This window comes from Vitis riparia, chromosome 19, assembly GCF_004353265.1.
Source record: "Vitis riparia cultivar Riparia Gloire de Montpellier isolate 1030 chromosome 19, EGFV_Vit.rip_1.0, whole genome shotgun sequence".
In the NCBI taxonomy this organism is placed as follows: domain Eukaryota; kingdom Viridiplantae; phylum Streptophyta; class Magnoliopsida; order Vitales; family Vitaceae; genus Vitis; species Vitis riparia.
In genome coordinates, this window is record NC_048449.1 from 20,557,074 (window position 1) to 20,627,003 (window position 69,930).

A 69,930-nucleotide genomic window follows, 5' to 3' on the forward strand; every position below is an offset into this window, starting at 1 on the left:
TACTAGTAAACTTTGAAATTTATTTTTTAAAGTTATCAATCACTAGTGTGCATACTTTGATTGTTATAATCAATGATTATAATCGTTTGCCAAGATGGTCTTGTCCCTTTTTGTTTGTCTTGAAAATTTCTTAGGTTGTCTATTTTTTTGTAGATGTTATTTTTGCCAAGTCAATGCAAAAAGGGGTATTGTCAAAGTGATCTCATTAGTTCTTTCAACTAACTTGAAATTGACGATTTTCATGGGCTTTTGTCTCACTGGCTCCCACAACTCAATTCTCAAGTACCAAACATTCAGAGGTGTGATAGTCTGAACTTCTCACTGCCCCTGAATCCTTGGAAAAAATGGTGCAGAGACTTCATTTGTTAGTTAATGGTGATGACGATGGTTATTTTTCCAGGTACTTGGAAGTTTGGATCAGCTATATTTTTTACCTGTTCCTATGTTGGCCTCTCTAGTAATGGGGCCTCGACTACATGATACCACCACTGAGATTCTAAAAACCGTTAATTGTTCTAGTTTAACCACATTATCAGGCTGGATAGGTAGCCTTGCGTCTCTTAATGAGCTTCAAATTGCTGACTGCAAGAAGGAATTTGCCTTATGAATGATTTTTGTATAGGTTTCGACTCCTAAGAAGCTGGTGATTAATCCTTGGGTCATATCTGATATCACTGCCCACAGTCGACCACTGCCCCGCCTCCTAATTCGATTGGACTACAAGTTTATGCAGATGCAATTGAGCTAGGTACTGTCATTGGCTCAGTTCTTCTCTATTTTTGGTGTGAAATAGTGAGAAATGGGATTTAGTTAATAAACAAAGAAGGAAAAGAGTTTGAATTTATGGTTTTTGTTTGGCAGTCGAATGAATTTGAATGTGAAAGTTTTCTATTATCACTTAATAATGAATTTAATCCCGATTTCTCTGTCATTTTTCTGTGGAATTCCAATAATTTGGGTGATCTTAGAATAAAGAAATTCCAATAGTTAGGTGGTGCTTGTTTTTTGGCTGAATAGAAAAAGTCAAAATATTTGACTTTTTCTATTAAGTTAAAAATAACCTGTTGACATCGTCTAACATAATTAAAGTGAACTTGTTATCAATAGATTCACTTTAGTTATGTTGGACGATGTCAACATGTTACTTTTAGTTGAATAGAAAAAGCCAAATATTTTCGTTTTTTCTATTCAGCCAAAAAACAAACACTACAAAGACATTAATCCAACAAGTTTCATAGCTACAAACCAAAGATCTTCCATTGGTTATCCATTCAAAATCTTCCATTCCTGTTCATTTCAATCACTTACTAAATTCATTTCTGCAACTTCCCATTTTCTTTCAGTTACCGTTCCAATATCTCTTGCCAGATTGGGATACCATTCCAGAGAATGGTTGCAATTGAATGACATAGGAATGAGAAATTTTGGATCAGTGAAAGAACTCAACAATCCTTTTTATCATTATGATTAGAAAAAAAATTCTTTTATGTATTATCGGGAAGTATGCTAAACCATAGTGTTTCAAGAATTTAAACTTGCACAATATGAACTGAGTATCATGCCAAAAAACATGCATGGAATATTAGAACGATGGAGAGGACGATGTTGAAAATAACATTTCTATTATGGAGTCTGTCTCATGCAAAGAAGCGCTCAAAGTGGTTGAATACTTTCTTGTTGCAATATTAGAACACCACACCAAAACTTCTTTTCACATTATAAAAAGTCGAGAAAAAACAAAATTGGATACATATTTTCTAGAGATATCCTAGACAAATCATAATGATTTAATTTCATATTATGAAATTATTAATTTATATATAAGTTGAACCTAAATTAAACTACATAGATTTTTCTATAATAAATTATCTTATAAATTTATCAAATTATTAATTTAGCACATTGGTCCTAAGTTGAGACCCGTAAAAAATATCATCTAATTAAGATTATCAATTTATTGATTATTAATTTATTGAGATTTTACTTATTTTTTTAATATATTATTTTGGACCTTTCTACACCCTTTCTTAGATTTCCACAACCCTATGGTCAACGGCAGCAATACCATCACCAAAAATTCGTATTAATGAAAGGCTTGAAGATGTCAAATTGTGAAACAAACCGTGTCAGGCTCACGACCTTAGATGCTACCCTTTCTTTTTTCCTTTTCATTTTCTGCTTGTTCTTTCAACACCTACGAAAACGTACTTCCAGCTGCTTCTAGATCATTGGTCCCCTCTTTGATTTCCAGCATTAAAAGTCCAAGCTTCACCAATTTTCAAAGGCATAGAATTTCAAACTTGTTACGGAAATAACTGCATCTGCACCATAAATTCATACACCTTTGAAATTTGGTTCCCTATATATATATAACTTCAATTACTTAAGGGAACCTTCACATTCTTTTCGTCTATTAGTCAAAGAATGCGCACCCTCTGAAAGGCTTTCGATCCCCATAGCACAAAAAGCTAAAAAAAAACAAAAAGAAAAAAAAATTGAAGATGAAAAAGGAGGAAGAAGAAAATTAATCAACTTGGACTTGGTTTGGATGTGGTTGAGGTCCTAGAAGAAAGCATGGGTTTAGTTTGCCTTCAGGATTGTTTTGGTTAGATGTTCTTTTCTGCAGAATATTAAAAAAGCATGAAAAATATCATCATAGGGTCAACAAAGATATAAAATAAGTTACGTAATCTGAGGCTCAAAAGTAGACAAATGATGTTAAAGTGATTGTAGCATGATTTTATGAGTCTTTAAATTAATTTTTCTATTAACTATTTTACCATTGAAATTATATAGATGTTTAAAATAAAATCAGATAATTCAAATCAAACAACTCTCATATTTCCCTTACAAATACAATAAATATAAATGGAGGAAGATCACTATGTGGGTGTTTAGTAAACTAACTTAATAACTTAATTTAAGTCATTAAGTATATTTGGTAAAATAACTTAATGGTGTGACTCAAAGTAAAAAACAGGCAATAAGTAAAAACAATTAACTTATTTTTAAATCTATATCTTTATTTTACCTTTATCTTCATTTGCTCTAGTTACCTCCTCGACATCCTTTTTTATTTCACGACCTCTATTATTACTCGACTTTATTTGCCATAATTATAATTTATAAGAATAAATATGTTAATTTGATGATTTAAAACAAATTTTAAATGAATTTTATTAAACAATTTTAATATTTAAGGTAATAAGTTTTAAGTTAATAATTTAAATATAGTTTAACTTAAAATCAATTTAAATCATTAAGTAATAAATATTAAGTTTTATCGAATGGATCTTAAGTTTTTTTATTTCATGATAAGAAAATATATTTTTAACTAAGCCACAACCAATGTTGTATTAATCTATATAAAAATAAAAATTCTTGAGGCATTCAAACCTTAAACTAAATAAAATCTACTTAATATCTTTAACACCTTATAAAGAAGGTAGACGATAATCATATATTATGGTTGACAAAATTAACCCTTTTTCTCAATTATAGGGCAAGTGTTTAGTCTACATATGCTATAATTATGTCTCATAGTAAGTGTTTAACTAGCATACACCATCCTTGTCATCTTATATCATTTTATAGTTATATATAAAGGAGAGCTTAATCAAATCGTAGTGCAGTACTATTGGTGATCGGGAAAAGTTTTTGACTTTGGGAAAACCCAATTCTAAGTTTGAATCTTTGATAAAAACCAACATAAATATTCTTATAATGCAATTTTTCATCAATCACATTTTAAAATATTTGTAGGGTGTAAATAAGGTCCATTCGGTTGAGTTTTGAGTAAAAAATCAACCGAACCAATATAATCGATTTTATATATAAATAAAGCCAAACCAACCAAATTTGAAGTGAAAAACCAAACAAAACCAAGTTTTTTAAGGTCGTCTTTCGGTTTTTGTGGATCAATTTCGACCTAACTTAATGAACTTTTTTAGTCCTCAATCCAATTGTAAATTTAGGTTTGCTTTGAATTTAAAACCTATTAATTTTGTGTTTATATTAGGTCTTTGTTTTTAAAATTAATTAAAATCAACTTAGATTTAGTGTTAAAAATATGTTGAATGCATTTAGAATTAATTTGATTATAATATAAAAACAATGAATTACTTTAATAGAATTTAATATAAAAAACTTATCAAATATCAAATAATTATATATGAATTTTAAAACTTATCAACCTTTTTTATTATTGAAAACAAATTAATATGATCGATTTTGATTGGTTTTGATCAATTTGTCGGTTTTTTCGGTTTTGTTTACACCCCTAAGTATTGGAATGTAAATAAAAATGTATATATTTTTTAACATTTAAAACAAATTACATTTGCTGCATTGCGTTGTAAATATCTAAACCAAGAATTTTATTGAAAATGCATGGCATTTTTTATTTTGTTTTTATATTTAATTTTTTTGCTTTTGCCTCCTGAAGATGATATTGGCATTGAATGAACTAGTAAGGAGAAGTCCACCACACAAAATCAACTTCTTTATCTTCCTCTGTCTTCAATGATTTAATACAAGGTGAGGTAAGCCAGAGAAAACTCCTTCCAATTCATTAGCAGAAAGTCAAAGTTAATGATTTGACCAGCACATCATCTCTCAAACACCCTTCCCATTATAAGAAGGTTTCAGGTTCAGAGGGTGAGAGAGCTAGAGAAATAAAGAGGTGCAGCAGAATAATGATCAAGAGTAGCATGGATGCAACAAAGGATGATGATCAAGTTGTGCTTCCGGGATTTCGGTTTCATCCCACAGATGAAGAACTTGTTTCATTTTATCTTCAGAGAAAGATCGAGAAGAAGCTGATCAGTATTGAATTCATCAAGCAGATCGACATCTACAAATACGAACCCTGGGATCTTGCGAGTACGCTATTCCATACCCAGTTTGATTTCTGTCTTCTTTTGATTTTTATGATAGTGTTTTACTTGCTTAGGTTCTCTTTCAATTAGGGTTTGGAAGGTTCACCAACATCTGAAGAAACTGTCTTAACTATCTATATGTATATATACACAGGCATGTCTCATGAGATTGTTGCTTTCGCATGGTAACAAACAATAATAGAAGCAGCTTCAGGTTTATAATTCTAGGGCATTGCTTTTTCAGTCCTTCTACTTCTTTACTTTTTCCTTGACAGAAAACAAAATAGGATTTCCATATGGATCCAGAGGCCATGTATGCATGGGGTTCCTCTGATTTAGCTAGCCTTAATATTCATTTGATTTGAGGCCCTTCTTCTTGCAAACTATTGACACAAAGAAAATTGATTAACAGGGACAACTGCACTGACATGAGATTTATAGAGAAAAAATGAAAACCCTTTTTCATAAGGGGAAAGCAATATATATATATATATACTTCAAGCCCACTTTTATTCAGTACAACAACCCATTTTGTGTCCCAAATCTTTGTATATATGCTTGAGAGATCTTCTTCCTCTGATATGTCTTGTAAATATGCAGAAAATATTAATACTCTTACAGACAAGGAATGGTACTTCTTTTGCAAAAGAGAAAGAAAATACAGGAATAGCATAAGACCCAACAGAGTCACGAGGTCCGGATTTTGGAAAGCCACAGGCATAGACAAGCCAATATATTCTAACAATGGAGAAGGCCATGACTGTATTGGGCTGAAGAAATCCTTAGTATACTACCGTGGAAGTGCAGGAAAAGGCACCAAAACTGATTGGATGATGCATGAGTTTCGCCTCCCCGCAAACCAGAAAAATACCGACCTCCCCAATGCCAAGGCTGCTGACCAAGAAGCTGTAAGAAAAAAAATAAACAACTCAGAAATATATACACACGTGAATTAATTGTGTGTTTGAAAATTACATGTTTTTCTTTGTGAGGTTGCAGGAAATATGGACACTATGCCGAATTTTCAAGCGAGATGTGTCTTACAGAAAGTACACACCAGATTGGAGAGAATCATCTGCTAGACACAATCCAGTGAGTGCAAGACCTAAAACATGCGATGCTGATTCGGAAAACTTGGAATATTACAATATTAGTTTTGGAGCTTCAGCTGCTCTTGATGATGAGAAGAAGCCTGTTGTTGGTCACAGTATGGATGGCAGGATCCAGTTGCATGTAGGTTCAGAGCCGGAGTCATGCTCAACTGTTTTGAGTGAGGAAGCTAGGGAGTTCTTTACAAATGGGAATTGGGATGAGATTGTATCAGCCATGGATTTTGCTTTTGATCCATATCATCTGTGAATAACTATGGAATTTTGCTTGTAGCTGAATTCACCTTGCACTTCCATTTTTGAAATTAAGGCTATATTTGGTTTCGAAATATTCAAGTAAAAATGATGAGGGAAAGAAAATAGAGAGTAAAAGTTGAAGAAAAGAAAAAGTTCAAGAAAACTAAAAAATAAATTCAAAGTCAATAAATTATTTCTAAATACTTCTTCAAATTCATTTCACTTATTTTTCTTTATTATATAAAGATTAAATAATTTTAAAATGTATAAATTTTTAATTAATTTTAATTATATTTTATTTTCTTTCATATTTTTTCATAATGAAACCAAATATTATAAGATTTTTCGTAACACCTTTTTCTTTCCTTAGTACTTTTCGGAAATGAACATAACCTGAAATATTATACTAATTATTAGGAAACTTTACTAGACCAAACAGATCTATAGTACTCTATAAAAAATTATTAGGTAATAAATATAATAACTCGTATATAATTGTGTAGATATTATTCGTTCTAAGCCTAAAGAGACTCGCATGACTTTAAAACATATCTACAATGTTAAGAGGAGTCCATACTTACATAATGACATAAACTTTTTCTCCTATTTGATGTGAGACGTCGCAAACATCTCCCATGTAAACACAATATCATTGTTATGTCCCATGGGATTATAAAACCAAATAAACTGACACCCCTCACGGGGCCAAACAAACTCTTATACCAGGGTCAAGAATCGGCTTTGATGTCATTTATAACGACTCGTATTCAACCGTATAGATATTGTCTACTTTGAACCCAAATGGGCTATTACGACTTTAAAATACATCTATAAGGTTAAGAGAAATCTATACTTATATAGTATAAAAAACTCTCTCTTATTCAACACGGGACATCACAATAAATGTATATTTGTAATAAAATATTGACTGATTTGCTTTTATTATGTTCCATTCATTTTTTTTTTAAATTTTTGTTCCTTTCATTCTGATTTAGGATTACGTTACTCTGATTTGCAATTCCTATGAAAACTTTTGGTTAAAACAAAATCTTCGAGAATTATATCGATAAGCATGGTTGAATTAATTGGAAATAATGATATAAAAGACATAAAATACACTTATATGGAAATTGGAAATGAAGTGAACTTGGAAAACAATTTTAGTTGAATGTTGTACATTAAGAAAAAGGAGACTGGGAGTTTAAAATTTGAGAAAAATAGAAATCTTAATTAGAGCACTAAAGCGCCCTCAAGGGTGCTCTCATCGCTTAAGCGGCCTTAGCAGGTGCTTAGTGCTTGAGATAGGATTGCCCAAATTTACCAAGTTTCCAAAATTTCTCCGAGATCCTAATTTCTATTTGGGTAAAATTTGATTTCTATTTTAACCTCCATTACACTACGGTTTATCTTGTACATATGTCTAATGTAGAGCAGCTTTTCTTTATACTAAGTCTTACTTCATTATCTTTGCACTTAACCCGACTCTCTCAAGAAGTATCTTTTTGTTCATGAGATTCAACTAATAAAATCATACCACCTCAAGGAGTTGAAGAATCCACTAAGCAAAAAAATTAATGGATTTATGAGGGAGTAACAATTACGAAATAAATTTGTGTACGTGCTTCTTCAAAATTAATGGATTATAGTTTTACAGTTTGTTAATCCTATGGTTTTTATATCCACAAGGTTTCCAGAGACTTTATGAATGATTTTTCTATGTAAATCACTTATGTACTTGTGTGATTAAAATTATTGGATTAATAATTAAAGAACCCATTTAAGAAATTTTAATCTTTGGGTTAAATGGAGAAATACTACTTATTTTATATGTATAATATAATAATAAATAATTAACTTTTTCTAAATTAATATTAATATTTTTTTATCTAAAATTTATTTCAATTTAACAATGCCTAAACTGTGTCAAATTGAAAAACAAGCAAAACATAATTTCAAGAAGGCGATTCGAATTTTGTCAAATTTATTTCGGAATTATTTATGATAATCATAAGGAAAAGAAACTAGAATTTAATAATTTATAAAATCTTCACCATATATACATTTTATTATATTTTTTTTCAATAAAATTTACTATCTTTCTCATATATATTTTATAAGTATTTTGTTTATTTGTTACCGTATTGATTATTATAAATGGATATATTTTTTATATTTGAACAATTTAGTTGATTAATCATAAGTATATTAAAATATTTTAATCAATCACTTTAAAATAAAAATAAAACAAAATTTAAAAATGATAAACAAATATAATATAATAATTAAACCATATACAATGTATAAAAAGTATTTTATTATTATTAGTGGTGATATATAATATCATAATGGTTATATCAATATATCTCATAAAATTTGAATTATATAAAAATTTAATCATATATATTTTTATAATTATTTTATATTAAGTAAAACTTTAAACCAAACAAGGTTTCGTAAACTTTATTTTTTAATCAAACGCACTAAAAAAATAAATATAGGAAGTATGAATTTTGAATTTCGGAATTGATGAAGACAGACAAAAGTAAAAAAAAAATGATTATTTGATTAAAAGAGTAGTTAAAAACTTAATTTTAAAAATCTAACTCTTCTGCATTTTATGATTTTACTTGTATATATATATTATAAAATAACATTTCAATTAAAACATATATAAATACTTAAAATAATTAAAGATATTTATATAAAAAATACACTACTCTTCAAACAAAAACATAAAAAATGTTAAGTTCGTATAGACGATGATAGTTCGTACCTTTTAACACAATAGAATATAGGAAGCAAGAGCATTACTACGTGGAAGGGTCGGGTCTAAAACCCTAGATGGGGACCTCATCCGCTAGTGGCCAACTCAACATAACTTGAACAATCAACGGCATGGAGAAGGGCTAGTCCAATTTGACCTGGTCGATCCCATTTGCTGAGGGTAGGAGTCCGGCTAATAAATCGAGTTGACCGATTAGTTCGCCTCAAAAAAGACAGGGTCGGTGATCATTTTCAGACACGCTGCATGAGAGCAATTGTGGTCGAAGTTTCAAACGCCGTGCTTAAAATGACACCCCTTCAGCTATATATAGTGCCAATTGAATGTCATAACTTCATTGGTCAGAAGAAGCTCTTGCGTGTCACAATCATGAATGCTAGGTGTCATAATATCATACGTCCGCAGAACCGGCCGGTTGAGTGTAACAATATGATTGGCTTGCGGAAGCTGTTAGGTGTGCCCGTGATTAAGGATTGTCCACGTGTCAATCTATGATTGGTAAAAAAAGGCGGTGCACTTGGTTGGTCGGTTTGGGGGTGAAGTATGATTGGTCGGTTTGTTGGCAACCATTCATTGATTCGTGCACGTTGTTACTATTGGTTGGACTTCCTGCTAGCACCGTCTGATTGGTCGGTTGAGGGAGTTTACTCCGAGGAGGAGGTGTTAATGCATCGTTCGCTAACAAAGGAGTTGCGAAAGTCCATAAATAATGTACTAGGCGGCTCCTCTTTAACAACCATGGAACTTGAGAGCTCTAGAAAATTGTAAAATTTGAAAAGAGGTTTTTTTTTTGGGATAACCAATTAAAAGGGACAAAAATCCCTCAATATTGCAAAACTAACCCCTCACTTATTTAAGTCTAAAAAATGACCCAATTCTGACAAAAATACCCCCTCAGCTATCTTTTTAGCCCATTTTCCCTCCAACTTCAATTTTCCCTTGTGTTGTGTCTCTTCCTTACCCTGCAAACCCATTTGTTCCATCTGTTAACCTGCGAGAAATAAATCACGAAGGATTTTTCCGTTTATTGCAAGAGAACAAAAAGGCAACACGACACAAAGAAAAAACAGAAAGTAAGTTTCATTGTTTCATTCTTTGATTTTAGTTTTTCGAACTGTACATATGAATCTTCATCCATGAAATGAGAAGAAACCCTAAGTGTCTTATTTTGGTTCATTTTTTATTTTTTTTCAATCAAACCCTATTTTTCATCTTTCTGATATTGTGTGTTGATTCAGTTCATGAAAATGGAGGAAGAAAAAAATTTGGTGATGAAAAATAGGAAACAGAAGAGGTATAAAATTTTGGGAAAAAAAAGAAGTGAAAGAAAGCCAAGTTTGAAACCTCGTCATCGTCATCAGAAAATGAGAAGAAATCAACCGATTCAGTAAACATTAATTTTCTACTTGAAATTTTGATCTTTTTTTTAATTTTATCATTTTTAATCGATTATCCTTTTTTTTATGAATTTATTTTTCATGAATTGATAATCTAATGTTGAAATTTTTTCAGTGAGGTTATAGTCCAAGGTTTAAAGCAATATTTGAATGATTAGAAAAAACTAAACTTAACTACTATCAAGTTTACCATCAAAAGGTTTTGAAATTTTGTGTAATGAAGTTATTTGTTATGAATTTATAATGTATTTGAATATAATTTTTATGAAATTATTTTATCCAAATATTTAGAATTTTGATTTAAATATATATGTTAAGAAAAAACTGAACTTAACTGCTATCAAGTTCATTGTCAACAGGTGGCAATTTCAAAATGGTTTGGTTTTGTTTCAAATTTCAATAAACACTAGAATAATGTCTCCAATTTTTTGTAGCTGCAACTTAGTAAAATATAATAGCTTCAATTGCATTAGTAAAATAATATCTTTAGAATATTAGCATTTGACATGACATCCTTAAATAATAGGAAAATAAAGTCTATGTTAAGAAGTAATACGAAATGATGGATTTAACATAGTTGGATAAGTTTGGTAATATAATTTTGCTCAATTTATATTGATATTTTTACAATTTGTTATTATCTTGCAGATTGACATTCCTCCTTCTCTCCTATCTTTTATATCTAAAATACCTAAAGAGGAGTACTTTCCTGGAAAAATTGCATGTTTGTCTCACTTGGTAGCCATTGAAAATATTAAGAAGAAATTGATTGAACCACAATTGGAGATGTTTAGAAAATCATGTTTTGGTCATTTTTTACTCCTTCCCGAACTTAGATTTTCAGCCCAAATTGTTCATCAATTGTTATTAAGTTAATGTGAAACCAAAAAAGACAATGAAATATGGATTTTATTAAAGTCAAAGGGCTTAAGATTTAGTAAAGAAGAGTTTGCATTGATTACGGGCTTGAGTTTTGGTCATATTACAAAATGTGATAAAAAATCATTACGAATAAGGGACACATACTTTAAAGGAGAAAACAAGGTGCGTAATGATGAGTTGGAGAAAGTTTTTCTTTCTTTAGGAGAGGAAAAGAAAAAGAAAAAAAAATTGAAGATGGATTAAGCATGGCAAGAAATGGAACCAATTCAAATTACCAGAGAATGACATTCTTATTGATTATGCCAATGGTTTGCAACTTCTTTATTCTGTCAAATGGCCTGATGCTGACATTGTGTATGTCCCCATCAATGTTCGGGCTAGTCACTAGGTATTAGGAGTTGTCCACCTTCATCGAAGGATTATATATGTATATGACTCATTGATGGGCATCAATAATAATGCAAGATTGCAAGTTGCCATTAAACCATTAGCCAAATTGTTGCCGCATATATTGAATGCAATAACATATTATGGGTTTCATGGTGACACAAAAGTTAACTACCAGGAATGGGAAATTGAACGGCTGCAAGATATTCCTCAACAGGAAAATGAGTAAGTGATCTTCAATTTACTTTCATAACTTATACACTTAATCCTTAATAATAACCCTAACATTGATTATCTGTGTACCATGCAGTGGTGATTGTGGCATGTTTGTTATCAAATATGTTGAATACTTAATGCACAACCATCCATTGAAGTCATTAACAAGTGCTCGAATGGACTGGTTTAGGGAAAAGATGGCAGCAGAGTTATTTTATATGAAATACTTGCCTATGTAATGAATTCATGTTGATATTTCACATTTTGATAATGTAGTTGGATGGTTTGTTGTATATAATTGGATAGCTTCATATATGTAGTTAGACATTTTGATAAATGTAGTTGGACAAGTTGATATATCTACTTGGATATTTTGATGAATGTTGTTCGATAGTTATGTATACAATTGACCTTTTAACTAAACTTGAATGTTGTCAAGTTGTTATGTGTACAAACTTGAAGGTAGTTAAGTCCACAGTCTTAATAGAACAACTGAACTTAACTATTATCAAGTTAACTGTGAACAAACTTGACAGATATTAAGTCAAAATCTATTCCAGAATAACATATTTAATTTGGACTTAACAGGTATCAAGTTGATCTTCTATAGACTCATAGGAAGTTGTGTCTACAGTTGCCATTTTAACTTGAACTTAACTATTGTCAAGTTATTTTATGAACAAACTTGAAGGTAGTTAAGTCCACAGTCTTCAGACAAAACCTGAACTTAACTATTGTCAAGTTGTTTTATGAATAAACTTGAAGGTAGTTAAGTTCACAGTCTTTAGACAAAACCTGAACTTAACTATTGTCAAGTTGTTTTATGTACAAACTTGAAGGTAGTTAAGTTCACAGCCTTTAAACAAAACCTGAACTTAACTATTGTCAAGTTGTTTTATGTATAAACTTGAAGGTAGTTAAGTCCACAGTCTTTAGACAAAACCTGAACTTAACTATTGTCAAGTTGTTTTATATACCAACTTGAAGGCAGTTAAGTCAACGGTCTTTAGACAAAACCTGAACTTAACCATTGTCAAGTTGTTTTATGTACAAACTTGAAGGTAGTTAAGTCTACAGTCTTCAGACAAAACCTGAACTTAACTATTGTCAAGTTCCTTATCAATAAATGTGAGAACAGTTGAGTCCATAGTTTGAGAATAAACATGTAATTTTCATTCATACTTTATATATAACTCATCATAACATATATGTACAAAAGTAACAAATATCTCCATTTCTATGGGTATGCAAAAAAAAGGGATCATTATTACAATATTCATCTATGTGCTTATCCTATCACCTTATACAAAAAAGTAACTTACATTTCCGTTCACATGGGTACCAAAAAAACAAAAAAGCTCACTATTACAATTTTCATTCCATGTAAGTTCATAGAGTGCCAAAGCTATCATGATATCAAGGGATTGGTCGTTTGCATGTTTTCCGATTATGCCCATATTGACCACATCGACTACAACGAGATGTGCGCTTACCCTCTCCACCAGAAGGAATTCTTACTTTCTTTGGTCTTCCTGTTGGACGTCTCGTTTTAGGTGGTAACACAACTTTGTCACGAATATGATTAGGTACTACCCAATCTATTTCATTTCCAGTTGGATAAATACACTCTGAATATGAAGATAACAATGCTTTAGTAGTAAAATACTTGGAGCACAAAGTGTAACATGAAATGTTGTAAAATCTACAAGCAGCAATAGCATGTGCACATGGAATATGATCAAGATCAAATTGTCGACATGTGCATGAACGAGTGTCTAAATTCACTTGAGCACTAATGCCAGCATAGTTAACATTACATTCCTTGGAGTTGATAGGTTCCACTAGATATGTTGCTGACATATTATACCTCGAATGAAGTTCTCTATCAGCCCACATGGTAAGTTCAATTGACATTGACATAGCTTGTTGTTGACGAGTCACAAACCATTTTTGAAGTAAGTTTCTCAATTCTTCAACCAATTGCAAAACCGGAAGATCTCTAGCATTTTTCAACATAGCATTAAGGCTTTCAACGATCCCTGTCGTCATGATATTATATCTTTTTCCGGTAGAATATGAACGTGCCCATCGATCAACACCTATATCCATCAAATATCTTGCTGCTCTTGGGTCAATCATCTGTAGTTTCCCAAATATAAAATTAAACTCTGAAACATGATAAGCATGGGCAGCATCATGGAACAACTTATGAATTGCAAGATTCTTGAACTTTGTCTTCAAATTTTGTCCAACGTGATAAGTGCACACACCATGCCTCGCATGAGGAAATACTTTATGTACTGCTTTCTCAATGCTACCATGTCGATCTGATATCACAAACAAATCATCAATGTGTCCAAGAGCATCATGCAGTTTTTGTAAAAACCACTCCCATGAGGCATCATTTTCTAAATCACTAATCCCAAAGTCTAAAGGGTATGTCTGATTGTTGCCATCTTTACATGCTACAATAAATAAAGTCCCTAAGTATTTTGCTTTCAAAAATGTCTCATCAACTGCAATCACAGGCCTTATTGATGTGTGAAACCCAACAAGAGATGCACCAATTGACATAAAAAAAGTATTTGAATTGATTATCACAATCAGTAACTATATCAGTAATGGTACCAGGATTTTTTTGCTCTAAAACATAGCAATAGGATGGTAAAGTGTTATAAGATTCCTCAGGTGATCCCCTAATAGAACCTAGAGCAAGTTCTTTGGCTCTCCACGCCTTATCATAACTTATTTGAACGCCATACTGCTTTTGAATGTCTGCTACAATGTCTTTTGGTCGAAATTCACAACCAACCCCTTGATATGTTTCTTTTATACTCTCACCAATCAACCAACTACTTGCATGTCGATTGTCACGAGACATCATATCTAACCAACAAGTGTGTGTTGAATAGAATTTCATTATTTGAAACATATTGGAAATCCCCAACTTGGTAGCACGAACTCGCCACTTGCATTCTTTATCAAAACATTCAACAAGCAATAACTTAGTAGTGGATTTAGTTGTTTTGAACTCAAACTTCCTTTTCAGAGCCATCATATACAACTTCTTTTGTAATTCTTTCTTACTTGAGTATATTTGGTGCTTTTCTATATGGTCATCACTAATTCCACTAACTATAGGTTGTTGCATCATGTTTTGTCTTTCATTTGCTACATCTTCGATTATAATGGGATTGTCATGTATGAAACCATCATTTGTATCAATCATGGTCAAGATTTCTGCACTCTGAGCTGAACCAGTTCTGAATGAGCCAATTTGGGTCACTTGCTTATCACTAGTAGGGTTAGTATTCATCCTATAATCCTCCTCATTAATTGCAGTCTCATTCATGTTCCAATCATGAACTTTATACCCTTCAAGTGACTCATTTTGAAATCTTGGTCCATTTTCACCATCAACAGTAAGAGTTTCAACTGAATCACAATGAATGTGTCTACTTTTTTGCATCAACATTGAGTCCTCATTCAATTCTTTATCAATCTTAGAAGACATATGACATTCAAAATAAGAATTGCAATTTGATTTCTAATTGTGATTATCAATTCTCTTTTCAACTGTGATGCACAATGGAACAAACAGCTTACCATTTGTACAATTTAAACCAATAAAGAATTTCACATCCCCATCATCAGTTAGTTGTATAGGACTTGTGGGTATGTTGGCATTGAATACATACTTCATTGAAAGAAAACAATTTGTTAGATCTAGCTTCAAAATATGATGGACAACCCCTAATAACTCTTTATATGATATAGTTTTCGGGATCTCAATGCCTTTACCTTTACTTCCTTCAAAATAGAAAACATTTCCATCTCGTACCCATTCTCCTTCATATAAAAGCATTATTCCTACTTCATCAACCATTGAAACAACAAAATAATTCAATTAGTGGCATCAACAAACAATATTAGAATATTTTTTAGTTACATCATAGCATTAGCACCAATAAGTAGGTATTAATTTTAAAAAACTCATTCATTATTAAATACATATTATTTCATTACACATATTTATTTTTTTAATAAACAACAAATAAATAACATTATTAATCATCTTTACTATCTCAAATAATACCAATAATGCTATAGAAATACAATGTACATAGTTATTAAATAAATTCAGACATTGTAACTCTAAACTATTTTAAACAATAAAAATATATTTATTTACTAAAAGATTGGTTATGTTGTAATTCATTTAATGTCAAGGGTAATTTGCAAATGATTCAACTCAAATTGAGTATAATTAAATAAAATAACAATAATATAATGTTACTATAAAATAACTATATACAATCTTAACTTACGTCAAGTTCAACTTAATATCCGTAAGGTTTTGATATATAACTAAAAAAGATAACTTTATATATTATATCAAAACCCTATTAACACATATTTACATCTATATAAAGAACAAATATGCAAATAATACCAAAACCATCTTAAAATTCCATAAGTTTTATTACTTACCATCATTTGATTTTTCCATATAGACAATGTTTCTCCACATTACACTTTTTAAGCTGATTGTTTCCTTCTTTTAATCCATTTTTTCATGGCTGTAAATGATATTAAAAAAATTATAACAATTTCAAACTTATTTAAATATTTACTACATCTCATTAAATGTTTGAAAATATTCAATAAATCAAACATGAAAGAAAAAAATATGGAAAAATAAAAATAAACGTACACTGTTTATCCAACCATAACTTAAAGCGCTTTAAGTTGAAGAAATCTGAAGAGAAACTGTGTGAGACTTGAAGAAATGCACTGAAAAGAGAGAAACGGAATAACAGCAGAAAATGAAAAAAAAAAAAAGTGGAAGAAATAATAAAAAAGAGGTGAATGGAGGGAAATAAAATTAGAATGGGAGGGAAAAAGGAGTTGATGTAGCTGAGGGGTATTTTTGTCCAGATCGGGTCATTTTGGAGGCTATTAAAAGTGGGGGGTTAGTTTTACAATATTGAGGGATTTTTGTCCATTTTGATCAGTTTTCCCTTTTTTTTTAACTAAAAGTTAAAAAAACAAATAATAATTCAGTAATGTTGATAAATCAACTTAATAACTTAATTTAACTTATTAAATAAATTAAATATACATGTTTGGTAAAATAACTTAATGATATGATTTAAAGCAATAAAAAACTTTAAATAATAAGTACAAACAATTAATTTATTCTTAAGTGTATATTTTTATTCTATATTTTTATTCTCATTTATTCTGATTACCTCTATGATTTTTTTGTTGTTTCAAGACCTACATTGTTAGTCAATTTCCTTTGTTTTAGTTATAATTTATAAAGATAAATATGTTAATTTGATAATTTATAATAAATTTTATCAAACAATCTTAATATCTAAAACAAAAATTAATTAATAAATTTTGAGTTAATGACTTAAATATAATTTAACTTAAAATCAAGTTAAGTCATTAAATAATAAGTATTCAATTTTATTAAACACCCTCTTAGTCTTTCAAGGATGTCTTGAGAGTACAAGCCATATAAAAGTTTGAAGTTTTTAAGGTACATGACACCGTGGTGTAGGACCACAGATTGTCACTTTTATTAAACACTCTCTTAGTCTTTTGAGGATGTCTCGAGAGTATATACCACATAAAAGTTTGAAGTTTTTAAGGTACATAACATCGTGGTGTAGGACCACAGATTGTCACTTTTATTGAACACTCTCTTATTAGTCTTTCAAGGATGTCTTGAGAGTACATGCCACATAAAAGTTTGAAGTTTTTAAGGCACATGACACCATGGTGTAGGACCATTTTATTAAACACTCTCTTGGTCTTTCAAGAATGTAGGCCACATAAAAGTTCTAAAATTTTAAGGTACATGACACTGTAATGTAGGACCACGAATTGTCACTTTTATTAAACACTCTCTTAATCTTTCAAGGATGTCTTGAGAGTACAGACCGCATAAAAGTTTAAAAATTTTAAGGTACACGACATCGTAGTGTAGGACCACGGATTGTCACCTACCATTGACAAACCCACATCGGTATAAAAGATTATTATTTGTCTTCATGCCCTTCTTCTATAACATGCATTTAATCATAATCTAGCTATATTTCTAACACATCTTACACCAAATCAAGATTAAAGACATAAATCAATATACACAAAAATGACAATAAAATCAAATTAAAAAAATGCACAAAATAAATTATAAGGGGATTATGTAAATTGATTTATCAAACTAATTAAAAAAAATAAATTTCAAAAAATTATTTTTTTAAGAAATTCCAAAGAAGTTTATTACAAGCAATTTTGAATAAATGATTTCAGATTATTTATTTAAAAAAAATGTTTCAATTTATTTATTTTTAAAAATGTTTCAATTTATTTATTTTTAAAAAAGTTTCAATTTATTTCCAACAGTGATTTGATCCAATTTTATTTATATTCAATTTTTTTTCAAGAAAATTATTTATAGTCATTGTTATTAAAGGAATTTATTAAAAATAATTTCATTAAAAAAAAGAATTTGATTTACAAAATATTTCAATTTAATTTCTATATAGAAAAGTGTTTTTTACAAATTAATTAGAAAAATATTTTTTTAAACAAAAGATTGTTTCTTACAAAAAAATATATTTCAATTTGACATTATTTACAAAAGAAATGATTTTTTTTTTTTTTAAAATTTCATTTACAAAAACAACTTTCAATCCAATTTTATTAAGAAAATGTTTTTTACAACTTTAATTTGAAAAAATGACTTTCATTCTATTCTCAATAAAAGGTTATTTAAGACTTTCATTTACAAAAATGACTTTTAATCCCATTCTAATTAAGGAAATAAAATTTATTTAAAAAATAATTTTTGTGCAATTTTATTAAAAATTAACTTTTGGGACAATTTTATTTACAAAACAATTTTTTTGGGACAATTTTTATTAAACAAATAATTTTTTGGAAAATTATTACTAAAAACAATTTTTTGAATCCCTATTCAAAACAATTTTCTAATTCATCTAATAACATTTTTTTTGGAATTTTTTTATTTATTAAAACATGGTAATTAAATTGTTTCTTTCATTAAAACAAAATATCTGAACAATCAAATGTTCAATTTTGTGTATACCTAATAAATATATAAAAAATATTTATAGAAACCAATAAAAAAATAAAACTAAATAGAAGTGAGGAAATAAAATATGTACCTAAACAAGCTTACAATAAGCTCAATGTCTTTCTACAACTTTCCAAACCTTATTTTATTCTATAAAATTCAATGCTCCATGTGTCATAAATTCATATCCAGCCAATAGAATTTCAATGCAAGTAGTGGAATGGGCATATGAAAAAAAAAAAAATAGTCCAAATGTAAATATAAAAAAATGTACAAAATCTAAAACAAATATTCAAACCAAAATTCAAATTTCAAATTAATCTAATGAATTTCACAAATTAAAATGAGCTTAAATTAACAAATATAACCTAATAAAAATACCCCTACCTTCTCCCAAAATTTCCAAATTAATAACTAAAATACAAGCAAAATCAACCAAACCCAATTTATGTTAACCCGAATTCACAACCAAAACAAAACCAAAATATAATAAAACAAAATAAATTCAACTAGACCTAAATTCAATATTGTCATAATCCTAACCTAATTTAATAAACAAACTCAAATCCAATAATCACTAAATCCAAATAAAACATAAACTAGCAAACCTAAATTATAAATACAAATCAAAATACAAGGTCTAAATTAATACTAAAAATGTCCAAACTTAACCTAAAGATTACAAATAATATTCCAATCAAGTAAATGAATACCCAAAAATAATAAAAATTAGCTCAAACAAACAATCTCAATAATCAAGAATAAATTACCATAGAAATTCAACAAAAATAATAAAAATAAAATAAAATAAAATAAAAGGAAATAAACTTACCCAAATTTGAAGAAACCATTGAATGAAGTTTGTTCAAGGATGACAGTGTTGAGAGAGGAAAATGAGAATAAAAAAAAAATGAAAGAAAATGACAGGGGAAAAGAGATAAAATGGTGAGATGGGTGGAATGGGAGAATAGGAGAGAGAAGGGGGTTACCAGCTGGCAGTGGCTCGTCGACCACAGCTACCCGGCTGTGTTACTGGCAACAAGGGTTGAGTGAGTGTGGTGAGGGAAAAAATGAAGAAAAATGAAGAGAAAAAAAAAGGAAAGAAAGAAAAGAGGAGAGTAAAAATAGGGAAGCAAAGGAAAGGAAAGAAAAGAAAAAGAAAAAGAAAGAAAGAAGATGGGGTAGGTATGGTCGTGGCACTTGGAGTGGGTGGAGTAGGTGAAGAAAAAGCGAAAGAAAATAATAATAATAAAAATAACATAAAATAATAAAAAAGAAATAAAAAACAAAATAAAAATAAAATAATAAAAATTAAGATTTAAATGGTATAAGTGAAAAAAATAAAATAAAATGTAATAAAACTTGAAATGTAAGGATAAAATTGAATTAAAAAATAAAGTAAAAATAAATTTAGGACAAATTTTGAGATTTACAAGTATGTTTCACAGTGTTTTTATTTGAAGTGTTTATAGTAAAAATGTTTTTAGAAGAATCATTTACAAAATATTTCTCCTAACAATATTACAAGCGATTTTTAACATTATAAGTGATTTTTTTAGATTTTTAAAAATGTTTCTATATTTTTTTAAATACCTATTTTTTTTTTTCAAAAACACTTTTTAAGTCAAAAACGTTTTTTATAATCACTAACAAATGGATTCCGATTCTTTTTAAAATTTTATTGCGTACCAAACAAATACTACCATTTGAGAAAGAACAAAATCATATAATCTATTATGGACCCTGCATTTCGGCTCAATGCGTTTCCCACTCGAAGGCGAACTCGATTTTGACCCTCTAAAAGATCCCCAGTGGAGTCGCCATTTTGTGGACCCCGCATTTCGGCTCAATGCATTTCCCACTTGAATGGCGAGCTCTATTTTTGTTTTTGAAAAATTGATTCTTATTTATTAAGAAAATGACTTGTAGTCGCCACTTACTTTTGTTTTATTTTTAAAGGGTAAACAAAATAAGAAAGAAAAACCCTAAGTGTGACTCCTTGTTTCGGAAAAGGTGGTCTGTGAAAAACCGGGTCGGGTTCGGGGGTCAGGTTACTTGTGGGGAAGGTACGGTACAGATCGTAGCACCCCTCTAAGCCCCTAAAATCGGGTCTCTACTAATAAAATGAAGCAATCATGGCAATTGAATGAGGGAATAAATGAATACTCTGAATGATCATGCACATGTGAGAACCTAAACATGCATACAAAAAAAAATGACCTGAGCGGATATAGATGCGTCCCTGGGCAGCGATCCATAAAGCGCTATCAAGAAGTGAGGTTAGTGAGCAATTAAGGAATAATTTCGAGCATGTCATAGAGCAGGATAAATAAATCATGTATGATAACCAAGTCAGTCAATCAGATCAATCAATAGATCATAAGATCATGTATGTGGGGCCCCCACCAAAGCCCATTTATTTTGCATGAATCGATTCCGATAACTCCATTGTTCGGAATTACGGAATTTGATTCCTTGCTTACTTCAAAACATTTTAAAAACAAAGGAAGTATGAAAATTGCTTGCCAAAAATGAAAGTGGCAGCAAAGTTTGATTAAAAATGTGATTTTGGAACCTAAAGAAACTCTAAGGATAAAGTATGAGACAATTGGGACTATTTGAATACCAGGGTTTAAAAGAATTTACAAAATGGGATTCCGGATGTGAGATATCCGGAGAAGGTGGAACGTCGGCCGGATAGAATTGCGGATGAGATGTCCGGGTGGAATGTCGGCCGGATAGAATTCCGGATGTGAGATATCCGGGTGGAATGACGGTGGAGGGAATTCCGGATGTGAGACATCCGGGTGGAATGTCGGCGGAGGGAGGAATTTTGGATGTGAAATGTCCGGGTGGAATGGGCGATGAAGAATTTCGGATGTGAAATGTTCGGGTGGAATGGGCGATGAAGAATTCCGGATGTGAGATGTCCGGGTGGAATGGCGGCGGAGGGGGGAATTCCGAATGAGATATGTCCGGGTGGAATGGGCAATGAAGAATTCCGGATGTGAAATGTCCGGATGGAACGTGGTTATGAGTAGCATGAAGGATAGGTATGGGTTGTATGGATATGGGGGCTTGGGTGAGTGGTTTTAATGGGTATGTGAAAGAGTGAAGGATGGCATGCACCTGTGAGGCTCCATGTAAGCGAGGGAGTGGGATGGAGAATGAATGAGAGGAAGATGAGTATGGTGGAGGATGCTTGATTCCTGCAAGCTTGAGTGAGGAAATAGGTATGATGACCTAAAGAGAGAGGTGGATAGACGAACGACGGGTATGGGGATGCTGGTGAAGTGAGCTTTGCTGCCATGACAACTACTCCAGATTTTCTAGGATCTCCTTCGAGCAAGGATTAGAGAAACAACCCATCCCATGAACAGGCACCAGAAACAGAGGAAGACGGAAAAAATAGAGCACCAAAGAAAACGAATAAATAGATAAAAAACTACAGAGACTTCACTTCATGAATCATCAATGAGTCCTCCGAGCAGGTGGGAAAATCATACCACAAGCTACCATGGGCTTGATTCTCGGACATTTCATAATCACAATAGAGACAGACCAAATTTATGTTCACAATAGCGAGCACAAACACATGGTTATATCCCAACAAACAAACAAGTGGCCTTTAACATCCATCCCAAACAAATCACTAAGCATTCAAATGTCAATAAAAGATATAGAGGATTGATGAACATACCTGGAAATCCCTTTCTCTGTTGAATATTTGAGGCTTCCAACTCACTGTTTCATATTTCATGGGTGCTTTGCTAAAAAATCCTTCTCAAACGACCGTGGAAAACACCTCCCACTCTCTCTATAGCTTCTCTGTTCTTAGCTTCCTACTCTAGTTCAACCAATACTCTTCCCCTCAAAAACTCTCAGAAAAACTGTTCTCCCCCTTTCAGAAAACTTCTTTTCCTCTCTTGTTTTTTTATTTTTTTTTTATTTTGGGTGGAGTGTCCAACTGTTACCCACTTGGATGCAGAATGCATGTTGTAGCCTCCTACTACGCATGAAGAGCGGATCAAAGCGGTACCACGGCGTCGGTTGGGTCCAGGATCGACTTGGCAACACATGGCCCTACTTAGTCACTACCGCCAGACTTATTGTTAGGATGTGGCTGCTATCGCCCAGCCATGTGGCGTTCACCCTACTGCTTCTATTCTACTTCACGGCTCCGCTGCCTCCGGAGGCAAGAACGGACCCCTTTGACATGGCGGTGCCACCCCGAATCTTCAATGACGGGGAGAGGAATTCACCATTTGCGCGGGCGGAGGCCCTCGAAGTCGTGTAATCGTCGAACGCCTACTGGCCGTTCACAAAGGACGCATAGCTCTGGTTCTTTAGCTTGCTTAGGGAAAATGAGCTCTTCAAGGTGTTTGTCGTCGCCTCGTCGCTGAGCGTCTGGTTATGCTCCGCCAAGGCATAGTAGAACCCGTAGCAGTACCCCACCGTGTCCTGGTTCCCAGAGAGAACGCTGTCGTGGTACTGCAACGCCGTCTACCGGTTGTTGACATAGGACGGGATCGTTGCCCCCAGCATGGGCTGTGCACTGGAGCTGGTGGCGGCCGATGTCAGGGGGTAGGCATTAACCGCGGCCACCGCGTCGTCCAGCGCCACGAAGTCAATCGACCCCCCATAGCTCTCGAACAGGGTCCGCATCGTCTGGAGTAGCACCTAGTAACTGTTGGCTGCCCTCATCTCGCTCTCTATCACCGGCAGCCTAGCAGCAGCGGATCCATATCCGGCCGCGATCAACATCTTGGGGATTTTTTCGTCCGTGGCGAGGGTCTGCTTGATGGACATGATGACGGGGTGGCAAGCCTTGTGCCACAGGGCGTCGCGGAGCGCATCCAGGTCGGTTTGCCACCATTGGGCGACGGCGGTCGAGGTCCAGTGCTGGCGCTCCATTGCATCGAATGCTCTGCGGGATTGCGTTTTGGGGTCGTTCAGGTAGTGGTGGCCCATCATCACGATCGAATAGCCCTGCACAGGCAAGATCCCGACGGCAGACATGTGGGCCGCCACGATTGCAGCCCTGTCGGTCTCAGTCAGCTCTAGCGGAGTTGCCAGGCTGGCCTGCACGTTGGGCTCCAGCTCTGGGTTGACGCTTATGACTGTTTGGCCGCTCTGGTCCTCACTGGCTATGAAGTGGGGCGGCGCAACCTCTCCGAGGATGAGGTCTGGGGGCTCAATCCGGTACAACTCGGTAGTCACAACCCTTGTCGTACCAACCACGATGGCGGTCTTGTTGATCAACTGTGGGCTCCAGCCGGGGGGTGAGTTCATTGTCAGGGACGTGCGGACGCTGCGTATGTATGCCCCAACGTTGGCGACTGCGTTTTCCGGGCCAAGGTTCTCCACAGGCCTCCAGTGCCACGTCTGAGGGATGCTGGGCTTGATGAGGAGAGACTTCGTGTTGGCAGGGTCCCCGTTGCGCATGTCAAATGTCTTCAGCTGTGTGAGGAACCCAAATCAGACATATACGTTTATCACCAAAGAGTCCTTCATGCAATTCGGTGAACGACTCTTATACGTGATTTTTTTATTTCAACTACCATTTAGATAACCAGACTAGTTTCCATATCGATAAGCGAACACATGGCTAACCCTGCGACGCCTCCGATGCTGCAGTTCGGCGACATACCGCCTCCGCCGCCACCTCCGAGCACCAACGTCCCTTTCGGGCCCGCCGTGCAACCCCCTGCCGACCTGGTCTTCACGTTTACAGAGGACTTCGGGCCCCTCACACAACTGAAGACATTTGACATGCGCGACGGGGACCTTGCCAACGCGAAGTCTCTCTTCATCAAGCCTAGCATCCCTCAAACGTGGCACTGGAGGCCTGTGGAGAACCTTGCCCCCGAAAACGCAGTCGCCAACGTTGGGGCATACATACGCAGCGTCCGCACATCCCTGACAATGAACTCACCCCCCGGCTGGAGCCCACAGTTGATCAACAAGGCCGCCATCGTGGTTGGTACGGCAAGGGCTGTGACTGCCGAGTTGTATCGGATTGAGCCCCCAGACCTCATCCTCGGAGAGGCTGCGCCGCCTCACTTCATAGCCAGTGAGGACCAGAGCGGCCAAACGGTCATAAGCGTCAACCCAAAGCTAGAGCCCAACGTGCAGGCCAGCCTGACAACTCCACTAGAGCTGACAGAGGCCGACAGGGCTGCAATCACAGTGGCCCACATGTCTGCTGTCGGGATCTTGCCTATGCAGGGCTATTCGATCGTGATGACGGGCCACCACTACCTGAGCGACCCCAAAATGCAATCCCGTAGAGCATTTGATGCAATGGAGCGCCAGCACTGGACCTCGACCGCCGTCGCCCAATGGTGGTAGACCGACCTGGATGCGCTCTGCGACGCCCTGTGGCACAAGGCTTGCCACCCCGTCGTCATGTCCATCAAGTAGGCCATCGCCACGGACGAGAAAATCCCCAAGATGTTGACCGCGACCGGATGTGAATCCGCTGCTGCTAGGCTGCCGGTGATAGAGAGCGAGATGAAGGCGGCCAACAGTTACCGGGTGCTGCTCCAAACGGTGCGGACCCTGTTCGAGAGCTATGGGGGGTCGATCGACTTCGTGGCGCTGAACGACACGGTGGCCGCGGTTAATGCCTACCCCCTGACATCGGCCGCCACCAGCTCCAGTGCACAGCCCACGTTGGGGGTAACGATCCTATCCTATGTCAACAACCGACAGACGGCGCTGCAGTACCTCGACAACGTTCTCTCTGGGAACCAGGACACGGTGGGGTACTGCTACGGGTTCTACTGTGCCCTGGCGGAGCAGAACCAGACGCTCAGCGGCGGGACGGCGACAGACACCTTGAAGAGCTCCTTTTCCCTAAGCAAGCTAAAGAACCAGAGCTATGCGTCCTTTATGAACGGCCAGCAGGCGTTCGACGATTACACTGCTTCGAGGGCCTTCGCCCGCTCAAAGGGTGAATTCCTCTCCCCGTTGTTGAAGATTCGGGGTGGTACCGCCATGTCAGAGGGGTCCGTCTTTGCCTCCGGAGGCAGCGGAGCCGTGAAGTAGAACAGAAGCAGTAGGGTGAACGCCACGTGGCTGGGCGATAGCAGCCACATCCTAACAATAAGTCTGGCGGTAGTGACTAAGTAGGGCCATGTGTTGCCAAGTCGATCCTGGACCCAGTCGGCGCCGTGGTACCGCTTTGATCTGCTCTTCGTGAGTAGTAGGAGGCTACAACATGCATTTTGCATCCAAGTGGGTAACAGTTGGACACTCCACCAGAAAAAAAAAAAAAAAAAAAAAAAAAAAAAGCAAGAGAGGAGAAGAAGTTTTTGAGGGGGGGGGGGAAGCAGTTTTTCAGAGAGTTTTTGAGGGGAAGAGTATTGGTTGAACTAGAGTAGGAAGCTAAGAACAGAGAAGATGTAGAGAGAGTGGGAGGTGTTTTCCACGGTCGTTTGAGAAGGATTTTTGAGCAGAGCACCCACGAAATATGAAACAGTGAGTTGGAAGCCTCAAATATTCAGCAGAGAAAGGGATTTCCAGGTATGTTCATGAATCTTCTATATCTTTTATTGACATTTGAATGCTCAGTGATTTGTTTGGGGTGGATGTTAAAGGCCACTTGTTTGTTTGTTGGGATGTAACCATGTGTTTGTGCTCTTTATTGTGAACATAAATTTGGTCTGCCCCTATTGTGATTATGAAATGTCCGAGAATCAAGCCCATGGTAGCTTGTGGTATGATTTTCCCACCTGCTCGGAGGACTCACTGATGATTCATGAAGTGAAGTCTCTGCAGTTTTTTATCTATTTATTCGTTTTCTTTGGTGCTCTGTTTTTTTCGTCTTCCTCTGTTTCTGGTGCCTGTTCATGGGATGGGTTGTTTCTCTGATCCTTGCTCGAAGGAGATCCTAGAAAATCTGGAGTAGTTGTCATGGCAGCAAAGCTCACTTCACCAGCATCCCCATACCCGTCGTTCGTCTATCCACCTCTCTCTCTAGGTCGTCATACCTATTTCTTCACTCAAGCTTGCATGAATCAAGCATCCTCCACCACACTCATCTTCCTCTCATTCATTCTCCATCCCATTCCCTCGCTTACATGGAGCCTCACGGGTGCATGCCATCCTTCACTCCTTCACATACCCATTAAAACCACTCACCCAAGCCCCCATATCCATACAACCCATACCTATCCTTCATGCTACTCATAACCACGTTCCATCCGGACATTTCACATAAGGAATTCTTCATCGCCCATTCCACCCGGACATATCGCATCCGGAATTCCCCCCTCCACCGCCATTCCACCTGGACATCTCACATCCGGAATTCTTCATCACCCATTCCACCCGGACATTTCACATCTGAAATTCTTCATCGCCCATTCCACCCGGACATTTCACATCCGGAATTCCTCCATCCGCCGACATTCCACCCGGATTTCTCACATCCAGAATTCCCTCCACCGTCATTCCACCCTGATATCTCACATCCGGAATTCTATCCGGCCGACATTCCACCCGGACATCTCACATCCGGAATTCTATCCGGCCGATGTTCCACCTTCTCCGAATATCTCACATCCGGAATCCCATTTTGTAAATTCTTTTAAACCCTGTTTTTCAAATAGTCCCAATTGTCTCATACTTCATCCTTAGAGTTTCTTTAGGTTCCAAAATCACATTTTTAATAAAACTTTGCTGCCACTTTCATTTCTGGCAAGCAATTTTCATACTTCCTCTGTTTTTAAAATGTTTTGAAGTAAGCAAAGAATCAAATTCCGTAATTCCGAACAATGGAGTTATCGGAATCGATTCATGCAAAATAAATGGGCTTTGGTGGGGGCCCCACATACATGATCTTATGATCTATTGATTGATCTGATTGATTGACTTGGTTATCATACATGATTTATTTATCCTGCTCCATGACATGCTCGAAATTATTCCTTAATTGCTCACTAACCTTACTTCTTGATAGCGCTTTATGGATCGCTGCCCAGGTACCTATATCCGCTCGGGTCATTTTTTTTTGTATGCATGTTTAGGTTCTCACATGTGCATGATCATTCAGAGTATTCATTGATTCCCTCATTCAATTGCCATGATTGCTTCATTTTATTAGTAGAGACTCGACTTTAGAGGCTTAGAGGAGTGCTACGGTCTGTACCGTACCTTCCCGACAAGTAACCTGACCCTCGAACCCGATCCGGTTTTTCACAAACCACCTTTTTCGAAACAAGGAGTCACACTTAGGGTTTTTCTTTCTTATTTTGTTTACCCTTTAAAAATAAAACAAAAATAAGTGGCAACTCTAAGTCATTTTCTTAATAAATAAGAATCAATTTTTCAAAAATAAAAATCGAGCTCGCCATTCGAGTGAGAAACGCATTGAGCCGAAATGCGGGATCCACATCTATATATTAGTTAGCTAAGAAAAACCACTAGATTTGTTTATTATTTTTATTTTATCTCTTTTCACCCCCTTTTTCATTATCCACAAACCCTAGGGTCAAGAGATGACTAATAAGTAACAACATTGCCTAAAATTCAAGTAGGATGACTCAACAATTAGCCATAAATAATAATAATAATAATAATAATAATAAAAAATAAATAAATAAATAAATAAATAAATAAATAAATAAATAAATAAATAAAATAGATTTAGCAAAATAAATCAACATGCAGGTATTTGGATCTAATCTTGATAAAAAATAAAATATACTTTTGGGATTGATTTTAATAAAATGGTGATTAGTGTATGATGTGTGTTAACCAAACGTTATATAGAAATAATTATTTTGGAAAATCATTATAATAGTATAAACACTAAGGCTATGTTTGATTTTCATGAAATTTGAGGAAAAATCTAAGGGAAAGAAAATAGAGAGGAAAAGTAAAAGGAAATAAATAAAAAAAAAATTCAAAATCAATAAATTAATTTTATGTGTTTCTTTAAACTCATTTCATTTAGTTTCCTCTATTATATAAAGATTAAATAATTTTAAAATTTATCACTTTTTAACTAATTTTAATCATATTTAATTTTCTTTAAAAAATTTTATGATAAAACCAAACATGAGAAAATAATTTTCTTTACAATTTTTTTTCTTTCCTTAGTACTTTTTGGAAACCAAACATAACCTAAAGAAATGATAAAATAATAATTTTATTCTTACTTGATTCATGATATCGATGACACTTCTTAAGTGAGCTTGAGTTATCTTGTAAATTATTTTGGTCAAAATCTTTAATTCACTATTTTTATATAGTGGATGAGTCAATTGTGTAGTATATATTGTTATAAGTAAAACAACAACAACATAAAAATGATAATGTGACTTGGGACCTTAACTTTATAAAAGAGATTGATAACTCTTAGACTATATGAAAGTTATACTCATTATTTATAAATGGTATGTATAAATTAATGAATAATGACGGGTTATTAACTTGAATGTATTTATATAATTGTGTAGGTTATATTTTTCCATATGCCTCTATTACTTATAAATATTACATACAAATTAAATCTCATAATAATTGGGTTACAAAAGTTGTAACACCATATTAATATAAATAAAAATTTTCTAACTCCACGTTTATAATTGTAGTCTTCTATACAGAAGACTTTTGGATGATCAATAAATTGATTTACTTACTTATCAATTAATACTCTTAAATAATATATATCAATCTATTGCGTAAATATAATTATGAATGACAACACGTTATGGAAAAAATGCTAATATGACGGTAGTTTTCCTAACTCTAATATTAAAAATACTTTTATGAACATCTAGTATATGCTTATACATAAAAAAAACTACTTTTCATTATAATATTTGTAATGTTCTATATAAAAAGAAAAAGTTAGTTTTAAAGTACATGATACATCATGGTTGAAGGATTATTTTAATTGATTATTTAAATTCTTGAAAGTGATGTTTAAATCTTCATGAAACAAAGATGATCTTAATTTCTAACTTTGTAATGCATTTTCCACATAGCAAATCAACGAAATAGACCATACCATGATCATGCACCATGTGAGTGAAGGAAATCCAATTCACTTTTAGTTGGTTCGATTTTTCCATCTTTACTTTTAGTCTCTTTTATTGGGCGGGGTTTTGTTCACACTAAAGTTTCATCTGTTGGTACATTTTAATTAATTAAAAAAAAATTCAACTATAATTAAAATTCATAAAAAATTATATATTTTTAAATTATTTAATATTTACGTAATCAAAATAAATAAATGAAATGAGTTTGAGAAAATATTAAAAAAATTAATTTATTGAATTTAAACTTATTTTTTATTTCTTTTATATTTTTTCCTTCGTTATATTTTTTTCTTTATATACTTATGTAGAACAGGACTGAGTGACTTGGGAAAGTTTGACTTTACAAAGTCACTAAGCAATGGTCAGTTCTTTTAAGTAAATAATGTCGTTAAATTAATTTAGGCTTATAAAACATGAACCATGTATAAGTCCCAATTTATTACTTTGTGGACACATCATGAGTATACTTAATTTTATTAATTCAATCAAGGATACTAGTATTGAAAGGTTCATGGAGTTCAACATATTAGGTATTGAAAACACAAATCTTGCAGAAAGAGAAGGTTATGTCATGAAGTTCATTGATTCAAGGAGGCTATGGGCTTGAGTGACGACTTTGACCGTTTCTCTTCATCCTTTATGGCTATTCCGGATTTGTTGAGTGTGGTGCTCTTTGGCCAAAAGTGTGTATGATATATATATATATATATATATATATATATTCTTCTATAATTACTTGTTTTTTTGTTTTTTTTTTATTTGTTTTATTTTTAGGTTTTTTTGTCCTTTTTATGTGGAGAAATTATTCTTGCGTAGGAAAGAATTTGTTTTTTTTTTATTTGTTGGTTATTCAGATAAGGTATCAAACTCTAACTATTAGAGAAGCAACCAACCCAACATAATATGATCCAACTTTAGTTTCCAAAGTTTGATGAGAAACATAATTTTGAATTTTAGAGGATGTACATGCAATTATTATTGATTATCAAGATATTTTGAGAGTAGTGGATCAAGGATTTATGATCCCAATAGATTAAACACAACTCCCATGAGTATAAAAAGACAATTTAATGGATTCTAGAAAAAAAGATTTGGTGACTTGTTTTTAAGTTCATCAATCAATACAACCACCTATTTTTGAGATGATTACAAATACAATTATGAAAAAAAAGTGTACGAAACATCTTGATGAACACCTATAAGGGTTAGAAAAGGTTTTATCTAATACCATGACATTAGATGAATTGATGGGCTTTCTGTAAACTCAAGAACGACAATTAAATGTAAGGTCTTAAATTGAGGTGGAAAAGGTATTACAAAGACATCTAAAGTTTAAATAGGAAAAATAGAAGTCCCATAATAATTCTAAATCAAGTAAGAAATGTTTAAAATTTGTAGAGTGGAAGATAAGAAAATTCTATATTAGGCCAAAAAGGACGAAGAGGTAAAACTTCAACTCAAAGAAATAATAAATTTTATATTTAATCTTATAGTTATAAAAAATATAATCATTACAAGTCAAAATGTAAGTCTAGAACATCGAATGGGAGAAACTTTAAGCCAATGCTATAGAAAATAAATGTAAAAATTAGAGACTTTATTATTGACATGTAGTGTTGCAAAGGAATAAAATAAAATTACGTAGATGGATTTTAGATTCAGGTTATATAGTCACATATGTGGTGAGAAAGAGATTTTTTGAGCTAGATGAGACTTTTAATTTAAAAGTAAAGTTTGAGAATGAAACAATAGTACTAATTAAGGGTAGAGGTAAGATTTCCATTAAATTTAAGGATGAATCCAATAAGTTTATCTCCACTGTATTGCATGTCTCAAGTTTTCATCAAAATCCATTAAGTTTGGGGCAACATTTATAAAAAGAGTAATGATATATAAATCTATAAGGGCATTTGTACTATTAATAATAATAAAATGGACTGATATCAAAGGAAAAATGACGCAAAATCATTTATTTTCATTAGATATTAACTATGAAAATTTACCTTACTTTAATTCTATAATTGTCGATAAGAATTAGTTTCAAGACTCGATTGCGTTTTTTACATCTAATTTTGAAAGTCTAAAATTATTTTCTACTAAGAATATAGTTTTTGGATTATTTTTTATGAACCCTTTAAATGAAGTTTGTGAAACATGTGAAAGAAGCATAGAGACTTTATTCTACAGAAAAATCATAGGGAGTTAGGAAGTCTCTTGATAAATTCATTTGAATCCATTTCCAATGAAGATTCCCTCAATTAGAGAATACAAATATTTTGTTACCTTTATTGATTATTTTAATCAGCAGGCTTGAGTTTTATTTTTAAAACAGAAAAGAAAAAGAAAGATGCATATACTAATTTCAAACTGTTCGAAGTTTATGTGGAAAGAGAAACAAGACATACCATTAAAATTTTGAAAACAAATAGGAAGGAGTAATGCGTATAATCTACTCAACTCCTTGGTTACTCACATGCATATACTTATTTAAGAGTACGAAAATTTCTACCTCTTTGGTTTCCTTTTCCAAAAATGATAGTTCTTTTCCATATGCCCCTCTTTACCACAATTTCTACCTCTTCTCTATTTTTGGTGTGAAATAGTGAGAAATGGGATTTAGTTAATAAACAAAGAAGAAAAAGAGTTTGAATTTATGGTTTTTGTTCAATAATTTGGATGATCTTAGAATAAAGAAATTCCAATAGTTTAAGTAGACATATTAATCCAACCAAGCTGCATTGCTACAAACCAAAATTTTCCATTCAACATAAATTTTCTGCAACTTCCATTCCTGTTCATTTCAATCACTCACTAGATTCATTTCTGCAACTTCCCATTTTCTTTCAAGGTTACCATTCCAATATCTCTTGCCAGATTGGGATACCATTCCAGAGAATGGTTGCAATTGAATGACATAGGAATGAGAAATTTTGGATCAGTGAAAGAACTCAACAATCCTTTTTATCATTATGATTAGAAAAAAAAATTCCTAGGAAGCTGGTGATTAATCCCTGGGTCATATCTGAAATCACTGCCCACAGTCGACCACTGCCCCACCTCCTAATTCGATTGGACTACAAGTTTATGCAGATGCAATTGAGCTAGGTACTGTCATTGGCTCAGTTCTTCTCTATTTTTGGTGTGAAATAGTGAGAAGTGGGATTTAGTTAATAAACGAAGAAGGAAAAGAGTTTGAATTTATGGTTTTTGTTTGGCAGTCCAAAGAATTTGAATGTGAGAGTTTTCTATTATCACTTAATAATGAATTTAATCCCAATTCCTCTGTCATTTTTCTGTGGAATTCCAATAATTTGGGTGATCTTAGAATAAAAAAATTCCAATAGTTTAAGGTGGTGTTTGTTTTTGATTGAATAGAAAAAGTCAAAATATTTGGCTTTTTCTATTAAGTTAAAAGTAACCTGTTGACATCGTCTAACATAACTAAAGTGAATTTGTTATCAATAGGTTCATTTTAGTTATGTTGGACGATGTCAACAGGTTATTTTTATATTTGACTTTTTCTATTCAACTAAAAAACAAATACTACCTAAGTAAAGACATTAATCCAACAAGTTGCATAGCTACAAACCAAAGATCTTCCATTGGTTATCCATTCAAAATCTTCCATTCCTGCTCATTTCAACCACTTACTAGATTCATTTCTGCAACTTCCCATTTTCTTTCAAGGTTACCATTCCAATATCTCTTGCCAGATTGGGATACCATTCCAGAGAATGGTTGCAATTGAATGACATAGGAATGAGAAATTTTGTATCAGTGAAAGAACTCAACAATCCTTTTTATCATTGTGATAAGGTGGTTTTCACCAAAATTATGAATGTGGATTTTCTGGGATGGGCTCGTTTCTGATAGGGTTGCTTACTGGGCAGCCCAATGCTTGAGCAGGCCTATTCATAGCGTTGTCTAAGAAATTAGGCTCAAGCATAGTTCATGAGCCCATATTCACTCTGAGACAGTAGTAAATTCAAACCTGCACAGTTTGTGTTTCTTAGGCCAGATGTGAATATGCAACTCTTCCTTATAGGCATGACTTTACCTTTGATCGTCTTATTGAACATGATTTACTGGAGAGAGGCGCAACACACTCTGACAGACGACAGTTGCCCTCTTTTGCAACTTCTAATTTTTGTTCTGCTGATGTTCTTCAGCATGTATTTAAGATAGAGCAAGCGGAGTACTCAAAAGAGTGAGTTGATTGGAGCTTCATAGAATTTATTTATAATCAAGATGTCTCTGGTTGTTATTGAAAAGGTTTACAGCCTCCTTCTTCTAGTACAATGGTTTATTGGTACTTCATGAACTTTTTTGTTGATATGGCTTGTTTGGTTATTTTCTTCTTTGGCGGTCCTACTTTAAAGGAAGGGCGCACATCTGCCCATATCAATGTCCTAGTGTGTTAGCAGTGCTTACTAAATCAAAAGGCCATTAGACATAACTTTATTTGGCTCTACCATTTTCTGTTTAATACCACGAGGAGACCACTAGGCTACAAGGCTGTCATCATGTTATAAAAAATTGAAACAAATCCTTAAAATAATAATAATAATAATAATTACCCATTGATGTTCACATGTGGATGTATGAATTAATTTAGAAATAAGAAGAAAAATATTTTTTAATCTCTGATTTCACAACTACAAAACCCTCCACAAGCTCACATGCATGCCCTTCTGGTCTTGTGGTAGAATATTAGAATTCTTGAGAGGGACAAAAGGAAATATAGGAAGATTATCTTCCCAAACTGAAAAGTGTTAAAATTATGAAGCACATTCATCCTTTTATGGGCATAACGATAAATCATAGTATTTTCAAATTTTTGTAACTTTATAAATTTTATTGGTGTGTTTACACCTATTGTGACATCACAATTTATTTGTGAATTTACAACTTGGTAACTTCACCATTCATCAGTGACTCCACTACTTTTCTTTGTAACCTTACAATTCATTGTAAGTTTACAACTTTTGTAACCTCACAATTCATCGGTGTCTTTACACATTTCTTTGTAACATCACATTAAATAATTGTAAATTTACAACCTTTTGTAACTTTTTAATTCATTATAATATTTTAAATTTTAAAGTAAATGTCTATAATAAATTTATTTATATGTTATGAACTCTTTGTATTTCAATAAATTAATTGTCTCTTCTCAATAATCTAAGGTGAGGACATGTGACATGAGACCTTTATGGGATCTCTGCATATCTAATAAGTTTATTCCAAATAAACTTGTTAATTGCAATCATATTTAAAACAAATTGCAATTTCACCTAAAGAATAAGAGATATATTAGTGACTTTCTTATTTACATATTGATTCTTCCATTAACTAATATTCTGTACAACTTTTTGAGTCGGACCAAGATGATTGTCACTAAACTTTTAAGTGTGTCACCTCTTATAATGGCCTTTTAGAAAAAACAATTTAGAAAAACTTAATATAAGATATACTATATATATATATATATATATATATATATATATATATATATATATATATATATATATATATATATGATTAAAAAAATTTCTTTCTAAATTGACTAGTAAGTATTTTATCTCATTTTGAAACTTTTATGAATTGTTTGTTTTAAAATATTTTTGAAGGGTTTTTTTTTTTTTTAATAAAAATTTGATTATCCATTTTCTAAATTCATCTTAGATCTCTAGATTATAAAAAATAAAAATAAAATCATTTTTTTTAAACATGCAACCATGTTTCAATTATTGGTATGCATTTTTCTTGTTGATTTTTGTTGATTTTCTTTTTCCTCACATGAATAAAATCCATGGCTTCAAATAATAAAGTCATTCTCGGTCCTTATAAGCTTCATCATGAGTATGGAGGATTGGAAAATATGGATTAAATGTGTGGATATTAATCTAAACCATGGTGAAGTCCAACAGACATTGAACTCTTCCAAACAAAAGCCTATTGCCACTTTACTTGACTCATTAACCTCTGAAATGAAAAACTAGAATCAAGGCACTTTGAGTTCTCTAAAATTATTTTGATGATTTTATGATGTTCCTAACTTCCTAAATTTATCAACAAATTTTAATTTAGGTTTAAAATCAATTTTCAATTAAGAGATTTAAATCGGTTTTTACATGAGTCCAATTTTAACCTTGTTCTAGACACCTGAACTGTTCTTGCAAAGTTAAATTACTTTATGACTTTTTTAATTGTTGTTGTTATTTTTACTTTAATCTACACTTCTCAAAGTTAATTTTAGGGCCCCATATTTTTTTTTTTTGTTGAAAATCAATTATCCAAGTGGGAGAAATAAATTATTTTTCCTATACCTACTACATTGACCCCATTTTGTAGTTAGGGACTATTTAGCTTAGTTTAAATGTGCTCAAGCAATTTCATTATGTTTTTATTTTTCCTATCATGTAGGAATATTGAATGTATCGTACAATTTTTTTCTTGATTTTACCATGCTTCTAGTTTAGTGAAATAAATTCATTTTGATATATTATTGAAATTTGCTTTTTTTTTTTTTTTTTTTTCTCTTACCAATGTGTTTGTGATTAAATTTAGTATTCAATAGGACATGATTAAATTTTTTGGGTAATTGTAATGTCTTCTAGACTTGTTAAGAATGATGCAGAATTTTTATTTTAGTCAAATTTTATTTTTAGATCTTTTTTTTAGGATTTATTTTACAAGTTCCTTCATTTTGGTCGTATGTTGATTATTTTGTGTAGTGTCCTTAGTATGAATTAATTTGACATTAATTGATACCTAATTTAGGCTTTTATGTTGTGATATAAACATATTGAAGATGTTTTCCTTATCTTATTTTGATGAAATAATTTTTTTAGGTATTTATTTTGGATTTATTTTAGGAATACCCTTGTTTTGCCCTATTACTGAAAGTCTTGTTTGTTGTTGATAATTTAGCTTTCTTAGGCATGCTTTTAGGTTGCTTGGAATTTGATTATACATTGTAGATGTATTATATATACTATATGAGTTCTCTTTCATATTCATATCCCTCTTTTGACATGTTATTTGAAATTATTTTATGATTCAATATATGTTGAATTCTTTAACCTGATTGTTGTGTATTACTTTACGTTATTTCACTTATTTGCTCTTTATTTTGGATTTGATTGTATGTAATATGAGTCCTTACCTATGATATTGAATCCATTATTTCATTCAGTAAGCTAATCCCTTCGGTCTTATGAAAACTCTTTATATGCTATCAAGGTATGTTTCTTCTATCCCTTATTTACTTAAATATTAGATGAAAATATGTCGTGTTTTTATATATTCTCATGCTTGGTTACATCTTGTTATGCCTTGATCACTACTTCGATTCTTGATTTTAGTGGAATGTATATTGTGTGTATTATAGGACATTTGTTATGTTATACTTATTGAACTAACCCTATTGTTTTATGAAAGTGCTTTGGATTTCAATTGAGATACATTCCTTTCAATAAAATCATTTAATCTTATTTTTGGACTTAGGCCTTCCCTTGGATTATTCAAAACTTTTATGTCCTCTATTCTTGCTTCTTCTACTTTCTTGTGTATTTTTTTTTTTTTTTTTTTTGTGTTAAAAGTTTTTCTTCTTGTCTTTTTGTTTTTAATTTTCTTTTCACAAGTTCGTAGATGATACACCATTTAAAAGGAAGTTGTTTATAATTATAATAGAGGTTCTCCAACTATTTAGCAAGGAATATAGCAACAAGGAAGCTTGCATCTTATCATCCATTACTATTTTTATGGCAACCAACTGATGTGCTATTCTTTAAAAACCATTCAAGGGATAGACCATTAGATTTCCTTCCTTTAGCTTCATGTTTACTTTACTTCCTCAATATATATATTTTTTTATTATTTTTTTTATTGTAGTAGTTTATTGTTTAAACATTGATTCCATCTTCTTCCATAAATTATGGGAATTGGTTTCATTTTCCACATGATGGTGTGAAGTTGCATCAATCCATTGTTTAATGTAAGCAATTGCCGTTTTGTTCATATTCTTACATTCTAGGTCAGATATATCCTTGGTTTTGGCCTCTTTACATATAAGAGTGGTGAGAAAATTCTCCATCACGGTCTTCCACATAGCATAATTTAAGTTGTTGAGTTTTACCATGGAGGTTACCATTTCCATTTTTTTTCAAAAACAAGTATTCCCACTACAACCAAGCTCTGATACCACTTATCAAGGTTGGAGAATGGTAATAGTTGTTAAGGATGACATGATGAGATGGAGGATGGTTAACACTTGTTAAGGGATAGTGAACATTATGGACATAACAACCATGTTTCACCGCACAAGTTAAAAAATATTCCACAATAAAACATTCCAACAAGAAAAGGCAACAATCATAATTTAAAAATATAAGAACAAGATGACACCATATATAACATGGAAAAACCTTGCTAAAAGAGGAAGAAAACCATGAAGAAGATTTCTTCAGTTTTTATAAACATGGAAACACAACTGTTGTGTCATCTAATGGAGACTAACAAAAATACATCAATATTTAAGATGAAAATTCATAAGAAGAGAAACAGAGTGGAGTTGAGATTACACAATAAGAGATTGATTGATGTCATATCTTACATAACAGTGAAGGCAAAAATCACAACTTAGCTTCTATTTTAGCCCTAAACTAATCTGTCAACTAGTTAATTATATTTAACTTTGCATATGCTTAGTTTTCTCATATTTTCCTTTTAGTTGTTGAGGTTTGCAACTACTTTCATGAACAATAATGGTCTTGAAATCCTATTGGGACATCTTGTAGGCAAGAGTAGAGTATGAGTAGAGCTAAAGGGTTAAAGTCGCATGAAGATCAATGACACATTCCTATTTTAACCAATCCAAAGTTTTAAGGATAGTTAAGGGGGCTAGAGATGTCCAAATGAGTGTTAGGATAGAGCCCTTAAAAGCACGACATGATGTAATAAATTTGGATTCTGTTATTTATTTAATGATGTTCCAATTTCACTTTTATCTATCCTTATTCCATGTATTATACTTTTTGAGCATTTTTGTCTATATCTTTTGCATTGTATCGAAATGAAAATCGAGTGTTTCGTGGTTCAAAAATGTCGAATATCGCCTCAATCATCATTTGTCAGGACTCTTCGGAGTATATTCATTGGCTTGGACCGGACATTTTGTCCATGTCGTTATTCCTGGATCCACGAGGGAGTACATTCGATGGAATAATTTCTTAGATGTATTACCACACCCTCAGGGGTTAAGCCCACTTTTTACAAGTCAGTGGAATCTTTATGCTCAAAACCCTAATTCAAGTAGGGATGACTTGGGTGCATTAAAAGTTGCACAAAAGATTTAAGTCATGGGTTCTTTACAAATAGATGACTTGCTCACAATCGGCTCATAGGTCTAGACAACCCATTAAAGGTTGTAGTGCATCACCTCCTAATTGTAGGGATGACTAGTCTTGGCTATTCGGATGAATTTCCCATGGTGAGTGCATTAATGTATATGGTTACACATTGGATAGGACTTACGGTAAGTCATGACTTAAGGCTATCAAGTGGTTATGACTTCACCAAACCACTTCATTGTGTTGTCTCTCAACCTTTAGAGAATATTGAGCCTATGCTAAAGTTATTAGTGGCTTTGACCTACAAGTGAGATCGTAAACTAATCATATATTCCCGATGGATTTGGTCACTATTGATGAAAGTCGATAACAATAGGTATTCTCAATAAATGAGGAGGTGTGTTCCTTGGGTGATCCTAAGGAGGTGTATTTATGGAAACTACGGCCATAATAGTTCTTTAAGTGGAACTTGATATAGACTCTTTGAGAGCTAAGACAGATGAGTTAAATACACAATAGGAGTGTTAGCCCAAGGGTTCTCCTAATCAAGTTTTGATGATAACAAACCATGGTTAAATTACTAATTGGATTGAATTGTAAAGAATCTTAGGTATTAATTTGGAAATTCATCAAAGGACCTAATGGATACAAGATCAAGACATTTGGAAAATCTTTAATCATAGGAAACAAATGTAAGATGAATGCATGGGTGTACTTAGGTTTTACATATCATTTCACGCATCTTTGAAAAACTCGATTTATTATTTAAAGTTACAATTTCATTAAAACCCATGTTTTATCAAATGTACCTTAGGCAAAACGTTTCAAAATTGACATATTAATTTACCTAAAGACCTTGCCTAAGTGTTAGAAAAGAAAAGAATAGAAAAAGATAGGTTTTCGAGGCCAAATTGTTGAATCGGTCGAGGCACTAGGCCAACCGGCTCAACCGCCCAAGGTACAGATCGATCGATTCCCTTTGCCTGGTCGAGGTCCGGTCGAGGAGTGCAAAAACATTCTCTCTCTTCCAGTAGCCTTTCCTTCCCAGTCAAGGTATCCTTCTTCCTAGTTGACCTTCGGTCAATGTCCGGTCGAAGTCCGGTCAAAGCAATGGTAACCAACCAAAACATTAAATGCTCCAACGACTAGTGATCTGGTCGACCCCCAACTCTACCGGTTGAGGCTGCTTTTTGTTTTTCTTGGCTCCCGAGGTTAGAAACCTATAAATAAAGAGCCCCACTTCATTTATGAGATATAGAACACCTGCATTTATTTGTCTACCAACTTGTTCTTGCCTTAAAAACTCTCATTTCTTTCTTGGTGCCTTAAATCTTTACTTGCATATCCTTTAGTGCACCTTTGTGATTCATCCTATTTTTTATTTGTATTTGAGTTATCATTGAGCTAGGGTGAGAGAGTCATTCTTGTAAAATTGAGTGTTAAAGCCTTCAAGTAAGTTAAATCTTGAAGAGATTGTGTAAGAGCCCATTGGAGCTGGAATCCAAGTGTAAAGGAGATTAGAAGCTTGGTTGAAGTTTCAAGTTAGTGCAACCCTCACTCGTTTAGGAGCTTGAGGAGAATGGACGTAGGTAAGGAAGTGTCGAACCACTATAAAATCTGAGTTTGATTTCTTCAACTCTATCTCTTTATATTTGCTTCTCTTGTGCTTGAATTTGTTGTGTTCAAAAAGATTTTTAAAAACCCAATTCACTCCATTCTTGGATGTTTTTATCATTTAAGATTAGCCTTTATTTTTTCAAGGAGGATCTGTAACTCAAGGATAATAGAGGTAATCTTAAAAGGCTGATAGCTTTCACCTTGTTAGACTATGGACACTAGTTCATGGGAAGATTGAAAGCAATGAATAGTAGGTCACAAACCTGAGTATGTAGCGTCTCATTGTTATTTACGTAGGATACCGAAGTTCATTTGATTCTCTGTAGTGGGATATTGAATCAACTTCAAAATTAAATTCTAAGGGAGCCAGTACTCCTATGGATCCCAATGGTCTCCGCTCTGAGCTCATATACCTTGTTTGCATGGATTGACTCTAAGTTTACTTTTGTGCATAAGGGCATTTTGGTGATTACGTAAGGTTGCATAGGGGTAAGTGAACAATGTCTTTGGATTGAGCTAATTGATTAATTAGTAGGCCCTATTGGATTAATTAATCAATTAGGACCCAAGCCCATATGGGTTCAAGTCACTTAAGCCCGCCTAGTTAGGAACTCTATAAAAACCCCATAGGGGTTAGAGTTTCCATAACTTTTGTCTTTCACCATCTAGAGAGATAGAAAACCATAGACTGACTATCTTTTCGGTCCCATTGAAAGTGTACCAAGAACAAGGTTGTGTCATCGGGCAGAAGATCGTGGCTTTACGAGACTTCTAACAACTTCAAGGTCATCTTCAACACTTGGAATTTAAGGGTTTGAGAACATCCAAACCTAAAATGTTAGTACTTAACCCTAAAAGATCAATTTTTTTTTTTTTTAAAAAAATTGGTATTGATTTCATTGCTTAGATCTAAGATGCCAAAAATTAGATCAAATATTTTTTCTTTTAAAAAAACTAGACTCTTTTAAGATTAATCTCACCAATTTTTAGAAGATCTAAATATCATTTGCCTATGTGAAAAAATCAGGAAAGAGTAGTGAAAAATAGGTAAAGTTTTTAAAGAGCTAAGGAGCTTTTTGGAAAAAAATAGTGCCACAATGGCACCACCATAAGCCACGACACCATTTTCTCCCTACACTGGTGCTATTTTAAGTAGAAAAAGGCTACCTACTAGAAAAAATGGTGTCAATTAGATGGCACCACCTTATAACTTGACACTATTTTCTCTATAATTGTCTTATTTTGTTCTAGAACGTAAGTCATGGTGCCATTTCCTCCACATCTTGCCATCATTTTGAGTAGAGAAAAGCCTACATACTAGAAAAAATGGTGCCAAGATGGCACCACCTTATAACCTAGTGCCATTTTCTCTAGAATTGTCTCATTTTGTTCTAAAACTTTGAGAACACACAAGAACCACATTTTTGAACTTATCCCAAATCACCATTGAATCTTGCACCTTGTTTTTTATGCCTCCACATGGTATACCACTTAGGGCAACATGGGATCATATATAGCACATTTTTGAAATTTTCCTAAGCTATGCCTTGATGCTTGGAAATTGGAGTTTAGGATCCTCTTTGAGGGTATCTCAAATAGTTAGTGGTGAGAGCTATTTTGACTTGAGGTGGTCATTATTGAGCCATTAATATTATGATTTAGCAAGTAATTAGGTTGTGGAGGCTTCAAGGACATCACAAGTAGTTTATTTTTAATTAGAATATCATGCCTTGATGTTTGAAAATTGGAGTTTAAGAGCCCCTTTGAGCATAACTCAAGCACTTAATGATGAGAGTCATCTTGACTTGAGACAACCATTAATAAGCCCTTAATGCTACAATTCGACAAGTAAAAGGGTAGTTAAGGCTTTAAGGATTTCATGAGGAGGTTTTGAAGCATGGGGTTTTAATAAATTATTTCTATGTTGAAAATTCTCTAACTAAGAGCATTTATAAATAGTCGCAGTTATGTTCGCTTAATTAAGGAACTTCTCATGGAAAGAAGGGGGCCTAAGGAAGTCCCCTATAATTGGTATTTTTGCAAATTTTGTTATTTCAAATTTCAATTTAAGTTTACTTGGTTCTCCTCTATTTTCATAAAATTTATCAACCATTTTTTTTCTTTCTTTTTATTTATTATTTATTTTTTATTTTATCAATTGAGTGAATGAGTTTGCCTTAAAATATTTTATTCATCTTCCAAACCTTTCTATTTCCCTTGCACTGCTAAGTTCATCTCCTTCCTCATCAGGATTTTAAAACTACAACTTACAATACCCGAGGAATCACATTTGATATACACATATGGAAGCGGTCAAGGCTTTCACAAAATGTTGAAAACAGAATTTCCACATACAAAGTTGAAACAATCACCTATAGAAGCTTCACACCTTGATTTGCACCCTTCAACCTAGAATAGTACCTAGAAAAATAATCCCTAGTTACTTTTCCTCTTTTTCTCTCTCTCTCTCTCTCTCTTCCACGACCTCTTCATTTTGATTCAACTTTCTAAACAGAAGCCTCAAATGTTGCCTATATCCATATTTAAAAACACCCAAAAGAACAGCCTAGGATATAGGTTTAAAAAAACTTTTCATGGGTTAGAAACCATGTGCGGCTAGCCCAATAGGAGGTGGGGATCCTTAACTTATGCCTTTTGACTTGGTGTCTGGGTTGGGGAAATAATAATAATAATAACAATAATAATAACGTAGAATTAGTCTTTACCTTTTGTAAGTTTACCAAATTCATCTAATTAAATTTTAATTACTTTAATTTGATCCCTTTACTCACACTGATCCACTTGATTTGGCATGTCATTCAAAGTCAAATTGTGTTTTTGTATTTTATTCTTTTTTGCCGGAATTTGCATTTGTACTCTAGCTATATTTCAAACACATGTCTTGCACCAAATATTTCAATGACTAGAAAAACAGACTTTAAATTTTACGATGAAGAAATAGAAGATAAGACGACAAAAGTTGTGACCTTATAACAATATTAAAAAGAAAGTAGTTGGAAGTGATCAACATGCACGTGCTTGTTTAAATTGGATATTCCAACATTGAAGTTTTCCTTAAGCGGATAGTGATTGTGCGGGCCTTATGCATGCTACTTTGGCGTTGATTTGTTCTTCTAAAACTTTTGTTTTGTTTTTTTTTTTTGCATGGCCTATTATTTTGGAGACATAAGTATGGAACATTAATGCATAAATATTATTGATTAAAAGAGTAGTGAAATTAATAGAATTTGATGACAAATACATAATATAACTTAGTATGCATTTGATAGTGTTTTTACTTGAAATGTTTTTAGTGGAAATATTTTCTCTAAAAATGTTTTTAGGAGAACTATCTATCGAGTGTTTATATATATATATATATTTTCAACACTATATTTAGAGCTATTTGACAATGATTTTAGGAAACACTTTTAACATTTTTAACACTTAAAAAGTTTTATCATTTAAGTATTAAAAAGATTAAGAATGTTCTCTAGAATTACTATCAAACACACACTTAATTTCCATGATAAAACAAAATATGAGAAAATCATTTCCCTTAACATTTGTTTTTCTTTGATACTTTCTAACAACGAAAGAAAATATTTTGCTTGAATGAAGTTAATGAACTACTTTGAAAGGTTTGACTGTGTTGACAATTTTAACATAACTCGAACAAGATGAATCGATCTAATGAGTTCGATTCATATATAATCTTATTCATGTCATAATTGTATTAATCTCTATAATCTAGTTGATAAATATGGGTTGTGATTGGGTTTTACTATTTAACTTGTTTAACTCATTTACTTAATTGGGTTTAACTTTGTTATTGATTTTATATTTTTTAAAATGATAAAAATTAAAAATGCCACTATAATTCTAAGTATAAACAATCAAATAAAATTTTATAAATATAATTGTAATGATTAAAAACATTATGTCATTAAAACATTAAATAAAGTAATAAACAAGTGTAAGATCAATATTTTATTTTACTTTCTATCTTCTACATATATTATAATTAATTAAATTAATAAAGATTTAAAAAAAATAAGAATTTAAATGTTAAAGCAACTATTTTTTTTAAATAATATATTTATAAATTAATTTCTTAAATAGTTTAAATATATTAAATCGTGTTAGCAAGTTCATTTAATGAGTTTTAATCATGTTAAAGGATTGGAAAGTTGTTAATGAGTTTAATGGGTTAAAATTATATTAATGGATCATTGCTGTGAATCCATACATTACTCAACTTAACTCATTTATTAAATGGGTTAAACAAGTCGTGTTGTATTTTTTGTGTAATAAATGGATATGTTTGGGTGTCCTCTAATACAATTAATTATTAAACAAAACGTAGTTACATCGAGTAAATTTTCGGTTTTTTTCTTACCTCAATAAGACATTAACCCAAAATAATATGATTCATTCTCAGCTTTATAATAAAGTACATGCTTCATATATTACATTATAATGAAAGAACAATTGACTTCACATTTAAGCAAAATTCCTTGTCAAATTCTTTAGGGTACTATATTCCTTACTATCTTCCAACGATTTCTACCTATGCTTTGATGCGTGCCAACAAAAACTATGATACCACTTATACTAGAAAAAATCTCGATCTCATTTATTGTACAAACAAAAGCTTTAATATATATTAATACAATGAGAAAAAGATTAAATAATATATACATGAAGATTTAAAAGGTCTTAATATGATTTAATCAACCATATCTATATGCATATTAAATAAACAAATACTAGATACAATTAATGATCCATTAAATCTTCTATATTTATCTAGTTCTTGTACGCATCTACATTCTAAATCATAAGTTATTATTGCATTTTTGCTTTCTCAGTTTCTTTACATATTTATTTATTACACACAATCTTCACAAATCATTTTCTTGTTCATAAATTAAAATATTTATAAAACTATTCCTAATAATTCTATAAGACAATAAAAATAAAAATAACATCTTTAAAATAGAAAATACTATATACAACATTCATTTACACAAACCCTAAGGTCAAGAACCAAACAATATTGACCAAATATCAAGGATAAATGCAAAATGACTCAACATGTCTATCAGAAAAACATGCCACGTCTGAGCAATGACCTTAGATTATGCTTAGTATTTATTCAATTACTTTGCTTTCTCAACACCTACAATAAGCATGCCTGTCAACTTCTTCTAGATTCTTGAACTACTATTCTCAATGTACATTTTCAAACTTGATACACGATCAACTATGTAGCACATGTATGATCAGATGCCATTTGAATGGTCTCCCTTAAGTAATTGGACACATAGAGACCTTAGTTTTTTCGTATACTTGTCAAATAAGAAGCTCCTTCTCGAAAGCATTTAACCTTCATTACCATACAATATAATAAAAAATTTGCGGGCTGGATGGTAGAGTTCCTAGACGAAGGTCATAGTTGGGCTCTAGGGTTGATTTGTTTGATTGTTTATTTTATATTTTATAGAACAAAAAACATAACTTGTATATTTTAATAAAGAAAAGTAAATTGCACTAAATTTTATTACTTTGGGATTTGGATCTGGAGGTCAATTAACGGCAAGTTCGAAGTCTTGAAGCTTACCTTACATTCTTTTGATCTAAAACATTGTATTTTATTTTAGTATTAAAATTATATAATCTTTTTAAAAAAGTCATAAAAAAACATTTTTATTTAGTTAATTAATCTCATGATTTTTTTTTCATTTTTCATTTCAAAATATATTTCTTCATTTAAAATTGAAAGTTTCAATATAAGAAAATACCTCTTCTAATCTTCATTAGCATAACGATCAATATTCAACGAAAGATTATTGTATCAAATTCTATCATTTTCTAATTTAAAAATACCCAATTCATTAATTCTTTATAAATATGTTCAAATATAAAAAGCTTAAAAACATAAATAAAATGTATTTAAATAAACTAAGAGTATGTTTAGGATTAATATTTCTATTGGAAGTGATTTTAGTAAAATTATTTTCTTAGGAAATGTTTTTAGGAGAAACACCTATCAATGTTTCTAAAAAAAACATTATAATTGATTTTTCAATATCATAGGTGATTTTTCAAAATTTTAACTTAAATTTTATCAAATACCTAATATTATTTCAAAAATATTTTTTAGAGTAAAAACATTTCCTAAAATAATTAACTACCAATCGTGTTCTAAATTAACAAGAAAATACTCAAAAAGTTGATCTTAATATTACTAATGAAAGTTAAAAATGGAAACAAAATGTACTTAAATACTAAGTGCCAATCACTAGTGGAGAAACAATTAATTAAGCCCTTTCATTTTTATTTACATCTAGTTGATACAATTAACCCTTGGACAAGGTGAATAGTTTTCTAATAGCAAGTACTAACTAATTAGCACATATTCTCCAAATCCTATCACCTCATATTATTTTGGTAATACCTCAAGGGAGTTTAATCAAACATGGTCATATAAGCGACTTAGTGAAGTTTGACTCAAAATTCAAAGTTTGAATATGGAGTTACATTCTAACTCCTTTTAAGAAAAATATTCTTGGAAATTATGTTGTCATTCAACATTGTCCACAAAATCAGGACAGAACATAATGTCAAATAAAATCTTATGAGTGATTTTGTTTTAGTACCTTGAATATAAATAAATTATATTATTTTCTTAATTTTTAAAAATATAATTTTTTACCATTTTTCCCAAAATTTTCTTAATTTTGCCACCTGAATTTGATGTCCTTTTCTAATTAGCATTGAATGGATTGGGAAGAAGTCCCACCACGCAATGCCCTCCGCTTTGTTTTCATCTATCTTCAGTGAATTTTATTTAAGGTCAGATAAGCCAAAGAAGACTCATTCTAATTGGTTTGGCCCTCATTAAGTGAGAGTCAAGAGTCATGACTTGACCAGCATATCATATCTCGAATACCCTTCCCATTATAAGAAGGTTCTCCTAAGTTGAAAGGATGAGAGAGCTAGAGAACTAAAGAGGTGAAACATGGATGCTACCATGGATGATGAACAAGTTGTGCTTCCAGGGTTTCGGTTTCATCCCACAGATGAAGAACTCGTTTCATTTTATCTTCGGAGAAAGATAGAGAAAAAGCCCATTAGTTTTGAACTCATCAAACAGATGGATATTTACAAATACGATCCCTGGGATCTTCCAAGTAAGTTTTTCTAGTTTGATTTTTCTTTTCCGTTCATATTTTCTTATGATTTTTAAGACAGATCTTTACAAGCATAGGCTCTCTTTTGACTTAGGATTTGGGAGATTTAGTAAAGTCTGAAGCAACTAGCTCCTTATTCATAAAAAGTTCAAGGGTTTGTTCTTCTAATTTGCATGATAAAACAGTTAAGAATACAGCTACCACTATTGTATCATTCTAGGCCATGCATGTTGTAGAAAGAAACCCTTGCTTGGTTTTGTAATCCACTTGTAAACAGTCCATTTTAGGCTTTGAGAGGAGTTGATTAAGAGTTCCATTTTAAGAGGGCTTCATAAGAAGAGGTTAGTCTTTTGAACGATGAACAGGAATGCATCGGGTTTGTCTTATTTAGCTTTAAATCATTTGTCGGTTTTTCCCAAACAATATTGGTGATTAACAGATCAGAACTATGCGGATATATACCAATTAGATCCTCTTTAATGAGATTTAGAAAGAGAAAATTACAATTTTGGATCTTGCAATTGGACTCATTTTGTGGTCAATCCTCTATTTTATGTTCAGTTCCTTGTATACCGATGAGAAATCATGTCTCATATGAAACTTTTGTAAATATGCAGCGAATAGTAGTGTTACAGACAAGGAGTGGTATTTCTTTTGCAAAAGAGGGAGAAAGTACAGGAATAGCATACGACCCAATAGAGTTACGGGGTCCGGATTTTGGAAAGCAACAGGCATAGACAAGCCGATATATTCAGTTCAAGGACGAGGACATGACTGCGTTGGACTCAAGAAATCATTAGTATACTACCGTGGAAGTGCAGGAAAAGGCACCAAAACTGATTGGATGATGCATGAGTTTCGTCTCCCTGCAGACCAGAAAAATACTACTCCTCACAATGCCACGACTGCTGATGAAGAAGTTGTAAGAAAAAACAATTCAAAATACATACACACATTGTGTCTAACCAAAACTTTTATTATATTGGTTATTGACGTGTTTTCTTTTGTGGGATTGCAGGAAATATGGACGCTTTGTCGGATTTTTAAGCAAAATGTGTCATACAGAAAGTCGACACCAGATTGGAGAGAAACATCTGCAAAACGCAAGCCAACAAATTCAAGGCCTAAAACAGGCATTATGGATTCAGAAAATTGGGAAGGCTACATAAGTTTTGGAGCTCCAGAGGCTCTTGATAACGAGAAGAAGCTTTTTGTTGGTCACAATATGAATGAAAGAAACCAGTTCCATGTGGTTTCAGAGCCAGAGTCATGCTTTAGTGTTTTGAGTGAGGAAGCTAGGGAGTTCTTTACAAATAGGAATTGGGATGAGATCTTATCAGCCATGGACTATGATTTTGATCCATATCATTTTTAACTAACCATGCAAGTATGTATTAATTTGCATGAATTCATTATCTAAAATCTGCAAGTAATTTAATTTATGTTTTAAAATAGAAGTTGATGCTTGTTGCTTCGCTATGCGCCCACCACCCTTATTCATGGTGGTTTGAGTGCTCTTTCATGTTCGGTCAGAAAGGCAGTGAAGACGACTCTAATCTATGCAAAATTATATTAGAAAATCTTATTATGTTCAAAATACAAGAAATAATTGATTTCTCTCTAGAAGAATACTAATATCTTCTTAATTTAATAAAACTGACCCGCTATGAAAAATAACAAGACATAGCATCTACAAGTGGCCCATAATAGTTTGACACGTAGCAGTCTAACTAGTTATTATTAAATCAATCATAATTGGATTGAGTAAATTTTCTTTAGTTCTTACCTCAACATGACATAAACCCAAAATGATAAATTTCATCATCAACCATATAATGAAGTATATGCTTTGTATATTACATTTTGATGAGAAAACAATTGACTTCACATTTAAGTAAAATTCCTTTTCAAATTCCTTAGTGTATCATGTCCCTTTTGTTCTTCCAAAGATCTCTACCTATGCTTTGATGTTGCTTGTTGTGCCAACAAAAACTATCATACCACTTATGCTAAGAAAAAAATTCTCATCCTACTTATTATGAAAACAAAAACTTTAATATATATATATCTATATTAATATCATGACAAAAAGATAAAAACAATCTAGACATAAAGACACACAAGGTTTTAATATGATTTAGTCAATCATATCTATATCCATACATGAGAGAAGATCATTTATTATATAATAGAGAATATTAAGTGAACAAACACTAGATACAATTAATGACCTCTCAAATCTTCTATATTTCCTTACTTGTATTACACTTTGAATGAATCACAAGTTATTGTTTGATCTTTATTTTTCCATTTTCTTTACATCCTTGATTGTTATGCGTAGTCTTCACAAATCAATTTCCATTTCATAATTTTTTTTTTCTTATTAATTTAAAATATTTATAAAAATATTCCCAATAATTTTATAAGAAAATATAAATTACAAAATAGGAATAATATCATATACAATATTCTTTCACACAAACCCCAAGGTTGATCAAGAGCCAAATAAAATTGACCAAATATCAAGGATAAATGGAAAATGACTCAACATGTCTATCAGAAAAACATACCACGTCTGAGCAATGACCTTGGATTATGCCTAGTATTTAGTTAATTACATCGCTTTCTCAACACCTACTATAAGCACGCCTTTCAACTTCTGCTAGATTCTTGCACTCCTATTCTTAATTTACATTGTCAAACTTGATAGACGGTCAACTATGTAGCACATGTATGATTAGATGCCTTTTGAATGGTCTCCCTTAAGTGATTGGAGATTATATATATACCTTAGGGCACATGGAGACCTTAGTTTTCTCGGATTGGATGCAAAAGAAATGAGTAATAGGAAAATTAATGAATCATACTTGGACTTGGTGTGGACGGTAGAGTTCTTAGACGAAGGTCATAGTTGGGCTGTAGGGTTGATTCTTTTGGTTGTTCATTTTATATTTTATAGAACAAAAAACATAACTTATTTTAGTAAAGAAAAGTAAATTACACTAAGTTGTATTACTTAGGGATTGGGATTTGGAGGTCAATTAATGGCAAGTACGAAGTCTTGAAGCTTATCTTACATTCTTTTGATCTAAAACATTTTGTGTTATTTTAGTATTAAAATTATATAATCTTTTAAAAAAAGTCATAAATAAACATTTTTATTTAGTTAATTAAGCTTATGTTTTTTTTTTTGTTACATTTCAAAATACATTTCTTTATTTAAAATTGAAAGTTTCAATATGAGAAAACACCTCTTCTAATCTCCATTAACATAACAATCAATATCCGATGGAATATTATTGTATCAAATTCTATCATTTTCTAGCTAAAACACACCCAATTCATTAATCCTTTATAAACATGCTCATATATAAAAACTTTCAAATTGAAATAAAATGTATTTAAATGAATTAAAAGTGCATTTGAGAGTATTTATTCCATTCGAAGTGCTTTTAATTAGTAGAAGTATTTTCTCAAAAAATAATTTTTAGGAGAATCATCTATCTAATGTTTATCCAGCAAACTTTATAATTGATTTTTCAATACAATAAGTGATTTTTCAAAATTTTAACCTAAACTTCATCAAATACCTAATTTTTTTTCAAAAACATTTTTTTGGCTAATAACATTTTCTATAAGTACTTTGAAACGGGCTCTAAATCAACAAGAAAATACTCCAAAAGTCGGTATTAATGTTACTAATAAAAGTTGAAAATGGACATAAAATATACTTAAATACTAAATCCAATCCTCGTCAAAATACAATTACCCCTTTCATCTTTATTCATTAGTACCAAATTACATCTAATTGATACAATTAATCCCAGGGCAAGGTGAGTAGTTTCCGAATAGCAAGTACTAATTAATTAGCACTTGTTCCCCACATCCTATCATCTTATATTATTTTAGTAATACCTCAAGGGAGTTTAATCAAACATGGTCATATAAGTGACTCGGTAAAGTTTGACTCAAAATTCGAAGTTAGAATCTGGAGCTAACATTCTAACCCCTTTTATGAAAACTATTCTTAGAAATAATGTTGTCATTCAAAGATTGTCCACAAAATCATGAGAGAACATAATGTCAAATGAAATCTTATGAGTGATTTTGTTTTAGTACCTTGAATATAAATAAATTATATTATTTTCATAATTAAAAAAAATAGAATTTTATACCATTTTTCCCAAAATTGTCCTAATTTTGCCACCTGAATTTGATGTCATATTCTAATTAGCTTTGAATGGATTGGGAAGAAGTCCACCACACAATGCCCTCCGCTTTGTTTTCATCCATCTTCAATGAATTTTATTTAAGGTCAGATAAGCCAAAGAAGACTCATTCTAATAGGTTTGGCCCTCATTAAGTGAGAGTCAGAGTCTTGACTTGACCAGCATATCATATCTCGAATACCCTTCCCATTATAAGAAGGTTCTCCTAAGTTGAAAGGATGAGAGAGCTAGAGAACCAAAGAGGTGAAACATGGATGCTACCATGGATGATGAACAAGTTGTGCTTCCAGGGTTTCGGTTTCATCCCACAGATGAAGAACTCGTTTCATTTTATCTTCGGAGAAAGATAGAGAAAAAGCCCATCAGTTTTGAACTCATCAAACAGACGGATATCTACAAATACGATCCCTGGGATCTTCCAAGTAAGTTTTTCTAGTTTGATTTTTCTTTTCTTTTCATACTTTCTTATGCTTTTTAAGATAGTTCTTTACTAGCATAGGCTCTCTTTTGACTTACGGTTTGGGAGATCTAGTACAGTCTGAAGCAACTAGCTCCATATTCATAAAAATTTCATGGGTTTGTTCCTTTAATTTGAATGGTAAAACAGTTAAGAATACAGCTGCCACTATTTCAGAATTCTAGGCCATGCATGTTGAAACAAATCCTTGCATATTTTATAATCCACTTGTAAGCAGTCCATTTTAGGCTTTGAGAGGAGTTGATTAAGAGTTCCATTTTAAGAGGGCTTCATAAGAAGAGGTTTCTCTGTTGTACGATGAATGGGAATACATGGGGTATATCTTATTTGGCTTTAAATTATTTGTCGGTTTTTCCCAAACAATATTGGTGATTAACAGATCAGAACTATGCGGATATATACCAATTAGATCCTCTTTTATGAGATTTAGAAAGAGAAAACTACAATTTTGGATCTTGCAATTGGACTCATTTTGTGGTCAATCCTCTATTTTATGTTCAGTTCCTTGTATACCGATGAGAAATCATGTCTCATATGAATCTTTTGTTAATATGCAGAGAATAGTAGTGTTACAGACAAGGAGTGGTATTTCTTTTGCAAAAGAGGGAGAAAGTATAGGAATAGCATACGACCCAATAGAGTTACGGGGTCCGGATTTTGGAAAGCAACAGGCATAGACAAGCCCATATATTCTGTTCAAGGACGAGCACATGATTGCATTGGACTCAAGAAAACATTAGTATACTACCGTGGAAGTGCAGGAAAAGGCACCAAAACTGATTGGATGATGCATGAGTTTCGTCTCCCTGCAGACCAGAAAAATACTACTCCTCACAATGCCACGGCTGCTGATGAAGAAGTTGTAAGAAAAAACAATTCAAAATACATACATACATTATGTCTAACCAAAACTTTTATTATATTGGTTATTGACGTGTTTTCTTTTGTGGGATTGCAGGAAATATGGACGCTTTGTCGGATTTTTAAGCGAAATGTGTCACACAGAAAGTCGACACCAGATTGGAGAGAAACATCTGCAAAACGCAAGCCAACAAATTCAAGGCCTAAAACAGGCAATATGGATTCAGAAAATTGGGAAGGTTACATAAGTTTTGGAGCTCCGGAGGCTCTGGATAACGAGAAGAAGCTTTTTGTTGGTCACAATATGAATGAAAGAAACCAGTTCCATGTGGTTTCAGAGCCAGAGTCATGCTCAAGTGTTTTGAGTGATGAGGCTAGGGAGTTCTTAGTACATGGCAACTGGGATGAGATTGTCTCAGCCATGGACTCTGCTTTTGATCCTTATTATTTTTAAATCACTATGCTAGTATGAATTTGGCTGAATTCACCATCCAAAATCTGCAACTTTTATGTTTGAAAATAGAATCTGTTGCTTGTTGCTTAGCTATGTTAGGACCTCGCCACCGTTGTTCATGGCGGTTTCAGTGCTCTTTCATGTTAGGTCAGAAAGGCCGGATGATGAAGAAGAAAGGTAGTGAAGATGACTCTAATCTATACAAAATTATATTATAGAATTTTATTATGTTCAAAATACAAGAAATAATTAACTTCTCTCTAAAGGGTACTTATACTCTTCTTTTACCTACCATTTCCTTTTCCAATTTAATAAGGCTGATCAGCTATGAAAAATAACAGGGCCCATCATCTACAAGTGGTCCATAATAGTTTGATGGCATGTAGCATTCTAAGTAGTCAACATTTATAATCAAACACACCATCTTATTTTCTCTTACTATTATAAAATTAAATAAAAACTCCATATATTATGGTTAAAAAATTTTAAAAAAAAATATTCATTATACCCTATAAATTTTATGACTTTCTTGATATTTATAATTTCTCAATATTCATTTGATCCTTTAATTATGGATGCATGTTGCTTTAGCTAGACTTTATGTATGGTTCATTGCCTTATGTTTTATGTTATGGTTTAGAATTCTTCACATGGACCACTAGATTATTATCAACATGGGTCATTCTATTATTATTGGGTGATTAGATTGTTATTGATTGGACTATGAGATGTCCTATGTTGGATTAGTTTTTGGGATTATTTTTCATCCACATAGTAATAATTTTCATAAGTATTATTATTTAAGTGGGGTTTTTTTGTAAGAGTAGTGTATTTTTTAAAAAATCGTAACATAAAAAATAATTCTAAAATTACGATACTTTCAAATTTCAAGTTGAACTCGTTTAATCTTGTTTTTTTTTAAAACGAGTTCAGTATAAAAAGTGAATTTGTCTTTTGAAAAAACGCGTTTAGTATTAAAAAAAAAAAAAAAGTGTTGAAAAATATTATATTTTTGTATTTATTTTTTAAATAATTTTATTTTAATATTATTTAAAAAAAAAAATCCTATTTAAGAACTTTTAGGAAAAATTGGAAATTTTATCTTAAGAATGTTTGATTGAGACATGAGCAAAATATGAGTGATAGGTAAACTCCATTCTACTATATTTTTCAATATTGTGTTCATGTATTTTTATAAATAGCAAAAGCAAATTACCAATTCACACCTATACAAAATCACTAAACAATGGTCAATTCTATTACATAGTATAGTGCTCAAATTAGGTAATTTGTACAACATGACACCATAAGTCCCCCCTGCAATACCTTTCTTTTGTTATAAAGATCCAAAATTATAGGGTATGGAGCACTCAACATCACGAGTGTACATAATTTTAATCAATCAAGCTATGAAGTTACTACTATATTAAAAGGCTCATATGTATACATACAGTTCCTCACTTTCTATCTTACTTTTGTTACCATGTTGGGTAAACACACGAAATAATTCATTTGATAAACACGAATATTAAGTTTTGAATACAAGGTTGCATAAATTCCTTCGTTCAACAGTCTTTGCATCTTTATGAGGACTTTGACCTTCTCTCTCCTTCCTTTTTGTCTCCGGTCTTTCTGCTATGATGGTCTTTGGTCAAAGTCTTGCTGATAGAGACTCATAAGTTTGAACCACACTGTTTCCACTTCTGTTGAACAAAGCAACCCATTAAATGCATTTGAAATTGAACGAAGTAGACTTAATAAAATTGGATTTTATTTTGCTGAATTGCATTTTAAAATTATTTTTATTAAAAATAAAAATAATTATAATATTTTTAGAAGTTTTAATTAAATAAAAATCTATTTCTTTCATCTATTTTGAGGAAAAGCACTGGTCTTCCTAATTTTTCAAAATGTTAATAATTTTTTTTTAAAATTTTATTTTTGTGAATTGCATTTTAGAAATATTTTTTTATCACGAATAAATATAATTTTGATACTTTTAAAAGTGTTAATTAAAAAAAAAAATCTGTTTCTTACAGTATTTATGAGGAAAAGCTGAGTCTTCTAATTTTTTTCAAAATGTTGATAAATTATATTAAAAAAAATATAAGCTTAATTTTTTAAATTATGTTTAATAATTTTACAAGTGGTTTAAATGTCACCTTCAAATATTACTTTTAATATTTGAAAAGCTTTCCCAAAGAGAATGTTTGGGGCTCGAGGAAGACTAAAGAAGGGGAGAAAAAAGAACAATAGACTAAAATATAGGAAGTATGAGTAAGTTTAGAACTGCCTCTTTAAAAAAAGCAAGCCCCGTACAAGTACAAAATAATAATAATAATAATAATAATAATTTATGTCCCCATGGTTGGAAGCATAGTTGAGCCTATACATAATTAATCCTATTTTTTTCCATGAAAAAAGAAAAAGGAAAGGAGAAAAATAAAAATAAAAATTAAAAAATAATGTAGAATCAGTCTTTATCTTTCCTCATCAGTTTATTAAATTCATCTCATTAAATTTCAATACGTTGATTTGATCCCTATTTCCATCCCTTTAGTCAGTGGTCCACTTGGCCATGTCATCATGTCCTTCGAATTCAAACTGTGTTAACGACTTCCAGGTATGTATTTGTAGTCTAGCCATATTTCTAACACATCTCTTACACCAAAACTTGAAGATAAGAAGACGACAAAAGTTGTGACCTTGTAGCGGTAAAAAAAATGAAGCTGGAAATGGTCAACCTGTGTGTGCTTGTTGACATTGAATATTCCAACATGAAGGTTCTCCTTCTGTTGATTGAGATTGTTCAGGACCTCATACTTCGTATTTTAATTGCTTTTAGGTGCAACTTTGACGTCCATTTAACATTCTCTTTGAACTTTTGTTTGGTATGCCCAAATGACCCACCTACCTTTGAGACATAATTTCAAGTTTGGAACAATGCATAAGGGAGTGGTAAAGTTAAAAGAGGTTGATGACAAACAAAAGAAAACTTAAATATGTTACTTTATTGACCATTGTTAGGAGAGCTTTGAAGCTTTGAAAAGTGAAAACCATTCACTAAGGGTAAGATTGATGCATGCTTTGTGGAAGAACTTTCAAAAGTTTAATTTTCTTTCATGTAATAATTAAATGATTTGGATGAGAAAATGATTTCCATGGTCAATCCAGGAGGCTAAGAAGCTTGATTGTATATTTTAAATTTTAAAGATGATTAAAACTAAGCTTCAAGTAGAACACGAGGTTATGACCAAAACATCTTAATAAAATTAACGTTAGTGAAAGAGAAATTAGAGCAATAAATCACGACCAAGAAACAAAGAGAAGAAATTAATGGGGCTATCTTAACAAAATTAGAACTTCATATTAATAATAATTATACTATGTATCTACTAAAATATGGTTTGAATCAGCTTCTAAGATCAAAGTAATAACTACAATTACAATCACACACAAGGGTACTAAGGTGTTGTTTGAATCCTAATCCTTCTAGGGTATATAACCAAACTCAATTTAAAACGTATCAAAAACCAATCGACAAACCTAAATGGGTCAGTCTATCACCATCACAACAACAAAGTTCATGCAATATTTGATGGTTTCATGCAATATTTGATGGTGAATAACAATCATGACTTATTTTTAGAAAGTTCTCGACTAATGAGGGGTACAATAATTTATATATAGTTCCTTTTTCCGAGGTAGATACAATTAAGCAAAGTTTGGTTATGGCCCTTATGGGTAGCATGCTTATTACTTGTTTGCGTAGGAGTCAAAGTGAGAATTACTTTCCATTTCTAAGGTTATAAAAGTAAATTAACTTTCTTTACATTTTAAAGGATGGACATACCCAACAAAGATAATTGATCCAAAAATTCTGAACATGAAAGATGCAAACATGGTGAGTCTAAGTCATGACCTTAGATGCTGCTTAATATGAATATATTTCTTTTCCTTTTCAACACCTAATACATGGGACCTTTCAGCTTGTTCTAGATTCTGGCTCTCCAATTCTAAATTCAAAGTGTCAAACTTGTTAAGCTATCAACTCTGCAGCACATGTATTCACATGCCTCCTGAAAATCGGCTCCTTTAAGTAATTAGCTATATTAATTTATACTATTTTAGGGCACATCATGACCTTTGTCTTCCAGCCAATAGTCAAATAAGAACTCCTTCTCGAAGGCTTTTGATCTTCATTAGTTAAAATGCAAAAAAGTAATATGAAAATAAATCACTTGGACTTGGTGTGGATGGTAAAGATCGTATTGGAAGGGTTGCTTAGTATATATAGAATAAGAGGCATCACTTATTCTAGAAAAGAAAATAAATTATAATAAGTTGTAATATTATTTTGAGAATTGGAGTTTGGAGGTCAATTGGAAAGTGGGCAAGGACCATAATATAAGTCTGGAAATTGTATGTTATTTTACTATTAAAATTACATAACATTTTTAAAGAAAATAGATAGTGTCAATTATGTTTCCCTTAATTCATTTTAGCTATTAAAAAATAAGAAAACACTTTACACTCCTTTTTCATCCTAAAAAATATTTGGAGGAAAATTATGATGATAGCAATTCTCAAAATTACAAATAATAAAAGTGAAATTAATTAGATTTACAATTCATGGGAACAAATAAAGAACACAAAATAAATAAATAAATAAATAAAGTAGGGATTCGTTGATTAGTCCTTTCAAGATCTTATATTCATGCACGGATGAAAACATATAGACTTCTTGTTGACTAGAAACCCTTATCCCTTTGAAATTTTAACATGGTATTTTTCTCATTTCATCTTCCCATCAAAGAAAATAAAATAAATATTTTAGATAGGTAATTATAACACCAAAAGACGTGTCCCCACGACTGTAAATGGGAATTTACAACACCAAAGGATGTGTCCCCACGTTTTAGAAAAATTAATATTTTAGTGGGTTTTAATTTTAAACTTAAATGGGATATAAAACTTAAAACATTTATTTTATTTTATTAAAAATAAAAAAACCATTTCCAACATATCATAGTAAATTCTTTCATTCCCTAAACAATGTTGTTTTAAATGACACAACCAATTTATTAGTCTTTGTAAATATGCTTAAATGTAAAAAACCTAACACCTAAATTAAAATATACTCAACATACTAAGTCAATACATATGGAATACTAGAAAGGGTTAGTCTTAATATTACTAAAAGTAAAAACTGAAACAAAATGTAATGCTAAATCAACAAGAGAATGATATCAAAGATTTGGTCTTGATATTAGTAAGAGCATTGATAATCACCTTGAGTTCCATGTTTCTAAGCCATATATTCAACCTGTAATACATAACTTTGCCATGATGATACACCTTGTGCCTAAAGAAAACCCTTATCACATCTAGTTGATACAATTCGCCCCTTTCATTCTTATTTTTGACTCTTTTGTTTTTCCTTTTTTGGACAGTAATGTTATACTATTTATACTTTCCTCTCATAATAAGTATTAATTAATTTGCTAACATTCTCCACACATCTTTATCATCTTATATCATTTTAGTTATACCTCCGTAGAGTTAATCAAACATGTTGATATACTTTAGTGACTTGGTAAGTTTGACTCACAATTCTAAGTTAGAATCTTTTGAGTTACCATTATACCCTTTTAAAAATAAGTATTCTTATAGATATTGTTGTCATTTAACTTCTACAAAATGAGGAGACCAAATAATGCCTAATCTTATGAATCATTTTGTTTGAGTACTTGAATGTAAATAAATTATATATTTTTTTTAAATAATATTCAATCAATTGGAGGATTGGATTGAAATTTTGCATCATCAATTTTGCCAAAATTAATTATGATAACTTTGCCACCTGAATTTGATGTCATGCTATAATTGGCATGAATGGATGAGGGCCCATGGGAAGTCCTCTCCTTTAGTTTCTTCTAAGTTCAATAATTTTGACGTAAGGTGAGATAAGCCGAAGACGACTTATTCTATTACGTTTGGCCTTCAGTAGCCGAGAGTCAATCCACATGACTTGACCAGCACATCATCTCTCAGATACAAGAAGAAAAGAAGTTCTCCCAACTCCAAAGCCCAAGAGAGTAAGAGAAACGCAGAGGTGCAACAGGTGATCATGAGTAGTGTGGATACAGTTAAGGATGATGATCTTCCTGGATTTCGGTTTCATCCCACAGATGAAGAACTTGTTTCCTTTTATCTTCGTCGGAAGATCGAGAAGCAGCTAATCAGTCTTGAATTCATCAAGCAGATTGACATCTACAAATATGACCCCTGGGATCTTGCAAGTATGCAATATTTTTTAGTTTGGCTTTTTATCTTTATTTTCTGGTCCCAATTTTTGCTTGCTTAGGTTTTCTTCTGTTAGGTTTGGAAACATCTGAACAAACTGGCTTTTTATATTGATTGGAAAAAAGGTAAAGTTTATTGATTCTAGGCATGTATGTTGTCGAAATGAATGGAATATGTAGTTTCAATTATAGGTTTCCGAAATAGAGGTTGTTCCAACCTCATGAACTTTTGTTGGATGAGTTTTTTGCCCTTATAGAACACCACTGAATTTCCCTATGGCTCATGAGAACATGCATGCCCTTAATTATGGATTGAATTTCAAACCTATTTTCTTTCAAACAATACAAAGAAACGATAGAGCCCCTTGGGGAAAAATTTTGAGAGGGTTAGAAGGTCATCTTAATGTTGGAAACCTATTCTTTACGGAAATTAGGTTTTGACGAACTTTTGAAATTCACTTTCAAAAATCTCGAGAATCGCCTAATTAAAGTGATCTCAATATGATCATTTGGTTAATGATTCTTCCAATTTTTTATTTTTTATTTTTGAATTATATAACATATTACCAAAAACACTATCAAGATTAATATTTAAATAGACCCAAATATGAAGCGATTTTTTTCCGAAAGTTTTTCTAATGAAAGTGTTACTATCAAAAGAGCTACAAATTGAAAACACTTTACTGAACTATATTATCCCCAAATATAGTTGCTATTAGTCTTTCTTTTTCTTTTCTTTCTTTGAAACATTTAGAAAGAACAAGAGAAACCGTAATCCTTTATATGTATCTAACATCAAAAGTTTTGGATTTGGCGCCCTACCTTCTTCTACCTCTTCCTAACTTTAAAAGAGAATATGATGCTGGTGAGGGTTGTGGAAGAGGTAGTAGACCAACTTTTGTTTAGTGTAGCTCTCCATTTCGTGATCAACTTCAGTGTCTGTGAGAAATCATCTCTCTCTAATAGCCTCAAATAGATCATTTGTAAATTTGCAGAAAACTGTGTCTCTGTCTATTAGACTCATCCATATTTTGGAAATATGCAGAAAATAACAATACTGTTACAGACAACGAGTGGTACTTCTTTTGCAAAAGAGGGAGAAAGTATAGGAATAGCGTAAGACCGAATAGAGTCACGGGGTCAGGATTTTGGAAGGCAACAGGCATAGACAAGCCAATATATTCAGCTGAAGGACAAGGCCATGGCCGCATTGGACTCAAGAAATCACTAGTATACTACCGCGGAAGTGCAGGAAAAGGAACCAAAACTGAATGGATGATGCATGAATTTCGCCTCCCAGCAGACCAAAAAAATGCCCAGGCTGCTGATGAAGAAGTTGTAAGAAAGAGCAATTCGAAATATATATAGGACACCGAATCTTCTACTATATTGCTTATTTACTTGTTTTCCTTTGTGGGATTGCAGGAAATATGGACACTATGTAGAATTTTGAAGAGAAATATGTCAAGTAGGAGTGCGAGACCGGGTTGGAGAGATGCATCTGCAAAACGCAATCCAACGAATACCAGACCTAAAACATGCACTGTGGATTCGGAAAACCGGGAAGGTTACACTACTTTTGGAGCTCCGGTGGGTGCTCATAATGAGAAGAAGCCTGTTCATGGTCATAATGTAGAAGAAAGGAATCAGTTGCATGTAGGTTCAGAGCCAGAGTCATGCTCAAGTGTTTTGGGTAATGAGGCTAGGGAATTCTTCACACATGGAAACTGGGATGAGATAGTATCAGCCATGGAGAATGCTTTCGATCCAAATCATCCGTAAAGAAAACTTTGCAGTTATGCATTTAGTTGAACTTGGTATCAAGATACACAACTTGTATGTTTCAAAGTAGGGGCCAACGCAGGCGTGTTGCTGCGCTATGTTGGCTCTCACCCTTACGCATTTAGGTCTTTTTCCCTTTCGGATGGAGCACCTACTGATATTCGAAGACCTAAAACCCTAAATATTCTTCCAATGTATTTAGTCCAATGGAATTCATAAAAGAAAAACTATCAAATAGGAAGTTTTCTTTACACTTTATTTTGACTGTTTATACAACCACATTAAATGATACTATGCCCTCCATCTTGAAATATTGGTTCAAGTATGTCTCGTCTTTACTCCAAACTATTTTCCTTGGTCAACAATAATTATAATTTTGCCCTATCCACAAGTTCCTTAATTTTTTTTTCTCTTATACAAGAAATAAGATAATTAGATGGTATACTATATTTATATTTGTTGAATTGCATAAAATAGATAGGAGAGGAAAAAGGAGGAAGAAAGTGAAAAAAAATAATAATAATCATATACATATATCTATATTTTTTTGTCTTTTTTTAGTTGGGAGGTTTTTTTTCTTTTAGATTTTTTTTTTTTCTGTCAGCCTAATTAGAGTCATTTCCCTTCAAAATTCAGTTTCCAAGGACTCCAAATATAATTCTTCTTTTATGAATATTATATATATATTCTAATTTTTTTTTCATTTTTACTTTTTCAAAATATATATATATATATATATATATATATTTATTCATTTAAATTAGAATTTGAAAGCAAATTATTCACAAAAAGTAATTGGAAGGATATTTATTAACATTTGAAAGCAAACATATTTATATTTGTTAGAAGGGCATTTGACAATTTTTTTTTTTTTTTTATAAAAAAAAAAACCATTCTTTTGCTTTGAGAATTTCCAAGAAAATTAATATTTATTTATTCAAAAAGCATTTAATATATGTTTAGGGGAAGAGAATAATTCTTTGCTAAATAATATTTAACAAAAGGATTTTTTATTTTATTTTTGAAGAAAAAAGAAGATAAATATATTCTACTTTTATAAATATGCATAATTACAATACCTACCACAAACTTCTGTTTGACTGAGAGATCTTCATAAGAAAATAAATAGCCAATTCTATGAAATATTGTGGTCAAATTAACTTAAGCTTTATAACCCGTGAAACCATAAGTCCCACTTTCTTATGTCGGAGAGCACTCATGGGTTAAAGGTTGAAGACTTTGATCTTACCTTTTGTAATTATGTTAGGTGTTGAAAACACCAAATATTGTGTGCCCATTTATTCAAATCTGTCACAATTGCTTATATCACGAAAGCAAAACTGATTGAGAATATTGAGTCATGGAGTCTTGAGTGAGGACTTTGAACTTTTCTCTCTTTCCTTTTTCGCCATTCCAATCTTCTTGGTGTTGTGGTCCTTGGTCCAAGTCTTGCAGATGGAGACTCCACATATGTACACCACATATTTTTATTTATATATGGAATGATTTTTTTGGTTTATTTGCATATATTATTTGAGTATGCTAAATGTATGGAATACACATCATTGGATAAATATCCTCAATATTTTGAAAAAGAGAGAGAAAAAAAAAAAAAGCTTATTTACAATAGGTTTTTTTTTTTTTTTTTTTTGGGATTTATTTTTCTATTGATTTATTATTTTTTATGAAGGGTAGTTGCTTCAAAAGCTATGGTTCAACTGAAGGAAACTTTCATCATAATTCTGAACCATGTGATTTGCATGGGTGGAATGAAAGCAACCCCATTCAAATACATTTGAAATTTGTACATAAAACAAAAAAGGCTTAATCATCTTTTTCCACATCTAGGTGGAGCGTCCAAATCGTATTTTACTAGCTAGTTCAGAATTTGAGAGTTAAAAAGGGCTACATGGAAGATGGTCAAACAAAAAAGAAAAAGAAATAAACACATAATAATTCAACCTTTAATTGCAAGAAATATAGATAGTATTAGAGATCTAATTCCATTTATTTATTTATTTATTAATAAATATAATTTTAGTTTAAATACAAGAGATTAATAGTCTCTTTGCCTAGTCTCTTTGTAAACTAGGCAAAGAGTTAAATGAATTACAACAAATACATAGAGAACATGAGACAATAGAATTTCTTATCTTTGGAGTTGGATGGATGTAGTCAACTTGTGTGTGCTTAATTGCTTATGTTAAATATTTCAACATTAGAATTTTTTTGGATGGATGCAGTCAACTTCCATATTTTAATTGCTTATGTTAAATATTTCAACATTAGAATTTTTTTAATGTGGATGGAGATTGTGTCAAATTGCGTGTGGAGATTGTGTCAAATTGCGTGCAAATTTACATTAAGGGTTTATTTTGACATTGAATTATTCTTTCGTAGAACTTCTATCAAGAGAATGATTTGCTCTTATTTAGAACTTGTGTTATTTTAACGGCCCTTCACACACAGGTGTATGATGGTATGTATAAGAATTACCAAACGAAAAAATGTGTGATGTATTTTGTTAATTTAATTCCATTTCTTTTTTACTAGACGTTACTTCCTTGAGTCTTATCGATCTCTATTCAACTTTAGACCTTTTCATAATTGACTTCAACTATTTCAAAATTGCCATATTTCATTTAAGTATGCATATAGGGATTGGTAAAGATTTTGAAATGTCTACTCCGTGATTTGAGTTGAAAACAACATGAAAATAAAGCTTGGAAAATCGCAAAATTAGACAATGCCAAGACAAGACATTTTCAACCTGCCTAATTGAGCGTTGAAACATTCCAAGGGGCATTCAAACGCCCATCTAATCTTTTTGTTTCCTAATTCAATTCCAGTTCAAAAAACCTCCTTTAGAAATGTTTTAAAACTTGGAAACTCCCTTTATTTCCATGTTAGGTTTTTCAAGTAAAAATAGACATGTTTATTGGAAAGTAATAGGACTTTCATAAACCCTAAAACAACATAGCTATTCACAAAAAGTTCGAATCTTGATCTCTCAAATCTTTCAAAAATTATAATGAAAGTATATTTGGCTTCAATAAAGGTTATAGATCTCACTATGAAATTTGATAAAGTTTGTGAGGGATCCACTAATAATCAAAAGAGAGTGTTGTGTCAAGAACATAGAAAAAAAATGTGTTAATAATATAAGACCCTATGAAATAGGAACATTTAATAAAATAATAAAACTGTATATCATTTTTCTCATAGTTACTGGATTATTTAGTAATCAAAAGACCATTCATGTTTTTTTTTTTTTACATCCAAAGGTTACTAAATGATTTTTCCACGTTGTGTCCTATGCATTGTTTGTGATTGGATTATTTACTTTTTGCTTGAGATTGTTTACTCTCATGGAATAACTGATGTAAAACTAACAAAACTAGACATTGGTAATAAAGTATTAATTTGGGATTAATGCAGGGACTACCTATTCACCCCCACCTCCCTCTAGGTAGTTTTATATAAAAAAAACTACAAAAATTTCATTCAAGTCGTATATGAGAAGATTGACTTCTCTATAATCATATTTTTATGATCCTTGAGTCTTTGTCAATGGAACTACAAGTAAGCACTTCAATTAAATGTTCATGATTTTTTTTTATGAGAAGAGCTATCCTCATTGGAAATTTCGCATGAGGTTCTTCTTGAAAATGCAAGCAAAACGTGTTTGGGTGGTTACCCCCAATCAAGAACGGTAGTCCTATAGGAGAATTAAAATCAAAACAAGAATGGGATAGATAAGGAAAAAAGGTAGGTGACTGCCAAACTCTTTTTTGTTTTTAATTTCAAAGGCATCAATCCTAATGAGTTTCACAAGATTGCAATGTGTAAATATGCTAAAAAAGGCTTGAGACATTCTTGCACTACCACATGAGAGCCCATTCCACTATGAAGTTGTCAAATAATAATAATAATAATAATTGTTAACTACAAAGTTTGGAAGCAATAAGATGAAAGATGATGAAACCTTCTCTAAGTTCTATATTATACTTCATGATATTATTAATTCATTTTTCAATATAGGAGAAAGAATCTGTGACTCTAAAGTGGCAAAAAAATGTTAAGATGTCTTCATGAAAGATTTAGACCTAAGGTGGCTACAATAGAGGAAAATCAAAATGTGGGCATGATGAAAGTAGATGAACATATAGATTCTCTTGAGGTTTATGAGATTACTATACCATTACCTAAGACACCTAAAGGGGTAGCTCTAAAGGCTTCCTCTAAAGAAAAAATTGAGTATGAAGATGAGAGTGAGCCAATTCTCCTTTAGCATAAAATTTTGAAGTTTACTAAAAAAAACATTCAAATATTTATGAAAGTACAGAAGGAAGTGAACTTGAAATATGACTTAACAAAAGGAAATAAACTTTTCAATAAATTTTTCTTTGGGAGAAATAAAGAAGAAAGTTCATTTAAATCATCACAAGTTAGAATGTTACATTCTATGAAGTAAAGAGGCACTTTGCTCTATACTACCCTACTCCCAACACGGATAAGAAGGCAATGCAAGTGACTTGTAGTGATTGGGAGTCTGATGATAAAGAATCCATAGTTTGAACTAAGAATGGGGAAATTAATAATCTTTGGCTTTCATTGTCTCATGATCCTAATTGCCTAAAGCTAAATAAAAAAATCTACTTGAATATAGGAAATTTGGAAAGCATATAATGTTTTGTACCATGAAAGCTATAAGACAATTAATAAAATCTTAAAGAAAAAGAATTCTCATGTTGAATTTATAAAGTCTAATAAGTTATGATTAAAATAAAAAATTTTAAATCTTTTATTCTTAGAAAAAAGACAGGCATGATAGGATCAAGGAACTTAAGTTTCTTGAATTTCAACACCCTGATGTGACTGATAAAAATAATTCACTCATCTTAGAGTTAGATCAACTTAGAAAAAACATAGGAAGTCAAAATGAAATCATTCACCCTAGTTCTAAAATTTTAAGTGAAATGATTTTTAAAAGAGATGCTAATGCTACATAAGTACGCCTAAAACTCCCATGAAGATCTAAGGAAGGGTTCTCTTTTAGGGAATCTACCTCTAAACATGCCCTTTAGTGTGCAACTTGCAATAAAATCTGGGCATTTGACTAATAAATGTTTTAGTAGATTTTTTGAAAAATACCAATCTCATTAAATAAACTAGTGAGTCTTAAATACCTTTAAAAAAAAATCATGTTTTTGGATATCAAGAAAATAATGAGTCTCACACTCAGCCTAATAACTAATATAAGATGAATGGATGAGTGGTCAAAAGTATTGTATTCATGATATAAATTACAACCTTTAAATATATACATGACCTTCCAAAAGACACATGAACTATCCAAGTTATAGTATATTACTCCTAAACATAAGAATTGACCATTGATTGTGCTTGAGTTGTGGATGAGATTGGTTCCCTCCTAATATGCTCCCATAAGATGGTGCTTCCATCTGAAACACCAATCTTGGATTAAAAGAATGTAAAGCGAGAAACACCAATCTTAGATTGAAAGAACGTAAAGCGAGATCTAGGAAGCAGTTTGATAAGTATATCAACAATTTGATTGTGAGTAGACACGTGCAACCTGAAGGGAGCCTGTTAAACCAAAATGGTAGTCAAGAGCGATGTGCTTCATTTTTTAATGAAAGACAAGATTTACACATAGATACATAACATCAATGTTGTCACAAAGTAGACACGACGGTTTAGGTAGGGGACTGCATAACTCAAGAAAAATAGTGACCCAATTTATTTTAGTCGTTCCTGAGGATAGAGCGATACTCTGCTTTAGCAGATGAGTGGACAACTATTCACTGCTTTTTAGAGCACATTGGGTTCTCATCTAGAGAGAGTACACATGCGGAAATGGAAATGCAATCATCCCGATTGCCTACCTAATCAGCATTTGAGTAGGTAGTAAATGTAATGAGTGTGAACGATGAAGTAGGAGACCGTATATAGTCTAAGGTGTGTTTGAGGTACTGCAATAGACATTTGGCAGCAGTCCAATGAGTTTGAGTTGGTGCATGCGTGTACTGGACCAATTTGTTGATGACATAAGCCACATCAGGTTTGGAGATGGATAGGTATAGCAAGTTGCCAATGAGATTGCAATACTAGGAGGTATCAACTGCTGGAGATCCATAATTCTAAGTAAGTCGAGTAGTGCAACTGAGTGAGGTGATAGAGGATTTGATACCCTCCACATGAAATCTTTCAAGTAGCTCAAGAACATATTTTTATTGAGATAGGAAAAATCCAGTTGGTGAGGAAATGGCCTCCACACCCCAAGGAAAAAAATGAAGAAGCCAGAGGTCTTTGAATCGGTTGGAGAGGGGTTGTAATGACATGGCGAATAACTAATGAAGAGTTCCCTATAATTAGTAAGTCATACACAGAGACTAAAAAATAAACAAGGATAGAGTTGTGAGAATGAATAAACAAAGAAGAATCAGAGCAAGAGGCCTGAAAGCCTAAGGATATAATAAAGGTCTTATGGATTTGCACAAATGGTAGACATGATGAGGCCAAGACTGATGCATGAAGACGAGGGGCTGAGACATAAAAACTTCTTCATGGGGATGTCCATGAAGGAATGCGTTGTTAGCATCTAGTTGATGTACTTGCCATCCACGAGAGAGAGAAAGAGCAATAGAAAGAACAGCCTGAATGGTTGTAGGCTTGATCACAAGACTGAATATCTCCTGATAGTCAAGACCCAGGCGTTGGTGAAATCTCTTGGGCACGAGATGACTCTTGTATCAGGTTATTCTGCCATTAGGATTACATTTGATCCAAAAGACCCACGTACAACCAATGATATTTTGTCAAAGTTCGAAAGGGACCAACTACCATGTATGATTTGAGATAAGAGCCTAAAGTTCTTCACTCATTGTCTTTCCTTTTAAGGTTTGGATTATACTGGTGGGTTCAGGACCTATACGGATGGGGTGCTTGGTGGTATTGAGGGCAAAGAATATCTTAGATTTAAGAATGTTGTTTTTGGACTGAGTTTGCATGGGATGGTAGGGAGATGGGTTGAGGATAGAGGGAATGGCACTGGTGGGGAGTTCAGGGTGAAGATAGAGCTTGGTAGGGCATCAGTGATGTGCGATGGATAAGGTAGGACGACCACAAGGGGAAGGGAGGGTAGTTGCATGGAAACATGAGGAAGATGAGGTTGGATAAAGTGAGTCGAACTGGTAGAGGTGGCACTGATAGAGATGGAACTTGTTATTACGCCATAGGTAGTCCGTGGCAAAGTGAAATCAACCACAAGAGGAATGGCTTGCTATTGCATGGATGCACAATGGACTTGAGATATACATGAATGGAAGACTGTGCTGAGAGTGCAAGAATTGCGGGGATGGCGGGAGAGATTCATGGGATGAAGGTGCAGAATGGATAAATTGATGCGGTAAGGGAGAATGAGGTAGATGGAGTGGCATAACGGTAAACGGGGAAGTCGAATGAGGATCACAAGAATCCCAGGTAGTGGATTGGAAAAGCTAGACAATGCATGAGGTAAACAGTTTGGTGAGAGAAATTAAGAATTACTGGTGGAGGTTCCAAAATAGACCAGATTAGGTGG

General features: G+C 32.4%; 7 protein-coding genes across 7 annotated transcripts; 5 read left to right on the forward strand and 2 right to left on the reverse strand.

The window, feature by feature from the left end:
• The first annotated feature begins 4,709 nt into the window (after positions 1-4,709).
• Positions 4,710-6,240, forward strand: LOC117908305 (transcription factor JUNGBRUNNEN 1-like). The gene is made up of 3 exons (XM_034821911.1): positions 4,710-4,881; positions 5,478-5,785; positions 5,877-6,240. Exons 1-3 carry the CDS (start codon positions 4,710-4,712, stop codon positions 6,234-6,236), a joined length of 840 nt encoding a protein of 279 aa, XP_034677802.1. The 3' UTR covers positions 6,237-6,240.
• A 7,063-nt stretch (positions 6,241-13,303) lies between these two features.
• LOC117908306 lies at positions 13,304-15,401 on the reverse strand. The gene is made up of 2 exons (XM_034821912.1): positions 14,975-15,401; positions 13,304-14,214 (listed from the first exon to the last, which is right to left on the reverse strand). The coding sequence occupies exons 1-2, from the start codon at positions 15,399-15,401 to the stop codon at positions 13,304-13,306; spliced, it is 1,338 nt and encodes a 445-aa protein (XP_034677803.1).
• An 8,277-nt stretch (positions 15,402-23,678) lies between these two features.
• LOC117908307 lies at positions 23,679-24,443 on the reverse strand. The gene has a single exon (XM_034821913.1). It carries the CDS (start codon positions 24,441-24,443, stop codon positions 23,679-23,681), a length of 765 nt encoding a protein of 254 aa, XP_034677804.1.
• A 159-nt stretch (positions 24,444-24,602) lies between these two features.
• LOC117908309 lies at positions 24,603-25,349 on the forward strand. The gene has a single exon (XM_034821914.1). The coding sequence runs from the start codon at positions 24,603-24,605 to the stop codon at positions 25,347-25,349; it is 747 nt and encodes a 248-aa protein (XP_034677805.1).
• A 22,689-nt stretch (positions 25,350-48,038) lies between these two features.
• Positions 48,039-49,590, forward strand: LOC117908310 (transcription factor JUNGBRUNNEN 1-like). Its single transcript, XM_034821915.1, has 3 exons — positions 48,039-48,215; positions 48,833-49,137; positions 49,234-49,590. Exons 1-3 carry the CDS (start codon positions 48,044-48,046, stop codon positions 49,588-49,590), a joined length of 834 nt encoding a protein of 277 aa, XP_034677806.1. The 5' UTR covers positions 48,039-48,043.
• Positions 49,591-52,688: 3,098 nt separating this feature from the next.
• Positions 52,689-54,422, forward strand: LOC117909532 (transcription factor JUNGBRUNNEN 1-like). The gene is made up of 3 exons (XM_034823573.1): positions 52,689-52,866; positions 53,480-53,784; positions 53,881-54,422. Exons 1-3 carry the CDS (start codon positions 52,695-52,697, stop codon positions 54,235-54,237), a joined length of 834 nt encoding a protein of 277 aa, XP_034679464.1. The 5' UTR covers positions 52,689-52,694; the 3' UTR covers positions 54,238-54,422.
• Positions 54,423-60,366: 5,944 nt separating this feature from the next.
• Positions 60,367-62,389, forward strand: LOC117909665 (transcription factor JUNGBRUNNEN 1-like). The gene is made up of 3 exons (XM_034823763.1): positions 60,367-60,539; positions 61,588-61,880; positions 61,968-62,389. Exons 1-3 carry the CDS (start codon positions 60,368-60,370, stop codon positions 62,322-62,324), a joined length of 822 nt encoding a protein of 273 aa, XP_034679654.1. The 5' UTR covers position 60,367; the 3' UTR covers positions 62,325-62,389.
• The last annotated feature ends 7,541 nt before the right edge of the window (positions 62,390-69,930 follow it).

What these genes read in the sequence shown, in the direction of transcription:
- LOC117908305 (XM_034821911.1), top strand. Translation starts at nt 4,710, where the DNA reads ATGGATGCAACAAAGGATGATGATCAAGTTGTGCTTCCGGGATTTCGG. An exon ending in CGAACCCTGGGATCTTGCGA is followed by an intron (nt 4,882 to 5,477) that starts GTACGCTATTCC and finishes GTAAATATGCAG; the next exon opens with AAAATATTAATACTCTTACA. An exon ending in AGGCTGCTGACCAAGAAGCT is followed by an intron (nt 5,786 to 5,876) that starts GTAAGAAAAAAA and finishes GTGAGGTTGCAG; the next exon opens with GAAATATGGACACTATGCCG.
- LOC117908306 (XM_034821912.1), bottom strand. Translation starts at nt 15,401, where the DNA reads ATGTCTTCTAAGATTGATAAAGAATTGAATGAGGACTCAATGTTGATG. An exon ending in AAAGCACCAAATATACTCAA is followed by an intron (nt 14,215 to 14,974) that starts GTAAGAAAGAAT and finishes TTGTGATATCAG; the next exon opens with ATCGACATGGTAGCATTGAG.
- LOC117908307 (XM_034821913.1), bottom strand. Translation starts at nt 24,443, where the DNA reads ATGCGCAACGGGGACCCTGCCAACACGAAGTCTCTCCTCATCAAGCCC.
- LOC117908309 (XM_034821914.1), top strand. Translation starts at nt 24,603, where the DNA reads ATGGCTAACCCTGCGACGCCTCCGATGCTGCAGTTCGGCGACATACCG.
- LOC117908310 (XM_034821915.1), top strand. Translation starts at nt 48,044, where the DNA reads ATGGATGCTACCATGGATGATGAACAAGTTGTGCTTCCAGGGTTTCGG. An exon ending in CGATCCCTGGGATCTTCCAA is followed by an intron (nt 48,216 to 48,832) that starts GTAAGTTTTTCT and finishes GTAAATATGCAG; the next exon opens with CGAATAGTAGTGTTACAGAC. An exon ending in CGACTGCTGATGAAGAAGTT is followed by an intron (nt 49,138 to 49,233) that starts GTAAGAAAAAAC and finishes GTGGGATTGCAG; the next exon opens with GAAATATGGACGCTTTGTCG.
- LOC117909532 (XM_034823573.1), top strand. Translation starts at nt 52,695, where the DNA reads ATGGATGCTACCATGGATGATGAACAAGTTGTGCTTCCAGGGTTTCGG. An exon ending in CGATCCCTGGGATCTTCCAA is followed by an intron (nt 52,867 to 53,479) that starts GTAAGTTTTTCT and finishes GTTAATATGCAG; the next exon opens with AGAATAGTAGTGTTACAGAC. An exon ending in CGGCTGCTGATGAAGAAGTT is followed by an intron (nt 53,785 to 53,880) that starts GTAAGAAAAAAC and finishes GTGGGATTGCAG; the next exon opens with GAAATATGGACGCTTTGTCG.
- LOC117909665 (XM_034823763.1), top strand. Translation starts at nt 60,368, where the DNA reads ATGAGTAGTGTGGATACAGTTAAGGATGATGATCTTCCTGGATTTCGG. An exon ending in TGACCCCTGGGATCTTGCAA is followed by an intron (nt 60,540 to 61,587) that starts GTATGCAATATT and finishes GGAAATATGCAG; the next exon opens with AAAATAACAATACTGTTACA. An exon ending in AGGCTGCTGATGAAGAAGTT is followed by an intron (nt 61,881 to 61,967) that starts GTAAGAAAGAGC and finishes GTGGGATTGCAG; the next exon opens with GAAATATGGACACTATGTAG.